We start from the raw sequence: 60,948 nt of genomic DNA on the forward strand, positions 1-60,948 counted from the left end.
GCAATCACACATAAACCTTGCACTGCTTACCAACATGCCTAGGAATGATGCCAGATGACTGCAGCATCCATGCCTGTTCCTGATTTTCAGGGAAGCCTTCCAAAATCCATCCCTATTGAACAAAAACATGAAACAGTTATTGATCCTGAAAGAGAAAAAACAAAATTTAGCACTAAACATCAGTGCTATCTGCACAAATTTTACCTCATTCTGATCCCATGATAGCACAGTATTTGTTATGGATGCTTGTGAGAGAAGAAAGCAAGATAGAAGAAAGATATTTTTGTGAAATGGCACCCAGTAATACCACTGTCACAGAGCAATGTTGAACTCATATATTGTAGCAATGAAATTTTTTTCATGTTTCAATCTTAAAAAAAAAAAGGAAATTTCTATCTTGAATAAAAAAAACCCAGAACAATTTCTACAGTTTTGAAATATTCAAAAGGATACCAGCCCACACTGTGTATAAAAAAAGAGGCTAAACAAATCTAAAGACAGATTTAATGCCAGGAACACTGAGGAAAATATGCATGCTTTCATTATTTTCTTAAATTATACAGGAAAACTCGCAGTAATGGAACCAGCGTTCCCAAAGCTAATGAAGCAACAGAGCAAAAGAAAGAAAAAAGAAAAAAGAGCCTTTTGCTCCCTTAAGTCCTTGTTATAGCCAGCTAAGTGTTGGATTGAGCATCTTTAAAAAAACATTTACAGATCTATGAAATACTGTAGGAGAGCTGCAGCCTCACTCAGCTTCTGTGTGATGCAGTATTTGAAATCTAATCCACTTCCCAGTCTCAAGTCTGAATCTTCTAAACTTTCTCTAATTTATCTCTTAGTTGCTTAACCACACGTGTCTTTGTCACTATATCCTATACCGCAAAAGAACTTTGTGATGCTACAATAAATCTGGAAACCATCTTTGTATTGAAATAAAGAGGATATTTTAATATTGCATTAGCTAGCAATCATTATCATCTCCCACATAAATCTGAAGCTCTGTCAGTATGGGGTCCAAAGGTTTCAGAAGTATTTCAGGGAAACACATCCCCATGACTTCTGTAGGAGGAAATTGGGACATTCCAATTATACAAGAAAATAGAGTAGACTATTTAAAATTCCTTAATTAGCCTGGTTTCAGGAACATGTCATCCTGCTGATATCTGTAGAAAATAAGAGACTCAAGTAACTGCAAGCCATTTTTGCCACTCCCAGTGTTTGCTCTGTCGAATTAGAATGAACCACTGTCTAAGGTCACACAGGTGCTGAGAAATCAATTTATCCCTCGGGACTTGCAGGAGGCAAGGCTGCACAATATTTTTAATGGTACGCTAGGAACTTCAACACTAGTTCTGAATATATTGTGCTTGTACAACATATATATAGGCCCAGATCCTCTTCTAGGGGGAAATGGCATCAGAGGTTTGAAGCTAATAAATCTATGCCAATTTACACAGACTACAAATCTGCCTCATTTTCTCCACTCCAAGTGCGCTACTTTTGGAAACTAAACTAAAACAAATGAAAACCCCCACCCCACAAAACCATCGTTTCTGATGTGAATATAGCTTAATGCTCAAAATCACGTACTGAGCAACAGGCAGTAAACACAGAATATTGTTTTTTTAACAATGTATAGCAAACTTCAAGAGGTTTATATAGAAACTTCATAGGTCCTTAAAACAGGCAATAAGAAATTTAAGGCTAAAAGTTTTTGTTATGTAAGAAAACGCAGCTCAATAAATAGCCTCCTGCAACAAATACGTTTTAAGGCATTAAACAAATGCAAAATAAACACACACTACAAAAATAGTTAGCATTTTGGATCTTATTTCCAAAGGTCTCTGAGTTCCAGGGTATCAGTCAGTCCCTAATTAGAATACATTATCCATCTACTTGACACTTCAGTGAAATGTCTATTCCACCACAGAGCTGCAGCTTTGTTCAGAACAGGTTTATTGATATTCTGCTGCATTCCCTCTCCATACCCCCAGTGGCTTGGTTCTGTTTTATCACACATCAAAAAGGCCGTATGCTCAGGGCACCCCATGCACAGCTCAGAGCTGGAGGTCTGAACAGCTGCAAGTAGTATGGTATCACAGGAGGGACAAGCTCCAAGCAGATGTCACAGATTAAAAAAAAAAAAAGAAAAAAGAAAAAAAAAAGAGTAAAAAGGAAGTGTGGCTTGGGAACGATGCAAGAGGAAGCAAGACACAGCAGAGCAAGACCTGACTTAAAATATGCCTATCATGCTTTATGCAAACACTGGTCTTTTTTGCCCTTCTGACTATCATTAAAGTGTAATTAGTAACTTCACATGGTAAATTTGTTTCTTTAAGAAGCCATCTATTTTTTGTTCTTGGTAGCAGTAACCTTACATCCATGCCTGGATTGTACTTTATCACATCAAGGGTGGAACAAAGGCTAAAAGTGAATATTTCCACGGTGCCTTTACTCTGTGGTCACTGCTCCCTCCCTTTCAGCTGGAAACCGCAGTCCTTTCCCACCTGAAGACTGCTGTAAATACAGCATTCTGCCGGTGCCTTAGTGCCAGGTGAAGCGCTCCTCAGAGACCCATGCCATGCTGAAAGCCAGCAACGAGGAAATACTTTCAAAGCCATCACTTTCCTCTCCAGACTTAAGGAATCCGGAGAAAAGGAAATGCTCAAGGTCATTCCCAAATGTAAATCTCATTCCTCTGCTGGCCCTACTCTCAGCTGTAATACCAAGCCTACAGACTTTCACACTTGCCACCCCTGTAATAATGACTTAGGTATTTGGGTCTCTCTTTATTTGACCTGCAGAGTCTGAATTTATTTTTTTTTTAAATTACAGAATCCCAAATTGACACAGAATAATGAAAAGGGATAGCGCAAGGAAATAATGCTGAATTACGTGGCACGTCTGAAAGAAATCTCAGCCACAAGCCTAAAGATCAAAGGTCATGAATACTGGTGCCTTTAGGAAAACGGCTTATCACAACAGTTTTTCCGCATCACTGTTCAGTATTTTTGAAAAAGTATTACATGCCTTTCACTCCCATCTGAAGAAAGGGGGCAGACGATAATGCAAAAAAGTAATTTCAGTAATAGCTTTGCCAGAACAGATCTAGAATTTCTGAGATTTTCAGAAAACAGCAGGCTGAGGAGTGCAGTAGAAAAATTGTGAACCAATTACTGCAGTCCACCAACATTAGCAGCGTGGATGATGGAAGAAGCTCCAACTTTACCAAATTTCTCATTAGAAAGAAACCCTTTATTCCCCACATTATTTTTGTAGGTTCTATAAACTGCAAAGCTATAAAAAAAAAAAGACACCCACATGTTTTTTGGAAAACAGAAAAAGATGGTGAATAGGCAGATTCTCTCCCCAGATAAATCTATGTAATGTCACTACCCTTGCACGGAGTTTCAGAGAGACAACATGATGATCTTTATCTACCCAGGCAGAATCAGAAAGAACCAATAGCCATTGTTCTCTTTTCCTTCCCTTTAGAGGACAGTCACTACGCTTCTGAATGGTTTAATACCAATCAAAAGTCATTCTGCCACTACTCGCGTGAAACACTGGCCTAAGCTTAGTTTCTAAGCGGTCCTAAGACACGAGTAAGGCTGCTCAGCTCTCTCTCTCACAAATCCATCATGTAGGAATCTCTTCACGAGCCTTCCCCAGTTCTATAAATTCCCTTCACACCACCAGCAGTCAGAGGTGCCGTAGCCAACATGTACTAACCCTGTAAGATGAAAAGTCTTCATATCAGCTTCACAAGCCCCAGGTTCTAACGTAATGCTTGCAATAAGTTTTCTGCGTAGGCTGGAAGACCTACCCGTCTGATCCCTCGCAGTCCTGACCACATTTGTATTAGAAGAACACACAACACAGAGTCTCAGCAGAGCTGTTGATCAATAAAAACATTCTCCTTAGAGAATGCCTGTGACATCTATAAACCTGTGAGTGTCAAAACAATGGCACAAAAATTTCTGTATTCCTACTGTCAGTGGGATGAAAGCTGTACAATTAATGCCAAGCCAATGACACCACAAGGAGAAATAAAACAAACAGCTGGTGGTTGTATGGTCCAACATATTGCTCCTAATCTATTAACAATCTCAGGAAAAAAAATGCTGACTCATGCTTTGAGAGAAAAAGCATAAATCAATGAAGTACAAAATCCACAGCATTAATTCTATTTCCAATCACATAGGGCAATATTGCAATTAAAATGCAAATTGGAAAAGACATACACAATGTGAGGAAGTTTTATGACCATGAATTACTATTCATTAGAAGATTTTTAATAACCACCACATCTTTGAAAAGTCAATTATGTGTTTTTCCTAAAAATAACTGAAGCTTTAACTAGACCAATAACATCCACTCCATTCTTGCTGAATGTCAGGGAAGCTTTATAAAGGTTTTTTTTTTCCCTTAGTTCTGTAACACACCCAGCACTGATTCAGTGTTGCTGGTGATAACAACGGGAACATAAAATGTAGGCAGGACACCGTGCAGCTGATGGCATTTTAACCATCTTGTCACCTTACTCAGAGTTTACATGACCTAATACTTAAAATAACAACCACGGAGAGATCCTTTCCTCACTATTAAAAGGAGAACTAGAACCATGCCAACAATTATAGAAAGCACGGGGCAAAAAAAGCATAGGGTGGATACTGCCTTTGAAGAGCAATGGATTTTGCTTATACACAGATGGTTAGTCAAACTCACTTTAACAATATCACAACACTGGAAAAATTAGCTGTCGAAAACATACCTTCTTTCAACCAGGCAAAGAGCCTTATGTGAAAAAATAAGCATGTTGGAGAGGTTTTAGAGCTACTGTTATAAAAACCCTAAAATGAAAAGTTATTCACCTACTTGCTAGTTTATGGCAACTACTGCCATCCAACAGCTCTCCTCCAGACAGCATTAGAGGACAGATTGCCCCAGCAACTTCTACCTTTGACAGCAGGTGAGAAAATATTTAACCAAAGGTAGGGAAAATATCAAGGTACCCTGACATCTTCCCTATCCTACCTGCTAACTAGTCATAGCACAGCCAGAGAAGCTGGCAGGGTTAAGCTGGCGAGGGCTGTGTCTGGAGACAGGAACCAGCCTCAAGCCTAGCAGTTAGCAGTCAGAAGAGCAGTTTCTCTCTTGGGTTTATCGTCTTTCTAACTTTCATTTCTACAGGTTTAAAGATATTTGAAACCTACACACTAGAGGAGAAGTTTAAGATAGATGTTCACATCCTGCCACAAGGACAAGGTAGTAAATCATACCATCACCTGACTTGCTGTATACCCATGATATCTCATTGCACTGCTTACATAAAAAATGTTGACATTCATAGTCTTTTTTTTGCTGCTCATTTGCTAGTACATCCAGAGCTGACAATATTGGTATCTCAAGTGTTCCTCAGCTACACTCTTAAATTCAAAATGCCACAAAAATGAACAAGATGGTACACCACATGCGTGTCTTTAAAAAGGTTCTCCTGCAAATTGAAAAGCCTAAGTCCTGTGCGAATTTAGTACAGACAAACAAATACGTTAAATACCACCAGATATTTGATCTGGGGTGCTAAATACTAAATAAATAAAATAGCTCAGCTAAAAAGACCTTCAAGGGAAACCAGACAGACCTATATAATTCAAGCACAGTGACTAGCAATGCAAAAGTTTGATTCTACTTTGGAAATTCAAAATTAATAGATCAATTATGAAGCAAGGTGTGCAGTACTTTGTAGAGAAAAAATTGATAAGCCTTAGGTTTTCTGCCAATCTCTTTACTCCTTTCTTTCTAAGGAGTCCAAAAGTCATTGTTTCAATCTCCCAAATGATGAAGCATGGAGCAAGAAACACTAATAATTCTTGCATGAAGCAAGAAATACTAAACCACAAAAAAAAACCCAGTCCATTTGGAAAAGAAGGGAAGGGGAGCATGTCCTTATACATAATAAACTAGAAAATTCTTCCACAGTCTTCCGAGGCCTTGATCATACCAGTGTAGGAAGGGAATTCCAAGAGAAACAATGGCAAGATTTAGGAAGAAAATAAGAGCTTGTGTGCGTTTTGCCTAAAACCTGTGTCTTACGTGCATGGCAAAGTAGATTTTGTTAGTTCACAGTAAGTGGAAAGAAGGCAGGAGTGGGCATCAGAAAAATCCACACATAGTTTAGAGTTGCCAGAACATTTTAAATCCTAACATCTTGGTAATTTCCTGTGAAAGCAAATACTGGTGTAGTTTAAAAGCACGGGGTTCAACTCATCACTTTGTTACTCCAAAGCTGCAAGAATTCAACCCTGTGAATGTCAACAAGATTTATACTTGGTATACATTTAGACTAATTTAGAGATGAGATCAGCTTCTGTTTCACGAATTTCCCTTCATAAAAATATTTCTTTGAAGGAGGAGGAGTCCTAGACTGTCATTTGTAAATACTTACGGAAGCTAGTAATGCACCCCAGATTTTTGTTACAGTAAGTCTCTTGTTAAACCTGGATTTAGCTAAAAATGCAATGAAATGTGCAAAAATCTCCCACCTTAACTTATTTTTACTGCTTCAGACCTTTCTCTACTGATGTAAAAGGAAGGCCTTTTATAGCAAGATACTTCCCTATGCTAATAAAGGCACTGTCATGCAAATAAAGGCACTGCCATGCACTTTTCTATGATGTGGGAAAAGAAAAAGATTAGCTGAGCAAGGAAAGGTTTGTTTTAGTTTAATGACTTTTCTCGGTAACATTAAACACCAGCAGGTAGTATTCTAAATTAAAGTCTCTTGCAACCACTGGATTAGCTAATGGGATAGGTCAAAGTTTAGCTATTGCTAGTTCTAAGCCATTGCTTAAAGAGAGCAGCGTACTACCTTGTTTTGCTACAGCTATATGCTTGCAACAGAAATATGACTCGGACAGATGTCCTCTAACAAACCTGTCAGGCAAGAACAATTTAAGAGATTACATCCCCAGCTATTCATTACCCTCCTGATCAAGTTATCCTTTCCACAGCTCATACGCTGTAATTGACCATCTGATCTAGCTCACACAAGGCAGGCCCATTCAAAGCCACTTCCATCAGTGGCTTAAGCTAAGATACTTGACTTTGCACTGACGCACACGAAGACTTCTTTGGCAATCATTTACATTAGCTGAGTTTCAAAAGCAGAAACCTTCAGTTAAGGCAGAAAACAATTATTTTAAAATTCTTCTTGCTAGTTTTATTGTTGTTTCTCTGCACCTATGGACACCTCTGTGCTACAGAAATACCATCCTAAAAACTACAACGCAATGGCCCAGCCCCCAAGATGATTTTGTTTTATATGGATGGAAGGACCCAGTCTGCAGATCATTGCAGACTACATCAAAAATCACAGAGACAGAGAAAGAAGTACAGGACATAAGGTTTTCAGCATTTCTAGTTTCTTCCAGTGCCTGGTGCTAAGAAACTTTAGGAAGCAATTTTCACACTTCAATGACAAGTTAATTACCAGCCCTGCTTTATTCAGCCAACAAGGTAGATGACGATGTTGACAAGCATCAGATTTACACAAAACTATGAGCCTTGCAATATCTCTCTGGGGTCAGGAAATACTAGTTATCCCCTGACCCAAACGTGTGGGTGTGAGAGAATGACTGTTCTGAAAACACGTACTATTTATCTGAAAAAAGTTGTTTAGTCCTTCATGAATGTAACACCACTTTGGACTATGGACTTTTTCCTCTCAAGAAGTGCATCAAACCATGTGCAGTCTGTACTGTGGCACTGTTTAGAAACAGAGTTTTATCCATTAGATTAGTAAAGTCCCTTACAAATAATCCCTTATAATGGGCCGATTATGGACTCAATAAACCGTAACAGCATCTGAGATTTTAAAAGAAATACATAAAAGAGATTTTGCTTTCCTTGAGTCCAGACATTAATTTCAACCAATATTAATCTACTGAAGTTCTCTTTTGATTCTATGTTAAAAGTCTCTAGTTACATTAAGGGGGGCCAGGGGAGGAGAGAGGGAGGGGAAGCTACACATCTGTGAATGCAGCTAAACCTATTCAGTTGCCTACTTGTGTAAATTAACACTGAACATATTAATTATTATCTAGAAAAGAATACATTCAAATGCAGTTTTTCCTAACACAGGAAGAAAAAAAGACACAACAAGAAATCAAGAAAATTTATGAGTTATGTTAGATTCCCCCCCCCCCCCTTTCCTCAGTAAGAGTTAAAATCTTAACTCAACATATTGATTTTTATATATTTTCTGTTTATCTGTTTTGTCCACTATAACTCTGCCAGTTGCCCCAGGCAATCAACAAAGCTATGCTTGTTCAGCCTTTGATCATCTCTGTGCTAGAAGATTAGCATATGCATACTCTCATCCTCCCCTTTATCCTGTTAATAAAGCTCCAAACTCCCTCTGCTGATGTTCAAGAAAGCAATCCACTCCAGAGCCCCCAATGATTTGCCCCCATTCCCTTCTCTGCTCAGGACTCGGAATGCTAACTACTATGCACGAGTTGTGTAAGTGCTTATCCACCGGGCCCTCTGAGGAGCAATTCTTACTTGTTTGATGCAGTCCACGTTTGACAGACGTTCCTGGATCAGATTGGCCCAAAGCGCGTTGGGAATTTTCTAAAGAAAGAACAAAAAAAGGCTGAATATTCACAATTGAGTTCAAAAGGAATTTTACCATGCAGGCATATTCCGGTTAAAGGTGAACTGAGATGTCTTCTTAAAATTAAATAAATAAATCTGTGCAAGTCCCAAGTCATTAACATAATAATAATCAGAGTTAATAAGGGCACAATAATCAGTGCTAAAGGTAAGCTGAGCACAAAGCCTACACCCATGCTTTTTGCACACTGACATGGAAGCAGTGCAAAGTTTTGCACACTAACACATACACTGGGCATCAAACCTGCAAAGGGATCCATAAGACCATCACATCCAAAGGTAGCCCTTTTTACCACAAGTATCTGACCCATTACTGCTTTGTATGTCAGTAGACTCACCATTAGCGATCTCAACAGCAATCCCGTGAGATGAGCTGCATCTCAAACACAGAGAAAATAACAGAAAGAGTCTGTTTTTCAGAAGATTTTCTTCATAGTTTGAAGTAACTCTCACTCATCATCCAGAAAGTTAATTTAAAGCACATTTTAATGTTAATTTTAATGTTAAAGTTAGTTTCTTTTTAAACTCAGAACTGTGAAATGGGATTGAAACTACACATGTCAAGATATTCAGAAGTGCTGTTTCTTTCAGGGACTATTCCTGTGCCCATATCTAGACATGTTTTGTAAGACAGTATTTGCTGACAGAAGATCAAAGCTCCTCTATAGATTTAGCATTTTTTCCCCCCATAATATTTCTTCCATTATTATATTAGATTTCCTAATGAGAAAATAGCAATTTCTTCTTGCAAGAATTTTCTTGATTATCTTGTCGATTTAGGCCTTCTATCTACGCTGAACTTGGTTGACCAAACTCTATGTCACGCAGCTAAACTTGATAAAGTCTAAACCTTTTGGCCACACCAGTCAGAGCAGCTGTTAATCATTTGACTAAACGCCTTGTCCAAAGCTCATTCACTTTGTCATTATTGGTAAAACAAATACTCAGACAAACATCTGCAGTCAGATTCTCTGCTTCACAAGTCAAAAAAATTATCTTTCACCTAATGATGTGAGCTTGACTCTTTGCTCAATGCAGTTCCATATATATATTGTGGGTTCCCGTCTCTTCTTCTAACCAAACAGTCTGAAGGGCATAATCATAAAAAAAGAATATTTCTGCAGGCTTACATTATGCTGTAAAATATAGATAGATATAATGAAAATGTGACTAACTACGCAGAAAGATTTCCTGACAATCTTCTTCATTAGATCCTGAACAATTTCACCAGGAGTGGGGGAAATGCTACCACACAAGTCACTTTAAAGTAGAGTGGCGCGAGCGCTCCAGAATACACAAAAGAGAGCAGTCTTCGGCCGGCTGTGGAGGGGACAAGGTGGCCCAGTCAGGCAGTGGGTTTTCTTATTTTGTTTATCCCTGCTGTCCCCAGTTCTCAGCGCCTTTCCTACTATCAGCCATTCATAAGGCAGCATTCACGCAGGTAAAAGAGAAAAAGGGAAAAAAATTGCTGTGTTTCTTGAAAGTCAGCAGGTCCCACAGGGTGGTGCGTCAAAGCCTCCTGCAGCCTCTCGCTGCTGGAGCTGGGTCTGTGGCTTTGAGTCTGTCACCTTCCAAAGGTGCATCATGCTGCTATCAGAAACAGCCAGCGTCTTGCCTCTTTCTTTGATGTGTCATGTCAAGACAGGCTAGTGACTGCCGGGGGTCCACTCTGCTAAGCCTTGCCAAACCAATTTAAACCCAAATTATACTAACTTCTTTCAGTGCAGTGGCATTCTTAAGTCCTCTCTTTGGAGTGGAGTTTATTGCACAAAAATAATCAAGGACACGCAGGCGGCTATTTCAGTGTTATGGTTCCTTCTGGTCCCTGTGGCTCAATTCCAGTCTCATTTCCTGGTTGGTTTTCCTCCTACTGAGTCGTGGCCTACAAAATCATTTTCAATAGGTTGCTTGTAGAATGCCTAATTAGTCAACTAGAAATCATTCAATTTGATACATATCAGAGAGCACATTTATAATTTGTCTCTCATAAACCCTCACATAAATATATCATGAGCCTGCATATGATAATGACAATAATGCAATAATTGGACAATAATGGACAATGACACACACATACATTTGATAACTGCAAAACTGTATCTGATCTAAGGCACTCTGAGCCTGTCCCAACCTCCAGTTTAGCTAATGGAAAGACCTGCTGCTTGAATTGTTAAGCCTTCCAAAAGCCATGGTATTTTATGTTCGGACTACTTTTCTATGCACACTATTTTTTCTATTATTTTAATCACTATTTCTATATGCTGAAAAACAGTTCTCATTCCCAATTAATTTTAAACAGTCTGTGTTATTTGAGGAAAATCATATTTCATCGTACATGCCTGATCTATTCAGAGTTATGTTTTCTCAATATTTTCATAAAACTGCTACACTTTGTGTTGCTGGAGCAGGGGGAGCACTTTCCCTTGACATTTCCTTTGGAAGTTTTGGATATATTTGTCCTGGAAACAGCTACAGCTGAAAACTTCGGACTCTGTTTGCTTTATAGTTTGCACCTCAGAGAGAAAAACAGTCGAGTTTGAAGAAAGCGGGTTTAGGATTTTGAAAATCATGAATGTTTCGATTTAGCTTGTTCAGATAAATACACATGAAAGGCCAGGGGTTTTTTTATGTATATACAAGACTGGAAAAGTTTCTATTTCTTCCTTCGTAGTGGCTTGTCCTGAAATAGATCAGAATGGTGAACATGCATAGATAAGGATGCCTTCAGTTTTTCTCTCTTCTGTTACATTTCTTCTTAAAAAGCACAGGGATACGATGCCACTGTAGAGTAGTTTTAAGTCATTACGTAGTACGCAAACACCTTAACTGCTATTTAGTATAGCATTAAGAGCACACCAGCCATCCCACAAGCCCACAATTACCATAGTTGTTTCAAATTCTTATCCAGTTAACAGGAAAAGTGAAACACGCAATAGCTCATCATTAGACTTCACTATAGGAAAAACCTGAAGGTGCTTCCTATTAACATTATAATAACTAGAGATGAGGGAATAATTTGCAATGATTTATCCAAAAATGTAGCCTCTTTTTCTGTTCATGGAATATTTATTGATAGCTTGTGGTTCTTCAAATTTATTGAATATTCAAAAATATTTGACTTCTTTTCAGAATATTTTTACATGCAGAATGATCACATTTTGCTTTGAACAGTGGATATTTAAAATTCACTACCTGAGCAGTGCTCATTAGTAAGTGGCCAGGTGTGTGTTGGTGAATGATTGCATGTCCAACTTTAAAAATTGAGCTTCAGAGAATAATCACATATTTTAAATACGCCTTCCATGAATTCTTGTGCCAGAAAAACTCAAGTGCTTTAATGTTTGCTGGAAGCGAACACAAAAGAGATGAAAGCTTGGCTAAAGATAAGTAAAAATATGTGAACAAACATTTGCAGACCTTTTTGCAGCATTTGCCCAGATCTAGTAACATTGACCTACTGACCTAAAAATAAGTGACCTTTGGCACTGGGGTTAATTTAGCCACAGTAACCTTATACGCATGAAATGTTCCTCTAACAACATTAAATTGCGTTATACGATCTTCACACCAGACTTTCAAACACACAGTCTTAGTTCCTGCTTTTCCTCTTTCCATTTATTAAATTGCTTTGGCCAGGACTACAACTTTTTAATGCCCTGGTTGTATCAAAGACAGTATAAGCAGCTATTGTTCTGTTCCTGAATAGACATTCAAACCCTATTAGTGCTGATGGATGTTATGGATGCGAGAGGAGTCAAGTTCACCTCTGGCTTCAGCAGAACCTGGGGTCAGTGACGGCAACAGCCGATTCAGCCAGCAGCCATGAAGCAGTAAGGGAAAATACGGCTCTTGAGATGACAATTTGGCTACATTTTAAGTGACTGTAAAGCTTGCATTGATGTAAAGGAAGCAAGGAGTTCCCTCCCAGTTTTAGGAGTTACATTTGAAGAATCAAACTTGTATAAAAGAACAAAAGAAATGATTTAGGGAAAATGTTCTTCTAGGTTTTAACATCTCAAAACCAAAGGCAAACTGCACAGTACTAAGCACCACCAGATTCTGCTCTTTGGGCACTCCTTACCACCTGATTAGCCTTGACATCTTTGACTTTCATCTTCCACACCATCCATCTTTTTAAATCAAATAAGCCCAAAAGGACACCCTTGAAAGTGCATCTGTATAGTCTGAAATATGTTAATAATTACAGTAATTAAACCAAAGGGAATTTTTGTTTTAAATTCTCCCCCTCTGAGTTGAAATATATGAACCTAGCAAAACAATCTTTAATAATTAGAACAAAGATTTCAAAGAACATATTCTCGATAAGAATCATTTTATCATCCCAGCCAAAAGCAAACCTTTTTGCCAGAAGTTCAGTGGGTTCAATGAACTCTTTCCTCTCAGATCTTTAAGTATATTACTTGAGACATCTCCAAACTTCATTCACTAATTCAGTGTAATAAACATTACCCTATTTTCAGCCTAATTTTCTAAGGAAAAAACATTAATCTATGTATCACACTGTTTACCTTCTCAGCAAATTATGAATCTGTTGGCCAATTCCAATCAAATTTATCAGGGGTGTAGAATTCTTATAGATATGAAATTCCTTCAATTTTTATGAAAACAAGTCAAAAGGAGAAAAAATAAACTCAAACTAGTGGACTTATAAATGTCTATGCTTATAAATATCTTAAGGGCAGGTGTCAAGAGGATGGGGCCAGACTCTTTCCAGTGGTGCCCAGCAACAGAACAGGGGGCAATGGGCACAAACTGGAACACAGGTAATTCCATCTCAACGTGAGGCAGAACTTCTTTACTTTGAGGGTGACAGGGCAGCGGAACAGGCTGCCCAGAGAGGTTGTGGAGTCTCCTCTGGAGACATTCAAAACCCACCTAGATGCATTCCTGTCCAGCCTGCTCTGGGTGACCCTGCTCTGGCAGGGGGTTGGACTAGATGATCTCCAGAGGTCCCTTCCAACTTCTGCCACTCTGTAATTCTGTGAATTGCTAAAGAGAGTCACAGAAAACCAGTCTTCCATTCTATTACTCATAGAACACCTTGACATCTAGAGAAAGGAATCAGCTAAAAGGGCAGGAATCAGAAGCAGAGATGCTTCTCTGTATTCAGGATATTCTTCCAACATATTTTTCCAATCTACTTGTCACTAGCCTTTAATAAGAAGACTACATTGCTGATCAAATCCTCCTGTGAGTCATGACATCTGGAAAAAATGTTCCTTGGACCAACTCCTTTGAATCATAGAATGGTTCGGGTTTGGAGGGACCTTAAAGATCATCTGGTTCCAACCCCCTTGCCTGGGCAGAGACACCTCCCACTAGACCAGGTTGCTCAAAGCCCCATCCAGCCTGGCCTTGAACATCTCCAGGGATGGGGCACCCCTTCCCTCCAGTGTTTCGACCGCTCCACACAGCTCGGTGTCATCAGCAAACTGGCACTCAATCCCACTGTTCCAGAGCATTTTGTACCAAGGAGACCTCAGAGATTAATGCTTATTTTATTGAGATTATCAGACATGGTGAAATAGAAGACACTTTGTTTACTGATATGATGAACCATTCTTTAAATTGTATTGCACACACCTGGACTTCTCTCAATTCTGTTGCTCATGTCTAAGGTTAATGTTTTCAAGACATCCATTACTTCACGTTGTCTTCCTCTCCTGCCCCTATTCTACACCTTGACACATTTTCATCTTTGTTCCTGTCTTATTTTCTAGCAGAGGTTACCCTTCTTATCCAAAAGGCCCTGTACCTACATATACACAAACCAACGTACAAACCACCACAGAATATTTACTCTGATTTGCTCAACTCATAGCAAAGGAAATCATGGGAATGCCATATAATTCCTCTTCTGTGACATGAGAACTACTATTATTATATCCTCTTACACACCTGTTTTCTTTCTTTATATGCCTTTGCTTCCTCCGTCAGCGTTAATATTTCCTTGAATAACAAAGTCTCCTGAGAGATACAAATGGCATCAAAATGTTTACAAAGCCACATTGCCTGAGGGAAGAAGAATAAAAATACAAGTTGAAATATTTGGAAAGAGAATGAAGCATTTTTTCAGAAGGCTGCAGAAAAAGAGTGTTTTTCTAGCCTTTCACTTAAGTATACAGGCTATATGTGTAACTTTAAGCAGTTTCTTATAAAGATGTTCAAGAGTCTGCAACTTTGAATAAGGTTTTTTTCATCTACTGTACTATAACACAGATTTTAAAAAAAAAAAAAGCATTCTTCCTAGCATGCACACACCACCATCATCTGCACTGTCTGCAGTCAGCTTTCTCTGTGGTTCAAAAACAACTTTGATATTTTCAATTAAGCAGTACCAGTGGACATGACAGACAATTGGCCATACAAATGAAGCAATCCACAATATAGGAAGACCACAAACACGTAACTGTGGTACTCCTCCCAGGTTAATTAATCCTGCTAAAAAGCTGGGAAGACAAGGTAGGCAGAATTCTGTTGCATTACAGCAGTATCACTACCACTACCTGAGCGAGTTCTTGCAGAGCTCACTTGAAAATTTCCATTTAACCTGTAGCGTAACACACAGGCGTATCCCTTAGGAATGCCACCCTTCAATTTGTCTTGTGCTCTTCTAGCACTTGGAGAATTCTGAAAATTATTTTGTCAGAATAAAATTGTCACAAGAGCTGAGCTCAGTAGAAAGCGAGAAGGCAAGTGGACAGTATTCAACACTGAAGGTAGTATACTTACAACTGTAGTTTTCCCAGAAGCAGGCGGACCAAGTATGCAGATTCTTGGAGCTATGAAATAAGAATACGTGAATGTCAAGATGCAGAAGAGCAAAAAATGCCACAGTTTCCCACTACGGCATTGCATAATATAAATGTAAACAAAACAAAACAAAAAAATGGCTTCAGTTGGAAATATGCCTGAACGGAGACTTCAGGATTGGGCTCCACTGGGGAAAAAAAGGAAGAACAGTCAGTGCCAGCTGGGTTTTCCTTTAATCTCCATGGTCAATGAGATGAATACTCTGACTAAATATGCCACTTAGAGAGATAAGTATTTAAATTGATTGATATATATATATACACACACACACACACCCCTTACATGGATAGTTCAGTGGATGAACCAGGGACCAAGATACGAACACTTCTTTATCTGGGTTTGACTTTTACTCCCAAAACATTGATTTAGACCTAACACATTTTATGACAAAAAAATATTTTAGCTTGTACATGCAGAACAGGACTATTTAAAAGTGACTATTATCATATTCATAGAATGGTTGAGACTGGACAGGACTTCTTGAGATCGTCTCTTATTTCCCTTACCCAGTATGGTAGTAAGAATACTTTTTACTTTGGCAAAGCTTTTGGCTCTCATCACAAAAAATGCAATTGAAAACTAAATGCATCTAAAAAGTTTCATCTAAATAGGTTGTGTCAGGATTCAGAGAAGATTTAGATATTGCAAAATCAAGCACTTGCTTTCTACTCTTTTTGACAGCTACTTTCAATTTTTCTAGTCATGATTAAAAGTAATTTTCTTTGTCTCTGTATCTTATGTTTCTCTACGGCATGTCCCTCTCCTTTCCCTGAGAGGGCAAGGTGGGAAAAAAGCATCCTAGTTCTGAGGAATTCTTAATCTAATGCGTACAGACAACACAATAGGCATTACTGTAGTAAGCTTCATTGGGAATGAATTACAGGCAAGACAAACAAGAGGAAGTGGAGTAACTCTTAGGAAAGTATTCGGGACTTTTTCCATGAACACACCTTGGGCTGCAATCCCTTGAGCTGTCATTTTATATTAACATCTTTGATGCTTTTCCCCCTACACCTGTGGGGGAAAAACGCAAACCAAAACAGACTATACACAGAAGAGACTGATGACTATTTTCTGAGAGAAACATAGGTCAAAACAGAGGAGGGATCTACTCACCCAAAAACCTCTTCAGCTCTTGATAACCAAGGGAGATACAGTGGCTGATGGCAGCAGACAGGGAAGGATGTGAAATGTATTTTTATGAGGCCTTCCACGCACTTAACAGTTATTGGGCAGGTGCAATTTTTAAACATACATGAAATCCAAATTACAGATTCATCTTTACAAAGTTATCTGACTTGGAAGGTTTAAGAAAAACTCCCCCCTTATTGGTTCTTGCAAGTGCAACAGAACTAGTACACAATGTAGAAAAATACTTTAAAAGGATACATCAGCTGTTTTTATCACCTAATTTCTTTCAAATGTAATGTGATTAAATCCTAGGGTTTTTTTTTTAATCTAACACCTTGAAACTCCAGCCCGGTACTTAGGAATTATTTATAAACAGCGTCATAAAAGAGTGCTCGGGTGCCAACACTAATCAACTTCTTCAAACCACTTCAAAGAAAATCAAAAAACCTTTCCATCCACAGATCCTTTTGAGGTTTAACTAGGAGCATGATTTAAAATTCACAAGAAAACCCTTAGGTATTGAAGCTTTAATACACAGCTTTCTTGGACAAACGTTTGATAAAAAACGAAACATACCATTATATACACCATATCATGCTTTAATATTGCCCAGGGCTACTGTAAATGCTCACTTTGTACTAAATCTGGTTTTCTCTCTGCTTAGTGGCTGGCAGCAGATGGGGCAGTGTAATTCACTGATTTACTCATTTGCACACTTGTAAGACTCCTCTAAAGCATTCTCCCCAAACATATGACACAAGGGCACAACCAGGACACCACTGTATGTAATGTTTAACCCCCTCCAATCAGCAAATAGTCAGTATTTAATACTGGACGTCTGAACCAGCAGCTAAATGAAGTCAGGAAAATCTAGAAAATTACTTTTTCCTTATTAACAAATCATATTTCATTCCGTGTTTAGTCTTGATGAGATGTTACAGGATTTACTCTTCCACGTAAAGTAAGTTTTAACATTCATTTTAGTAGAAACAAAATTAATCCTGGAATAACGCAAAAGAACAGCTGGGCTCACTGAGTTGCATTTAAGCCCAAAAGAGTCTATGATTAATATTAATGCGACAAAATTTGCTTAACTTGTAAGAGAAATCCTTTGTCAAACAGGAAAAGCACATAGTACGTGATGAACATTCTTGCAGAACTTCTTATGTTTCTTCAGAGGTTTTGACTGTAAAGGAAGAACTCACAGAAATGCCACTTGGATCCTGAAAGCCTTTTTTTATTAGCACAAACCAAGATACAATGTACAAAACTAGCGTCTTGGTATATGAAAGAATTATCAGTCTTCATATGGTTCTTTAAGGCTTTTAGAAGGACCACATGAAAGAACAATAGCACAAAGCCTTAAGCACAAAGACTTAGCCACACATTCGACCTACAAAATTTTCAAGACAGTTGTAAGCTATAATCATCATTAGACTTGTTTATATTTTTAAGAGTACTTTAGATCCTATTATTAATTAAAAAGGTTTTCTAACTTCACACCTGGGATAGATGCAATGTTTCCTTTCCACACATCTCTGTTTGAAATTTTCTCTAGGGCTAAAACTGTCTAGCAAGGCAAGATCATGAAAATTCATCGCTTTACTGATGGCTCTAATAAGGTTTTTTTTCTTCTAAATAGTCAGCACCTTCCGCCATGATCAAAAAGTAAAATCAACTCTGCTACAGATTTCTGTTACATTATTTTCTGTATAATTTATTCTTAAAACAACATTTAGGCTTTAATTTTAATTGGAGTTCCTTCCCTTTCTTAATAGGTTTTTCCAGACCAAAAGCAGACAGCATTTCTCCTTTGACAAACAACTGCTGTAGTTCTATCTTTAGCCTCTAAGTACTGAAGTCACGAAATGGAAACCTGCCTAATTTTCTTCAAATAATACTGTGCGGCTTAAGGACAAATGTTAGCCTATGTGAAGAAATTTTATCAGCATTCTATCAAACCACATGAAATTCTTCCACATATTTTCCATGGGTCTATAAAACAGATTGATTTCTCACACTGTCCGCATCACAAAAGGCTGGACATAATTTGCAGGATTTGATTATTATTCTTTTTTATATTTAGCAGCATTTCAATCAACATCCATCTGATCACCACCACCAAGAGCTCACAGTACCTCTAGTGATAATGATTTCATTGATGCTGCAGCAGAACTTTCATAATGGTTTACTATGGTTTTAAAGAAACATCAAAGCAACATGACACCAGCTATCCCTGACAGCTCATGCAGAACAAAAATTATAGTTCAGTTGTGCATATCCAAATATAATCTGCCTAAGGGTGAACAGTTTGTAAATCAAATAATTTGATTGAGTGTACATGCTTTTATTGTGCAGGATACAGACTTCCTATTCAATTTACCAGGTTTTGTTATACATACAAGTAGGCATGCTCACTGTTCCTTCATCTGAGATGCCACTGAGCAGTGGAACTCATTAACAGCAGATAGTAACTAACTAATCAAAAAAACAGAGAATCTGCCAGCCCAGGTAGAATAGGAAACCAAATTTACACCTGACAAAAGGAGTAATTAGCGAGCTTAAAGACAACAGGAAATATCAGATGGGGCACAGAACGCATTAATAATTGATACACTAGAACTCTTTGTTATTCCCTTAGAGGGTTTCATTGTTATAACTGTTAAAGTGCATTTTTTATTAGATTACCCACTAAAAAAAGAAATTAAAAGCATCTTACCTATAACTATTCCAAAACGCGCACCTTTTTCTTTTTTTTTTTCCCCCTCAAGACACAGTCTGAAAAGTTTTATCCATCATTTGCCAACTGAAGCGCAGCTTTCAAACAGCTGTTTACAAATAAGGAATTGAACTATTTATGGTGTTTTCACTTACCATCATCGTTGTTTTGCTTTAAATGGTTTATCATATACTGGATGGGATCATCTGGCTTATGAATTAATAGTTCTTGAAGCATGTTCTGAAAATAAATAGGACAAAGTCAGAGGAAAATTTAACCTAGCTATGCAGTCGTGATATACTGCATTTTTACAGCAATGTTACAATTTTACAGCAATGAGGATCTTAAAGAGTTTATAAATGCTTATTTATTTTCTTAAGCCCCCTCTCAGACAAAATTGAGACTATGAAACCTATTTTAGAGGCTGAAAAACTGAAGTAAAGCATGGTCAGAAAATTGCCAATAATAATAATAAAAAGCCATTTGCTTCAACTTATTTATGATACACAGACACCAGAAAGGTTTGGCTTGGGAAGACTGGTGTTAATAATGGTTGAGTCAGCATTGACAAAAACCGCAGAAGGAGTTTCAAAACCAGAGTCAACTTAAATTAGTATCTCTGTAGGGCAAGTTAAACTTCCTTCTCAAGCACATTCCCACAAGCTTCCGACTAGCCTAGGGGACTGCAGAACAGACAAACCTGCGGAAAACACAAAACCCACAACCAGTCAAAGCCACAAAAGTAGCACATCTCAATTTTGTAACCGCCCTAGTCTTCCTCCAACATGAAAAGTAAAAGGGGAAGAAGGGGAAAAAGGCTTAAAGCATTTCCTTGAATGTCTGTTTTGAAGCCCATTTTCATATTAAATGTTTGAGGTCATATAGGGCCTTGCCTCAGCTCCCACAGATAGCAGTGGGGATCTTCAATGAGGTTCGCAGCTTTACAGGCAGAGAAAGAAATAACACTGAGAAACACTAACTCCATAGATTTTCTTACAAGACATTTCTGCACAGCCAAGAATTCTGCAATTAAACTAAACATCAAATAGCAGCTAATGTTCTGACTTAGATTACCTACTGAAATGCTCACACTGGAATAGGATGTCTTCTTCTAAAAATCAGTCATAACACTTTAATATTTGCAAGTAAATTCCATAAAGTCTTTATATTCCATAAAATTTTATACTCTAACCAATTGATTGTCTTTTATTGGAGTGGTCTATTTTCCTTTTCTGCTTCATCCACTTCATTAGAATAATTAAAACACTCGGTTTTGTTTATAAACTGTTTCACATCCAAGTTCTGATGCTTCAAGGTCTGGGTAGCATATAGCATAACGTATAAAATTTGTATTTTTATTGGAAGTTAATTTAAAAATTATTACTTTCCAGCAACATTTATTTAAACTAAGAAAAACAGAATTTGGCACTACAATTATCAGCAACTTTAAAAATAAAATACCTAGAAAATCTTGTCGTCTTGTGATTCAAAATTGTTCAGGCTGACAATGATTGATACTTTCACTATTTCATGCCCACGTCCTACCTGCACTTCCATGCATGTTTCATTTTATTGAGTTTAATATTACACAAGCAGCTCTGTTAATCTCTGGGGCAGTTCACAGTTTGGGTCTCGGGTTTCATATTTTGGGTTTTGTAAACGTTTAAGTTTAGGACAGTAATTTCAAGCTGTGTTTGTTTTTACCATTATGTTGCTACAATACAATTGAAGCATGAAAAAAAACTCAACACTGTATAAATCCCACAAGCGTTTTATGTAACATGAGGACCTACAGCTGCAATCGATGCCTCATGGCATGCAAAACACGGCGTTTCCATCAGGAAAACCCACAAATACTACGCCACACCGGTCATGCTAAACGGCCTTGAAGTTACATGAAAAAGGAGAGCAGAAATAAGAAAAGGAAAGAAAAATAAGTATGTGTGTGTTTTCCAGTGAGATTTGAAAAAGTAAAAAGGCCTTGTACGTACAAATCTGAGTTATAAGGAGAGTTAGCACCGGAACGCAGAGGGAGTCTCTCCACCAAGTTCTAACAGAACAGCGCCGGCATATTTAGTCCCTCGCACAAACCTCCCCGTGCTCGGCAGAAGGGCTTTTTCCCCACTTACAGAACAAAACGTACCTTTCTCTAAGGCAGGGAAACCAATCTTGCTATTTACTGAAATCACAACGATGTTAGAAGCACGCTTCTTTATTTTTGACACACATCTCCACAGAAAAGCCACGACCGCAGCAGGAACGCACGGAGAAGCAGTTTTAAAGGGGCTGCAGTGTGTCACCTCAGCAGCCCCTGCCTCAAAACCCTTCATCTCGGCTTTTCCCGCTCGAATTTGTTACCGCCGCCCCCTCCTCCCCGTCCAGCCGAGCCTGCCTCGCCTCTCACAGACCCACCACCTTCCCTCCACAGGCTGCCACCTTCTTCCGCAAAAAAAAAACCAAAACAAAAAAAAGACACATATGAACCCCAGTAATCGCCAGGCTATTATTAAAATAAGTTAATTAACGAGGAAAGCCCTCGGCCGGTGCACCTTCCCTCAAACGGGGTCACCCACTCGCCCCTTTCCAAAGGAGCCCGGTCCTGGCCGCTCGGGGAAATGGCGGCGGCGCCGCTGCCCCCGGGACGAGCCGCCCCGGGCTCGGGCCTCCCCGCGGGACACCCGGCCGCCGGCGGAGGCCGTGAGGAAACCGGGTCGCCTTCCCCAGGGCCAGGCCGGCAGTCGCCCCTCACCGCCTCCGCGGGCCCACCAAGGGGGTAGAGGGAGGGAGCCCCGCGGTGCCCCCGGGACGGGCGCAGCCCGTTCACCTGCAGGAGCCGGAAGAGCTCCCGCTCCTCCGCGTAGACGCCCAGCGGCGGCGGCCACGGCCGGGCGGGGGCGTCCATGGCCGCCCCTAGCAACCAGCCCCGCCGCGCGCTGCGTTGCTAAGGAGCGCGTCCTCGCTCCGCGACGCGGGAAGGTCCCGCCCCACTCACCGCCTCCTTAATGGCAGCGGTATGGTAACGTCATCGAGAGGCGACGCCCAGCGCCTCCCGGGCGGCGCGGTTGCCGGGGAGACGGCGGCGCGGTTGCCGGGGCGGCCGGGGGAGCCCGGTCAGCCGCTGCCCGCACCAGCCCCTCTCGGCGGGGCTGCCGGTAGGGAGGGCGGGCGGGAGGACGGGGTCTGGGGGGCTGGCGGGTGTCCGGCCGGCAGGCGGGACGGGGCGGGAGGGCTGGCGGCAGGACCGGGAAACAACAGCCCCCTTGGCAGGCCCGGCCTGGGCGGGCAGGGACAGGGGTGAACAGCGGCCTCGGGCCTCCCCAGCGCCGCCACTGCCTGTACCGCCAGCCGAGCCGGCTTCACTTGGTGTCAGAGTTTTTAGGCCGCTTGGGCAAGAGTTTTACAGTGGTAAGAGAAGCCATGTGTCCCTCCGGCCCTTTCACAGCCGTGTGTTTGATGCATTGCCACATTATGTTTACAATAGACCCACTAGGGTTTATGGCATCTGATTGTCAGTGCTCCCCTCTGGGTTCTCTACCTCTTTTTCCAGCATCATTACTACCTCATTGACTTACTGTCTGGGGCTCTGGGACTGCAGAGCATTGACACAATATATCTTATCTTTTTTTCTTCTTTTTCCTTTTTTTTTTTTTTTTAAAGTTTTTCACTAACTTACGTAATTCCAACTCAGGTGAAAGATAAGAGTTACATGTGGAGAATTGCATCATCAAAGTAGCTTCCTTTCTCTCCTTTTCTCCCAAAATCCAGGAGGGGGAAAACATGAATGAGGCAAAGGAGGCTCTAAGAAACATAGAGCAGAACTACAAGCTCTTCCTGCAGCAGCAGTTTACGTTTATCGGAGCACTGCAGCACACCCGAGAGAACGCACATGACATGATCAGACCTGTGGCAAGCATCAGCCAGGTACAAAGTATTCCGCACAAAGTTCTCTGCTGATGAGAACAGGGACCAACACGGTGCTGTCGCGTACTTGGGTCTAGTTCAGGCATGAATAAATGTTTTCAGTAAGGGAAGATGCTCGAAAACTCTCTAGTAACATTTGGGTTTAACTCCGCAAACCAGTGGCAAAAAAGATTAAGTAGAGGAGAGAAATACTGATGTTAGGTATTCTCATTTGCAGAGAAGAAATTTTATTGCTGAGCATCACTTTATGATTAACACCGTCATTTCGCTGCTGAGGCATAGCCAGAAATACAGGGTACAAGAAAACAATCAAACCAACCCTCCTTCCCCAGCCACACATGGAATCTGTAATCCTTAACTTGTAGTAACCAGCATTCTTGCCTCTTCCCCCTGGTATTGGTGCTGCTGTATCTTTCTATAGTGCTTATTAAAAATAATGGCTGTGTTACAGAGGTAGGATGATGGATTGAGGGCTGAAAGTCCCAAGTGGGCTGGGGGTTTTCTGGGCTGGTAAGTGAATTGTCTAGGAATTTTTATAACCTGGGATGTTTTAAGTAGTGTGAAGAACTTAGACCACTGGCATACAGAAGGGAAAGAAAAATCTAAATAAAATTAGAATTGTGGATGTGAGACAGCAGAACCCAGGCACAAAACCCAGATGGATGCCAAAGCCAGAGTGAAAGCCAAGCTGTTGTTAAGGATTAGGACACAGAAGCGAGCTCCTTGTCTTTTCTAAGGGCTGACTTTCTTTAATATAAGGGCTTTGCTCATAACATTGAAGAGGTTCGAGACAGACCTTCCATTGAACCATTTTTTTCCAAAAATAGGCATTGAGATTTTATATAACATTATGCTGTTTTTTAAAGCGCCAGTATTTCAGTGGTATTGAGCAAGCTTGGACTTGCTTCTTGCCAGGGGGAAACCTCGTAGGTAACGACTGCAGCAATTCCATTGATCCATGGCACCATTTGTGATACAGCAACATGTGACAGCACAGTGGCAAACTATACTGCACTGATAGCCCTGGGGGTACACCACCATGTTACCCCAGGGGGAGGACGGGAAAGGAAAAGAGCAAGTTACTGGGGAGAACAGGGAACAATTGGTGCAGCACATACTGGTGATGCATTGTGCAAAGAAAGTTCACCAGGTACAAAACCAGACATCCATTTTACTTCACTACCATTCTCCTGAATCAGCCCAACTCTATTTTTAATTTTGCATGGGAGGGCACAAGAATGAAAGCAACAAATGCAGAAATATGTGTGCTCTCAGCATACAGCTGACTTTCTTGGGGTATAAACATGGAAACTACAGGAAAAAAAATTATATTGTACCTAGATGGGAACAGAGCAGCTTTTCTAACCCCTAAAAGCTGTACATGGTACCCTTTTTAGTGTTGAGTGATGACATTTCTCAGAGAAAAGAGGAGAGCATAGTGAGGTGGAAAGGTCGAAGAGCATACCACGGTAAGGCAATGGCAACAGCTCCTGAAGACTTCTGGATGGAGTGGGATACAAAATCGAATCCCAAGTGGTTTTGTGAGATGAGCTCCTCAGTCATTGCTTCAGCCAGAGGTTGAAATCGCCCAGCGAGTCCCTGCGCTGCAGAGCCTGGCTGTGGTCGTGACATTGGTCCTGTGCAGGGGCTGTCCGTGATCTCCCCTGGCTGCCGCTCAACTGCCCACCATCAGTGGGGTGATGCAGAGCTGGAGCCCTTGCAAGCTGTTGTTCCTGAAGTCCCTGATTATGCAGGGGCATTAGCTCTCTGTTGTTGATGTGGACAAGAAGAAGTCCTGTTATCCCATTGGTGAACAACCAGGCTAAAACGCTATTCTCTTTAGGACTATTTTTGCTCACAGCAGCAATAAAAAATCCTGCCACTCAGACAGACACAACACTCAGTGAACAGTGTGGAAGGAGGAATCTGTAGTGGAAATGGACCCTTAGGAGCCATTTTTTATTCTTCTTACAAACCTGCTGAGAATTTGCCCAAGCACAGAGCATGGCTTTTCTATATGCAGGAAGTGTACCGATGTTGGAACAGCTACTTCGTTCTTGTCTTGAAATCTTACAGAAAGCACTGAAGATGTGAGAGTCCAGCTATGACTGCCAGCCAGCTGCTCAGTATTTTATATTCTGACCACTCATGTCTGAAGTGCCTGTAATTTCTTTGGAGAAAATACTTAATCTCTTGGCATAACATTTCATCATGCAAAGCCATTTACTCTGAGTAACAAAAATGCTCAAGGCAAATAGGGAATATCATTGCTGTAACAGGTTAGTATGGAGAATTTGGGTTAAATGGGTTTAGTTTGCAGTCATATCTAGTGATGCCAAATAAAGAACCACAAAGAACACGGATGCAAACTCCAAACCATTCCCAGTTTGGTCGCTGCTCTCACCTCCCACCCAGCTTTGCCTCAGCAGAGCTGTGGCAGTGGCAGAGGGTGCTCTGCTCAGAGCAGACAGAAAACTCCCCTCATGCTCAGCCTGTTTCCGCAGCGCTTACAGCAGAGCTGTGGTTTTGGCTGGGTACTCCTACATGTCTTCAAAGGGAGAGGAAGGCTCACTGGTGTGCTGAGGAGCAGATCCATCACCCCAGCCTTCTTCAGGCATGATGAATGACAGGCAAACAGCTCAGGCAGACTCTAGAAGTCTCAATACCTGCTGCTGTATTGCAGTTCCTATAGTGGCTCACACCTGCAGAGTCACATGAGAAAGCAGATTCTCATCATTAACCTAAGCAACTTTGCAGCAGAGTGTAATTTAACATGCATGTCCTCATCTTTCCCCATGTACAGGTACAGTCCTACATGGACCATCACTGTAACAATGCCACAGACAGGCGTATCCTCACCATGTTCCTGAACATCTGTAACGATCTAAGCAAGCTCTGCCACAAGCTGGAAACTGTGCACTCCGGCAACACCGTAACCAATGGCATTTTGGAGAGGTGCAAGCTGCTCCTCAGCCACAGCAATGATCTGAGTGCCATCCGAGCCAAGTAGGTCTCTCCATCACCTTAGTTTCTTTGAGGCAATTGTCAATGCTGGGGGACTGTCACAAGAATGCATATACCCACTTCATCAATTCTGTTACACGACCTTTCTAGCTTTAGGGAAGGTACAAGGTGCTACCCAGTTTACTATTCCAGCTGTTGGGAAAGCGTTGCCAGCCTCCATTCACAAAAAAGGGGGTTGATTGTTTATTCGATCATTTTACTGGTGCACAGAAAGGCACATACAGGCAGGTGAGTATGCTGAAGTCCCATGCAATGCTCAGGCAGTTTACTTCCTCCTTCCTCCTCTTCCTGCTCTGCATGTAGCAGAAATTACTGTAAAGCAAGTGTCTACGTGCTCTTGAACTCTTCAAGGTCTAGCCCAACAGCCAGGATGTTTGGCGTGAGTCATTTAGCAAGATGTAATTCTATCTATGCCTTTTTGTTTTGGGAGAAATGGCTGGCTGTGCATTTCTGCTCTTCCCAGGGGGTCTCTGGGGTGGCCCTGTGAGCTCTCCAGGGTTGTACTGCTGGGACCAGCCTGCCAATTGTTTCCTTCTGTCCCACAGATACCCCCACGATGTTGTGAATCACCTGAGCTGTGATGAAGCAAAGAATCATTATGGAGGTGTGGTAAGCCTCATCCCCATCGTTCTAGACTGCATGAAGGAGTGGGTAGCCCACATTGAGAAGCTGCCACAGCGCACGCTGTATAATGTGAGTGGTAGAAATGCTATCTCTGAGAAGAGGGCACCCCAAGATGCACCAGCTAGGGCAACTACGTCCCAAACGCCACATTCTGGGCACCTTGAGACTCAAATCTCAACTAGTAACAAAGATAATGTACAAGTGCAAGGGAATGAGCATGTCCGGAAGAAGAACCTAAATGACACAGAAAAACACAGTGGGAAACGTAAAGGTCCCTGGAAACCACCAGGCAAACACGCCTTTTAAAGGATCAAGCTTCGTGCATCTTCTGCTTCCCACCTTTAATCAGGTGGCTGATTCAAGACAGTGAAATGAATACTAGAGATTCTGCCTGAGTCTACTTCGTGAAGATTAGCCCTGTGAGCCAGCCTTGCACAGATACATGCCCCCCCCTTGCTGATGTTTCCACTCTCCTACTTAAAGTCGTACCCCAAGAGAAGTAGCTGTAACACTACAGCTGGTCCCTTTGACCAGCGCTGCAGTGAGAGCAGGGGACAGTCAGGAGCAATCAGGTTCTAATCGCTCAGATACGAATCTTGGGCAAGCTACTTGAAACGGGATGTTAACACTTCCCCAGACTCCTTTCTGAGGAGCACTCACTGGCTGAAGCCGGAGGTGTAAAGAACCTGCATGTCTGAAGGTCATGATGCAGAGCAGCAAAAGCCTCTCATTAAAGATTCAGATATTTGTTGGAGATTTAGACTGGTCCCTAAGGTCCCCTCGCCCCCACTGAAATTGCCTGGTTATTTATCAAATAATCAAGATCTACAGGACGCTAATGATGTCTCCCTTACATGCCACTGGCTACAGGAAAGGTCAGCACACTTTAGCTGCACCGACTGGGCTCTGCTGCATCCTTCTTGCAGGTTCTCACACCCTTGCCAGTACACACCACTCAGAACATCTTCCCTTACACCCGTTTGACTCCTTTATTGCCAGAACTAGAGATGTAAAGGAGGACAAACTTCATTTTGCTCTTAGTTTGGTGTACTGACAATATCCAAACTTGAATAAAATACCCCGTCCTCCCCAGAGCTCCGTAAAGCCAACAAAGTCATTTCTAGTCAATGTGATTCATGGGAATCTGGTGGGAGCAGAGAGACTGAGAAAGCTGTGGCCATTTTCAGACCATTCCTTTTCAAGTTGCAAGCTAAAATGTCTGTGCTTTCCCTTTTTCGAGATGAGAACCCAGCTTGCCTTGCTTTCAAGGATGTTAGGAGGCTTAGTTCATTAAAACTGCAAGGCATTTGAAACAGTCTCATGCTGCTTTTATACCAGCACTTTACAATTCCAGCACAGTGACTAGACCAGTGCTGAGAACAGCTTTATTTCCAGTCTGCTTAGGGAGGGGCAGCAGAGTCCCAGGCTCTCCCCATTCTCTGGAGCCGGTGTGCATTTTTGGTGGTGCTTTTATTCAAGCACTGTTAAGTACAAAACTTAAGATCTCAAGAATGTGGTGTCTTCCCTGTCTCTGACTGCTCTTTTCCCCTCACACAGGCAAATTAGCTCCTGTCCTTTGCTTCTTGCTGGAAGATGCTCCTGAATAAACAATTTCCCCTTGCATACCTGGCTCAGTTTGCTAAAATTGTTAGAAAGCTTTTGCCCTAAGATGACCAGATTTTGGCAACAAGCAGCCAAAAAAGAAGGGAGATTTAGTACAGAGGAGGGAGCACAGGAAGGAATGTTAGCTCAGATGAAATGGGAAGTGTTTTCAGGAGCATTTGTATTCCTCACATAACCCCACCTTCTTTGGCACTTTTTCCCCTTCCCCTGGCCACGCGTGCTGCAATGCAACACACCTATCCACGCTGCAGCAGAAGCCTACTTTTAGGACACGTCATGAGCCAACTGAATTGAACCTTGGTGAATTCCAAAGGGTAACGAAGCTCACCAGGGTCACACAGAGACTCCCAGGCACTACTGGGGCCACGGCCAGCAAAATGCGACCGTCGCCCTCTCAGGCTTTACTGGAGCCCCCTGTTGCAGAGGCAGCTTCAGGCAGAGAAATCAAAGTTGCTCTCAGCTGCCCTGTTGTGTTTCATGGTGCAAAGACAAGTGTTCGATGACAGCTGCTGTCCTGGAAAGCTTCTCAGAACAAGTACACATTATGTGGACGCTTGGGGACACAAGAGATGCTATTCCCAGATCTTGTTTCCGACCTTCCTCACCCTGTTGTACAGTTTAAATTTGAACACACAGACTCTGATGAGGCCAAAATTATCCTCCAGTTTGTAGTTCACTTCCAGCTTTCCCAGCACAGCACAAATTGCTTGTGAGGACAGTCCCATCAAACCCTGTCCACCACTTCCTCACCCTGCTCTCCAAAATGCCAACGCACATGTCCATTCGTACTTCACCGAGGTAACGACACATGCAAGAAGCATGGTTCCCAAACCTTAATAATAATTTCTGCCTTGGCCTTATCCTTTCAATCCATCTTAAGCAGCCAAAATTTTAAGACACGAGCAGAAAAATGAGTGCATAAAACTTGCAGTCTGAGGCTTGGTAATGACACGACCAGAATCTGCTGGAAGACTGCAAAGTTAAGTCTCACAAAAACATCTAGACAAATTACTTAATTTCCATACAAGTTCTCCTCTTCCAGAGTGGATGGACACTTCAAAAGACAAAAAGGTACAGCAAGAATTGTTTTTCTCTATTACAAATCAAGCTGTTTGAAGAATTTACATAAACAGGATGTAAATGCCAAACACAGAAGTGCAATAAAGTTTTAGTTTAGCCTCCGTGAGCATAAAATTCCAAGATACACACTGAGAAACCAGGCAGGGCACCAAAGTGACTTACCCAGAGATCTGTCAGGTAGTTCAGGAAATAAATGCTGCTTTTTTGTTCAAAGACTGAAATAGCAATAGGGACTGGTAGTAGGTGATCTCAACAGAATCCTGGCATCTGCAGGCTATAAATTACCTCTGTGCTCCCCTTGATTCAGCCAAGGGTCAAACCAGGCTTTTCTCAGCCTGTAACCAGGCCAAAATACCCTCTAGGTTACACACCTGGTCCCAGGGTCTCCCAGACCGAGCGGGGGGGTTCGGCTCGGACCCCAGGGAGTGAAGATCAAGTGTTGGGAGTGGTGGGGGGCTCTCAGGGAACAAGAAGGGGCAATTAAAGTGAGAGGGGAAACTCGGCATCCCAAAAAAATGTCATTAAAACCGATGTGGAGCAAAGTGGCAGCTTCGTGGGGCCTCTAGTGGCCGCGGCTGGGAAGCAGCGGGGCGAGCGGGGCCAGGGCTCCCCCAAGGGCCGGGCGCTCCCCGCACCCTCACATTAGCAGCCAGCGGGCAAAGGCTCTTAAAAGCCGTTTTTAACAAGTTCCGACAATTCAGCCCCGAAACGAGAGCGGGGTTTGAGGTTTGCGCACAGGCTGCAGCCCCGTGGAGCCCCTGGGAGACAGGAGCGGCTGCGGGACCAACCGCCCTCCACCACTGGGACTTCAGGAGCACGATGGGCTGTCCCTGTCCCCACCAGCCCGGTCACTCAGGTCACCGCTCTATAAACACACCATAACCAGCAGGATGGCTCTGAATTCACTGGGTGGTGGTGCAGCACCAGTTTGAACTGGGCTTTCAGCTGGGTGAAAACCAAGCAGCCGCTGCCGAGACAGAGTAGGGACCACTTGGAAGAATCCATAAATAGAGCCTGGCAGACATTAAAGATCAGCCACCGAGTCCAAAACCAGAGCATGCACTTGGACTGAAGAGGACTTCAAGCCAAAACCAAGTAGAGCTCACAGACACCAAAATCATGAAGACCACCAGTCAAAATTATCTGGAATAAAGTTTTATCTGAAAAGTAAAGCCTATATGAATGTAACTAAACTTTACTTGCAAAGCTCCTGCATGTATGAAGTAATTCAACTCCTACTGATATTCTAAACTATTTTGTAACCACTTACTTTTAAAATCCACCAGCAGCTAAAAAATTCCAATAAATCAAGATCAATCAGCAAAAATACTTTAAATTCAGGAAATAAAATTATTTCCTTCCCTCATGTCTACTGCATGTTTATTACTGGGTTATGAGCTACCAAACACACTACTTTGCGTTAGTAAGGAAGGCACTTTTCTTTTCTTTTTGTACCCTGCTGGATGTACTTCTGTGGGTAATATATTTTTATTTTTTACGCTAGCAAGTGCAGCCTTTCAATGCTAAGCTTGTTGAAAGATATTCAAAATGGATTTAAAAAAAGGTAACAGCAAGTCAAAGTCACTTCTGCTTTGCTTTCTTTTCACTTATCCCAACACAGAAGGCCCAAAGACAACTTTCTGTATCACCTAACCCCAAGATAATGTTTATAGTAACTTTTATGTAAAATTCTCCATAAGCACTAAAGTGTGTTCACAGACAGACTGTAAATCACTCATGCCATCCCTTTGTGCATGTTGTTCAAATTTAAGAATTATGCTCAATCCTTACCTGAAATGTTGATGTTCATGTATAAATTTCTAAGTCGCTTTGAGCAACCTTTCAAATAAAACCCAAAACCTGTAAGAAAGGGCCAGTCTGAAAAAAAAAGAAAAAACAAAGTAAGAAAACCACCTTAACCTAAAAGGTTAAACCTACAGTAAAACAGCCCCAAAGTTCCCTTGGTTTGAGAACCTGCCCCTGGGCGTGCAGTGACCGTGAACAGGTACAGAAGGGAAAAGCAAGGAGATGGGACAGAGATAGGTGGCTGGATTCCGACAGCGTCCCCAGCTCTGCAAACAACAGCCTCTGACATTTTCAGCTATTAATTTGTCTAATCACTGGGTAGTCTCTAGACTACACGAACAACGCCATGCAGAAGGCTCCGCGGCAGATTTGCAGTACTGGATTCTTTGCAGGTAATTTATAGATTATTATCGGCATGTCGTCATTGAGCTTGTTTTTCACAGATGAAAAAAAGGCTTTGGCTCCATGCAGAAAAACAAGCTGCTAAAAAAGAACCCCATGCAAAAAGGGGCAGAACCACTTACCTGGCCTGCACAACGTGCATCTGAGAAGACACTTCAATACTCAACTTGTTTCTGCTTGTTCTGTCTCAGCACAGAAGTTGGCTTGTAGGGAATTTAACACAGAGTAGTGCAAAACAATACATTTTATTTGTTCACAGTTAAACACAAGCAACTGCCTTGACATTTTAGAACATTCTAATAAGGACAGCAAAACCTCCTTTTGGTTTAAGTTCTCTTTTAGCTTACGATTGTACCATTTCCTCGTATTTCATATTTATGGCATTTAATGTGGATTGTTTAACATGCTTACAAAGAGCGAGGCAGGGAACAGATTAACTTGACAAAGACAGCAATTTTAGATTTAACTAAAAGCAGTCAGTTAAAAAAAATCTGTTTCCACTTCACTGATGGGACCCCTTCAAACAAACTGCAAGTTAACTACATACAGCAGATCCATGATTTTCAGACTTACAAAAAAAATTGCAAAATTTGTTCCTCCATAATCTTTGTGGTCCATAAACAAACCTAAAGTGGTTTCCATTACTATCCCGGTGCTAAAATCCTTTTTAAAACAAGAAAAAAAAGCCACCTTATCAATGAGCTCGCGTTACCGCCAGGGCATTTTTTGTAACCGACAACAAAAACCGCCTCCTCAGAACAAGTGAAGTCATCGTAGAAGCAAGATACCTTTTGGGGCTCGGCAAAGCAGAAGGACGGGCTAATGACAACGGCATCCAACGGCCGAGCCAGCCCTTCACGGGCAACAACAAACCGTTCACTCCTGGGGCTGGGACCCAGTGGGGCAAGGGGCAGGAAACCTCCAAATCTTACCGAAACATACGCTACCACGTTTGCTACCACTAAGTCTTAGAAAGCCTATAGACATGTCGACAAAACCAGTCTGTTCACTTACAACCAACTCTCTATTTTCTATTCCATGCAGATTCAAGCTTTGACAAAACCACTGAAGTTCACCTTTACTTTCGGAGTTAGGACTGACCAACCGCAAGGACACTGAGAATAGTTTCGACAAGCAGAAATGTGTTTAGACCCTTGGTGTTACGGAAGAAGCAGAAAGGGGAGGAAAAGTACTGTCAAGTGCAAGTTAGCATATTGCCAGCCACTTCCACAGAGTCCTGTTCCTACTCGGGTTAAGAAGGGGTTTGAACTATAAGTGCAAGTGAACTTGGACTTGATTTATACGTGAGACGACTCTTAAACAGCAGCTGCCACCCACAGAATGTTTAAGAAAAGAGGCCACGTGTGATGCAGGGTAACTGTGAAGCCTGATATGTCTAAGTACGCCCGGACCCAGACATATCTAACATTTAAAAGAGGCACACGGCCTTCCCAACAGCGGGCTCCGTTCTGTCCTGAAGGAGATTGAGTCTGACCACCGACAAGCCCTGATCCCACAATCCTCCTTCACAGAAGGCTCATCATTGACTTAAAACATGATTGATGCAGAAAGGCTTCACGACAGAATTCCAATTCTCAGTTTGAGCAGGCTTCCTCCTCAGCCTTGTCTTCTGAGGAAAAGGGATGGAGGTGAAGGGGAGATACCTAGAGCCAAACTGACATTGCTGAGCTGAAAAATGTGCTGCAGTCTGAGCAGAACAGCACTCAAAGGAAAGCATATCCTATAAGTCAAGCCTGAAAACGTATCCCCAGGAAGAATGAAGCCAATTTCTTGGACTCAAAACACAGTGGTCTTGCTCAGACCGGGAACAAAGACCAGAACTATGAAGGAGGGTCAGGCAGCACAAGTATTTCCCCCATTAGAGAAACAACGCTCTTCTGCAAATCTTCATAAGCTTGCAATCCTACACACGTGTTCCGCATGCTTTCCCTACTTCAGTAAAGCTTCCTTTTCCCTCCTCTCCCACCCCAATTGCTTTCCCATAGGAACCAGTCTGAGGTCAGTACCAGTCTGTCAGGCAAACACTTAAAATACCAAAAAATCAGAAGCTAGTGTTTTATCAAGTCTTCAGCATATACGGTCTCTTCTGCATTACAAGCTCCGGTTCCTTATTAAGTTTCTGTTCAAACGCAACTTTCCAGGAAATGTTAAGGACAATATAAACAATGATCATGAATTAGGGTGAATTAATCGTTTTGCAGAGGTACACTGTTCTTTAAATGTTTAGGTATTCAGTCAGAGTCCAACTTAATGAAGACTGGGCTCTGAGGGGTGTGGGACAGTGGACAGGCAAAATAGAGACCTTTAGATGAACGCACTAGAAATTCTAGCGCTACTTCTTTCCAGGATGAAAGCAACCGAAGTCACCCGGACAGGCAGCACAATTAACTGCTCTAAATTGGAAGCTTGCAAGGAAATACAAAGCATTCAGAGTAGACTCACAAATGTTAATTTGGCCTCATATTGCACTCAAGTTCATAAACGCAGCCACTCAACTGGGGACAGGGAGAAAGGGAAAAAATACTTGCAAACGCTAACAGTTGTCCCTTCAAATTAGTACACGCTGCTAAGGACTGGATTTGAGAAAGAAGCAGGAGTTAGGCTGGGCATTTCAATTCCAGACCCAAAAAAATCCACTTCGCATTCATTCAGCAGCCTTTTTCCGTTTCTGGCCATCAATCCTGTTCCGCTGCATGAGCTAGCTGCTCAGACCAAAGAAACATAAAAGCTTTTAGTTAAACTTGCATTCACGCCTCCTGTTCTATGCCAAGAATATGAAAATAACACTGATTGACTATCTTCCTTTTTAACTGTGGTCATGATGAGTTTCATTGTAGTCCATGATATGAAGCTGTCCAACACTGCTCTCCTGGATCTTAGGCGAGAGGCTAAGGTTATCAGGGCTCGGAGGGGCCTTTGTCTCCATGTTCGGATCTTTACATAGTTCAGTCTTTAGAGCATCAGAAAGCCTGTTGATGGTTACACCCTCCTCATCACACTGGCTCTCGCTCTTGTTGCGAAATAATTCTCGTGCCTTCATTCCAAGGAAGCTCTTGGAGCTGGGGAGTGAACCTACAGTCAGTGGGACAGTAGTCGAGGGCTCCAGCAACACGGATGTCTCCCAGCGACTGCTGAATCTCTGGTGCTGGGGTTTTTCTGGGGTGGAGAGCTCGCTGCTGCTGCCCCCCTTACTGCTACTGCTACCTCGAGTGCTGGGAGGTTTGGTCTCTCCATTTCTACCAATTGTTTCTTCACTGTATCCCGGCACAGTATCTTCATTACCACAGTCCAGCCTGTTTTGGAAAGAGAGAGGATACAGTGTCAAGGAATCTGCAGCAACTGTTTACAGCTGAAGGAGAAATGCTGGCGAAGGCAGGTTACTTTGATTACTTTCCATTTCTGCCACTGCGCATCTGCTTTAACAGTTTTCCTGTCACCGTTTTGTAGCAAAGCAGAAGTGACAGAGGATAAAGAGAAAGGTGTCACACACTCAGCTTTGCAACATCCAGTGTTTTAAGTCCAAAACCGACAACAATTCTGAAGTAGAATGGAACTGGATCCTCATCAGTTCAGGTAGAAGAAGGTATCTGTACAGCGTCCTTGGATCTAGATCCTTCTTTGACCCAACCCAAGCACAGGTGATCGCCATAAATCTGCTGGCAGTGCAAGAAATTCTCCTGATGCTGCAGCAGAATTTGGTGTAGGAAAAAAGGTTCGAAATGAGGGAAAGTACAGGACTCCCTGGACACTTTAGGCACACATATGTAAAACAACTACTTCACAACAGTGTAACAATTTACAGATTAAAGAGATCGGTATAGGAGGCAAACCAGAGGTTTCTCTCAAACTTTTGAGTAACAATTCAGCTATCTGAAAAGACTTCACGAACACTTCCAGTTTTATCAATGACTCTAGTAACCTGGTCAGAGCCCTGAAATAGATTCAGTCTGCAAAAGGGGGAGGAACAGAAACATTTTGAGATGCTGCATCCAAGTGCTGGGAATTCCACAAGGCTATCAGCTTCCAAGGAGCAGATCATGAGTCCAGTGTATTTTACATCATCACCCTTACCTTTCTTCTGCTGCTTCAGCTGCTTCTGCTCTTTCCTCTTCAAGTTTTTTCAGGAGGCTGCTCTTCTCCAGCCGGCCAAACAGATCCAAGATCTCCAGCTCAAATGCCTGCGTGATTCTTTTCTGGGCCTTGTACCTACTTTCTACTGCTTGCAGCTGACCTCTGGAAAAGAAACCCAGAACCATCAGGATCAGTGTCTCCAGATTCTGCCACAACTGTGACAGTGCATCTGTCAACGCATGGTTAGAATTTTACATAGGAAGCTACTACCTTGCTTGGATTTTGACATCTTCCAGGTATTTCTTTTGCTCCAGGAAGAGGTGGTCCTTTTTAGCAAGCTGCGATTCCAGTTCAGCTATCCGTTTCTGGGAAGCATCAAGCCTTTGGCTTTGCTGTTGAACACACAATTTTGCTTTGTCCAGTTCTTTCCGAAAAGCAGCGTTCAACATATTAAACTCCTCGAAGGAAAGAACACAATGTTAAAGTATAATTTGTGCATTATTTTTATTAATATATAGACATGCTTCTGATGCTATAAACAGGCACATTTTTACGCAGGATGGAATAAAAGAAGCATTTCTAAAAACAGATATAGAAAACTGGATACTCTGAGGATGTACACTATTAAGTTACTGTGAAAATAACTATACATCACTGGAATTTATTAGCACATTAATGTTCCTTATGAAATGCCCTTTTCAGCAAAGCTAACTTGCCAGTTCTGCACCAGATTAGGATAAACAAAGTCAATTTTAAAACCATTTTTGCAACATGACCTTCATTAAATACCAGTAGAAGACACTTTTTTTTTTTTGTTGGCTTATTATCCACCTTCTTTAATTACTTGCTCTCACGCAGAAACAGTTATATTGTTGTGTAATTTACTTGCTCCTAATTAAAAAAAGGTTTCTTTGAAGTCAGGAAGTAAAACCATATGAACCACAGAAGTTTTAGTAAAGTTAATACTAACTCTTAACAGGAAAATGACTGAGTGGGAAGAGTAAGACTGCTTTTTTCAAAACAGCACATCACAAAACCTGGTAAAACCCTGGTTAAGATCTTTCTACAAATTCTAGCAGCGCTACCCTGCGTTACACATTTTCACAAATACAAGAGCCCCATGTTACTTTACCAGCAATAGTCTGCTGCCAATTACATTAAGAGCGCGGTAAAGTCTTGGTCTCTGGCAAGAAAAAATTGCTAAGAATTTACATCAAGTGACTAAAACTGACTTCAGGTGTGTCCTAACATCCCCTTCTTTGCTCTCAGGCACAGGGTACTGAAGAGATTCCATCGCAACACGGTGCACAAAAATATCTGAAGATTAAATATGAAATCCAATCCCTGAAAAATCAATTTCAAAATCAAGTATCCGTTAAGTTACGAAGCATTTCTTTCATTCTGAATGCAAGGCTGAGAATAGCCTGATGACAACCTCAAGCGCTGGCTTCCCAGAAAGCCTCCTCTGCAGCCATACCTTGGTAGTGTCTGTGTGCTTGTGCTGCAGCTGCTCCAGGTACAACTCATTGACCTCTCCTAGAACCAGAAGCTGTCTGTTCAAGAACTCCATCTGCTGTTGCACTGATTCGCTGTTGGAAAGCTTTAAAGAGAAATTGAACAGAATCAAATATTGGAATGAATAGTTCAGCAAAAGTCATAGTTGACAGGCACTGAGTTCACATAAAGATCGGAAACAAAGACAAGAATCCAATGCACCGTAGGTAATGACTGTTAAATAAAGTAGCTTTCATAAAGCTGGTGGCAGTCCATACAGACTGTCACCATATAGGCATTGCTTCCCTTAACACAACCATGTTTCCATTCATATGAGAAGTCCATTCAATTTCTGATATAAATGAGATCACTAAGACACCAAGATTTAGCAAAGCTTTAAAACAAGTTCATATTGCTCAGTCTGCAAATTCCTACTGTGGAAAAAGCAGCCAAAATGTGAAGTTTCAGAAGCCTTTGAACTAAGTTTAAAGTTTCTTCCCTGAAATAGGTTTCTCTCTGTTGTTTTCATGCAATTTATATCAGATTCAATGGAACGAAGCACAGGCATCTTTCAGAACAAGAAAAAGCACCTGACAAAAATTATCAGGAAAAAAATAAACAGAAAGACACAAAGGGACCCTGGGAACAGTGACTTTTCTTACCTTTTGAGAAACTTGACTAAGAAGCAATTCAGTGTTACACACCTTGTTGTTAGCCTTCTTTAATTCTAACCTCAGATCTGCAATCATATTCCGGCAGTCTTCCAGCTTGGTCTGATCAAATGAAAAAAAAACAAAACCAACCAACCCTCAGTCAGGGTTCTGAAACTTCAGTAAGGAGGATCAATGGCATATGGCTGGAGGGCCGTAACCCCCAGCACTGTAAATCAAATTGTACCGAGTACTTGTGAAAGTCCCAAAACCAACTAAGAAACTGCATTTTCCTACTTCCAAACTGAAGATGGGACAAAACAGAACTATAGAAGGATGACGACTAAGTTAGGCGTTTCCAATTATGCTCTTATTCTGAATTAGGACAATATTTATAATAGAGATATGTAACTTCCTCTCAGATATTTCATGCCATGTTATTAGGAAGGTTATTTTTACAACCACAGCAAGTAGATAACATAATTTCATTTGGTGCCATGCTTCATACCTGCAATTCCTGGCTCTGGTTGTAGAATTCCTCCCGGTCGTGTTGCAGCTGTCTGATCTGGCTGTGCAGCTGAGCCACTATATTTTCATGTTCGTCCTGAAACTGGTGGTACCTCGCCTGTTCCTTCTGCAGACTCAGTTTCAAGGCCTGGATTTCTTTTTCCTGTAGTTTCAGCTGATCTTTCTGTTAAAAACCCCATACAAAGCATCAGACACCTGCTTTATCAGTTAAAAACATCTGTCCTATGTCGCTAGCTAACAGCATGCAGGACTTTCCATAGATAGAACATTCTATATAGAGCATGTTTTTAAGGCTTTTAGGATTTGGTTCAGGTTTTGGCTGGAAAAAAGATTAAATTGTGATAGAGTGGGCAGGCTGAAGACTCTAAAGTCACATCCAAAGGCACAATGAGCAACAGCAGATTATTCCACTGCATCTCATGCTTTCAACAGGGACATGAGCTTCACAGCTGAAAAAAGTTGTTATTCCAAAAATCTAACTGGATGTCTATTTTTCACTCTTCTACTGAATTATCAAAAGGTGAAACTGTTGATGGAGTTAACTATAATATGGAGATACAGAATGAAACATGCTTAAATCTGTAATGAGACATCCTTCAGTGCTCTCATAACTTGAAATTTTGTCATAGTAAATACCTGTGGAAAAGAACATTGGAGTTTTCACCGTTTTTGCTATTACTCCTCAATCGAGGAGTGAAAGGGCAGCACCTCTTGAAATAACCCAGTAAGGTGTCTACCCAGGCATTAAGTAACCGCTCCCACTAACTGTGAAGCCTTTAACATTACCAAAGGTGAGTGCTGGCAGGGATCAAGCACGCAGGCACCCACTGATTCAGTTGCCTACAGTCAAACAGAAACTACTGGATCTAATAATCACGGTGCACCTAATTCGTCCACAAGTCACTCTGCAAACGCTGACTTTAATAAGGTGAGAAATGAGGCCTCTTTTTTGAGTGGTACTGGAAGATACTGGCCAAACCAATTAATACTTGTTCTAGCACCAGTGTGTTTAAATCTCTGCTAGAGCTGTATCCCTGCTCACCATGGCAGCATTATGTTCCTCCAGTGCTGTTGCTTTGATCACTTTTCGCAGGAGTCGACGGTTCCGAAGGGCATGTTGCTGTCTTTTGAAGCGCTCATACAGTAACTGGTTGTGCAGCAAAAGCAATTGGTTACGCAGGGTGTGAATCTCATCCGAAGGGGGAGAACCTGGATTGGAATCAGAAGGCAGAAGAGGTTACTGAGCTGTACCGTCCCCGTTCAACATATGGGAAATACTTTTTCAAATAAGGAAATTAGAGTTCTTTCAAATTACAACTTAAAAATCTGTCTGCTCCATTTGATCTCCAACACAAACTTAAAATTTTAAACATTTTTCCTAGAGCAACATGTATATGCTTCAAACGGATTGCTCCTTCTATTAAGAAAAAACACCCCACGCTCACCATCACCACAGAAGCCTAAAAGCCCAGAAATACGACACACATGAAGCAGCAAGAAAAACAATCATTGGTTTCAGATTCAAGTAGTATTTCAAATGTGGAAGGTTCTGTTAGATGTTCAGCATCACTCAGCAGGCCAGCAGAGCTTAAATGGTCAAAAGTAGAAGTGTCTAGAACTGTGGGGAAAGTAGCTTTCACTTTTCAAAGATGAAAAAAAAGCAGCTCATCTCACTGGAACACAGATGTCTAAGCAGATAAACCATGACTTAATGGAGGACACCTTTTTTTTTTTTTTTCACTAACATGGCAGAAAAAAAAATACGCAGGTCATTGTTTAAGCAAGTCTAATAATAGAGGAACAGATTGCCAAGACACATGAGAAACTTCCTCACCTCCAAAGTGAGTCCAGTCAGCAGATTTGCTTGGCAGAGACAATCTGAAAAATGAAAATGCAGCACTAAATAGTAAGTTTAAATATGCAAACACCCTGCAAGTCACTTATAAATGGAATTCCCACCTCAAAAGAGCTTACAGCCTAATAAAAGTACAATTATGGTCAGTGGGTATGAAGAGAATAAGGAGGAACCGTGCAAGCAGCTGGTTGCAAAGGCAGATGATGGAGGGCATCATTTCTTGGAAGTTAGAGAAAAATTCTCATAGGCATAGAAAACAGCATAAGGACAAAGCAGAATATAGCGTAAAAAGATGAAAAAAAAGGAATACAGCAGATACACCTAAACCTTTGTCTGGTTCTCCAGTTCTTAGCTTCTTATATATTAGAAAGAGGAAAGTGTCAATCTCCCCTTGGCCTCTACATTTGCTTTTGACTGTCCTGTGTGGGACTTAAACCTGGTAACGTAAACAAATCTCACTAACAGTGGTACCAAACCCACACTTGCAGCACAGCCACCAGCCCTGCTTCTTCGTCCCAAGCTCTGCCAGCAAAGACAGTAACCAGTAAAAGTCACAGTCCCTTTTTTTATATCAAAGCAACCATGTTACCACTGCAAATATCAAAATCCTCCACCCAGAACCCCTAGCTCAGTAACAGCAACGTTTCACGGAACACAGTTTCATTGCACATTTCCAGACAGGGCTGCTTTTCAGGCGCAGCTACTGAAGAGAAGCCAACACAAAAAGGAGTCACAGGAAAGTATGCAAAGTAAGATCTTCAGTCACCTACTTGTTCAGCTCCTTAGTGTGTGCATCCGCTCCTTGCTGTATCAGTCTGTCCAGTACTTCCACAGGAGAAGTAGAGGACATGCAGTCATCATCCTGGGTTCCCTTGGCTTTCTTTAGCAGCTCCTCAGTCTTCTTGCCAACAAAGAGGTAGGCAGTCTTTGGTAACGCAACCTCAAAGAGGTGCTCATACAAGGGAGGCTGCCCACTCCCAAACACTACTCTTCTTTGTGCTGGTACTTTGCAAGGGCTGGGAGTGAGAATACTCATCTCCCCAGAGGTTCCTTCCCTGTTACCAGCAGGGCTTTCACCAGAGCCTCCACAGGGCTTGTCTATGGGAGTAAATGTTTGTTTGGGTGTTTCCCGCGCACTCTCAGGCCCAGGCTTGTCCAGAGAAGATGTTAAAGGCTCAGAGGTCTGACTGTGTCCCTGAACGCTAGAGACTACTGAATGGGTCTTCTTTTGAGAGCCTGACAGACTTTCATTTGTGCGGTAAAACGGAGAGTCAAATCCTCCTCTAGGCACCATGTGTTCAGCATCAGTTGTGATCTCGGAGATCTCTTTAGATATTGCATCTGAGAAGGATGGGAGGGGGGAAGCGTAATTACGTATCTTGTATTTTGACATTATAAACATTTCCTTAGCTAAGATTTATGTAAGGGTCACAGAAATTACCTTCCTCTCTGTCCTTTTCAGCACTATCTTCAAAAGACAAACCACCTAAAAACTCTGGAAGATCACTTAGGGTTACTGAACTTTTACTACCAGGTGTGTCTGAAGAAAAGAAAAGAAAAAGAAGTTAGTTGTACGGATGCTGTTTTCTCCAGCCTTAACACAGCACAAACCAGAAGTCTTTTACTGCTGCAAGGTCCTTGGAGTAAGCTTGTCCCTCTTTCAGATGCTTCCTCAAAGGAGGAAGCTCCCTGACTTCTGTTCCATTCCATGTGAAAATCAGTTCAGAGATCAGTCACTGGTCTGTCCTGATCCCAAAATGTCATTTTGTAAACTTAACATTTGCTATTGCACAAGTGTAGACGATCGCCTCTATGAATAAGGATGTGCTGTTTGCAATTTAATCCATTAATTAAATAAAAAAAAGAAAGAGGCTTAAGAGTAGAGTGACTCCTGTACTTTCACATTAGCATTAAACTCCCCTTTAGCTTCTGATCTGGCTACACAAGGACCCCAACTGACAGCACACAAACTGGACAATATGAGACCACTGATCAAAACTTTGAGATAGCTACCAGGGAGATGCACATAAAGCACGGAGGATGAAAACCTCATGCTCGCAGCTCACAGATTAGGAACCCAGTGAAAAAATCTAGCCTCTTCTTAACTTGTAATTCAGAAAGCTCTGATTCCAGTGTTGGTGGTACACAACCTCATCAAGGAAGACCAGCCTTTAAATTTCACCATCATCTCCACTTTGAGGATGGTAAAGATTCATCATAGAAGTCTCAATACAGTGCCAAAATCCCTACCTACAACTGGTCACAGATGTAGATGACAGAGAATGGAAAATGGAATCTAGATTTACCTATTAGAAGCTGAGCTCCTCAACCATCCACTGCTGATTTCAATATTCCACAGGAGTTTAAAAAAAGGTTCAAGTACAGCAATATAATTGTAGATAGAAAACAAAGTTTTTCCAAGAGCCTTTAAAAGGGACCATCATATCTATCCTTATGTGCAGCCTTACAGTTTGATCCAGACACGTGACACAAAACTTGTCCAAGTAAGACTTCATATACAACTTGCTGCTTCTAATAAAAAAATTCACCCTCAAAGAATCAGCTTTTTTAAAAAAAAACATCCTTTTTCAGCCTTCAGTGTAGATCTGTGTATTTAAACATGCATAAGTATGCATGAGGGCCAGTTAAAAAATTCTGCAAGCTATTTCCGAAGGTGAATAAATAAAAACAAAATCAAAAGCATCACAGGAAGATTTTAAGTTGAATCACAGGTTAAAGCAGGATCCTGGAACTATGAAGAACTCAGAAAAAAAAAAGAAAGAAAAACCTGTGGAAAAGTGTTTGGCAATTGGAACATCTGTCAATATAAACAGGATTTATTTACAATAGGTTATGGTAATGGGGATATGAAAACGGAGTTTACCCAATGATTTATCGCTGTTTATGACATTTTGCTGTCGGTAGAGTAAAGGCCTCCCATGATCTTGTTTGTCCTCCTGAAAAAAAACAAATCAAAACCCAAAATAAACTCTTCACATCACATATTTGTTGTAAACGAACCTCTTGGACAGTTTCATAGAAAGGAAATTCCTGCAAATAGATGGCTTAAACAGCAAACTAGTGTAAGTCTTAAAATGGCAACAGGTGTCTAAGCTTAGAAGAAAATGAGGTTTTGCAATGAAATGCAACATTTTTTGTAAATGAGTTACTCTGATTTTTCTTTCTCAGTTACAGTCACTGCATGTATGACAAGTCAATGAAAAAAAACCCTCAGATTTGTTTGGCAGAACTTTGTTATACCTTTTTAGGAGGCGTGGCAGCAGCTGAAGGGAGTGAAACATGCACGAAGTCATCTGAAGTACAGGGTGGAGGAGGAGATGTGGCTGGCGTTCCCAGAGGTGTTCCTTTCCCCCCTGCTGAAAAGGAGGAGCAACACTTTTCTCAGCAAGGCTGCTACTTGCTCAATTCAGCTGAATATCAAATGTGAAGAATTACATGTTTGAACACTATCTCAACCATTTACTTCTTAAATCTCTTTCAACTATTTACCAAGATAAAGGTGCACAGTTTCCAAAAGGCCTGTTTCAGACTTTGGCACTTAATTCACTGGAACTTATTTCTTATCTCAGTGTTTGCACTAGTGCTGCACTGGATCACCAGGTACTCAGTTCACAGAAATAATGACTTAAGCCTATCAAATGGCATGGTGTGGCATTCCCATTTAAGAAGCAAAATTTACAGCCAGAATTTCTATTACAATAAACCTTGAAGGTCTAATTCCAAAATGCAGCACGTACCAGATGTGCCAAAAGCTTTGCTGTAAGGTTGCGATGCAGACTGGGATGACTCCGATGGGACAATTCCAGGGGAGGTTGGTGGAGTGGTCATACCACAAACTGCAGAAGGACTCCAGATGGTAACCTATGGAAGAACAATGAACACAAATCAGCGAAGCTCAGAAAAGGTACATGTGAAGCATCTGTATCCAGGGTCTGACACAGGAAATCAGAGCGATATTGAATCTGAAATGTATGCTAAGTTCTGAAGAATTCACATACTTCTCAGAAACATGAATTTTTTAGACTGTCACGAGAAACTATAAACAAAGTACAAAGAATACAAAGCATGCTGCGCTTTATCTCCTGCTTTACCTGCTGTGGCTCAGCTGATGGCTGTATTGACTGGGGGCTCAGAATCTGAGGTAGCTGCCCTGGCATTTGTGATAGTGTTAGCCGAGGAGTGGAATATGGGGTAGAAGTCCCTGAAAGTTAAAAAAAAAAAAAAAATTTACAAGTATCCTACACATCAAATACAAATCAATGATTCTTCTGGCCAGTACTTAAAGACTTTCAAACAAAACATTTCAAATTCATTCAGTATACGCAGTTGTAGCTAGCAAACAAGAGACTCTTCTTCCAGCTAAGAAAATATCTACTGAATATTTAATTTTTTGGTTGGTTTGTTGTTTTGGGGCAGGAACGAGGCAGTGGAAAGGCAACTTTGCCAATATTCTGTATGCCTGCATGACCAGAGCACCTATCTATCTATTTGGTGTTTTTTTAAATGATGGTTTATTTTCTGGTGCCTCGGAATTGGATGTTAAGTGGGATAAATTAGTAAGATGTCTTTTTGCTATAAGGCCAATTTTCCTCCAGGAATTGGGTATTTGTTAGCCGTCAGGCAGGTCTTACCATAGCTGCTCTGTGTGTCAATGTAATAGCTGGCACTGGGGTCAGTTTGATGATGTTTTAAGCTTGTGCCGAGTTTCCGAGACACAGAGTAATAGCCATCTTCATACGAGGCTTCTGCAGGGTCCAGGGAGATTTTGGCACATTCTATCACAACATCATGAGTTTCTAGTCTTTTCCACCTGCAGACAGTTTTTGGATCCAAAAGAGTAAGTTAGTCAATTATTGTTACAAACAAGAGTTCCTGGAGATTTGAGGAACTGGGTTGTAGGATGGCTCATTTGTTCCAGACAGCTTTGCACGCTCCAGCCCAAGCTGGAACAAGGCACCACACAGAAATTGCAACCAGATGACTTGTAAGAGGGGGTCTCAAAGAGGAGACAAACAGCTTTGACACAGAGATCCATAAAGGTCTGCCATGGAGCACTCTGGAAAGGAGGAACAGCATACGAAGACTTGGTTGATCCTGAGCTTCAGCAGCTGTAGAAATCAGCTCAACTAGACTCAGATGTTGGTAGTCAAAATTTAGACATGCCAGCAGCGAGGAAACCATATATTATTTAAGCAAACGCCATCTGCAATGCCAGTTTCAGGTCTGTGTTTTTCCTCCCAAGTTTTGGGAATGTTTTTTCTTATTACTACCTCCTTCCTTCTGAAAACATTTTCTCACTAAATTAAGCAGCCAGATTACGTCTGCCCAGTATTTCAGGGGATGGAAGTTCACTGGAAAGAAGAGAAAGCACATAAGGCTGCCTATTAAAGGCTGGGTTGCTTTTGAATGTAAAATATTATGTGCAATATACTCAGTCAGAAGGCTTCAACTAGTAGTTTTGGGCCAATTGTACTCCTTAGTGGTGCCACCCTGCCCCCTGCCTGGGAGAAGCCTGCAAAATTGAGCATTGTGATATTCAATAGGATCCCATTTAGTAGTGTTTTCCTAGTGGCTCTGAAAAGCAGGGCAAGAGCACTACTGTGCAGCAACAAGAGTCAATTTCTCCTCTTCAGTGGCTGGGCCTGTGGAGACAAGAGAAAAGCAGCAAGTGGTGCTGCTGCAGGCAAATGAGCCTATTTCTAAAGAAAACTAATACAGCTGATAACGTTAAGACATACCTGTTAAAAGAATTGATCTGTTAACTGAACCAATATCTAGGTACCAAAACAAGACACACTGAAGCCATTTTAAACACTTAAATCCCACCAAGTACTTCAACAAACAAAAAAAAAAAACATGACCCAAACCTTAAGCCAATGAAGCAGTTCAGTGGTGGTTTCTCTTTATTCATTATAAGCAAATTCTTTTAGAGCTTTATGAGGATGTCTTAATTTTTTTATTTAATGTTCAAACAAAGTCAACTGTTAAGTAGAAGACAGATTCTATCCCAGACATAAAACGAATTTAGAACCCCAACACTGTTGTTATTGGTCTTTTACAACAGTTTTTATTTATTCATCCAGCTGTAAGGTTGGATGAAGACAGACTACATTTTTACCTGGTGTACCTAAGAATATGGGTGGCAAAACACCACTGGCACACACTGTTGCTGACAGAAAAGGCTTTACCGAAAGCCTTCTGAAATAACCCCGCTAAAAGCTTCTCATTTATAGCCTTTCCTAATAGCAGAGTGAACATATATACCTTCGTGGGTCCAGTTCATGGTCCTTAGATCCAGTCACTAATTCTGGATGAATTCGCACATGTTCCATCATTGGCTGGATGAGCAAGAAGAAGTATGTGTCATCAGTATAACATCTTTTGATTGCATTAAACTACACAAAGCTGATGAGCAACCTCCTGATTCCAATAGTTCACAATGTTACATTTAACAGGTAAAGCTAACACATCATTACAGCTTCAAGAGATGATCTTGCTCCCAACTGAGGTTTCAGTCCTCCAATAGCCTGGTTTTTATTCCATTTTGTTGAGCAGCCCTCAGTTAAATCAATGTCGTGTATTAAATGGGCAAATACCTGCCTTTATACAGCTATGTATTCCTTGTCTCAGATAATACAGAGATAAGCAGCATTTTACCTTGACTACCTCTTCAAAGGTCTCCAAGTTTTCCTTCATACTGTAGTGAGAACGCAGAAAGGAGACAAAATTGCAAGGATACATTCCATAAAGACGATGAAAGAGAGCATAAACACTGGCATGAAGATGGACAAGATAAATCTCTGCCACGTGACCTGGAAAAAGTAGAATCTTTTTCATTACATTGGAGAAAAGAACAAAACTTCTAAGAACGCAAGCAAAATACTTTTCAATTTGAAAGGTTAAATGGAGAGGTCTTCCGAGATACAAATAGTCCCTAGCAAACTGTGAACTCTTCTGAGAGCATAGGTAACACTTACTCATCAGCTCACAGTAAAACCAAAAATTATGATATGGACCATTAATTCCAAGCAGTATCCTGACATTCTCAAAGCACAGCATTTTTTATTCACGTTAAAACTTGAAACTCCTCTAGACAGTGAGCCAGAGTTTGCAAGACTGACTGAATGATTAAAAAAAAGACTAAGGTTTGCTTCGCTTCAAAGGTAAGAACTAAAAGCTTGTATCCACAATAAGCAATCGCAACAGACTTGAGTCTTACTGGCCATCTTCTAAGTCCCAACCCTACTTCCAGTGCAAAATGGCTCTAAATAGCATTTCTGTGTGCTTAACACAGCATTTGTTCATACAGCCATAAGACACATACATAGGTAATGCTCGCGTTAGATATCAGACGCCTTACAACAAATTCAGCAAAAACAATTCATCAGAACCAATGCTACAACTGAGATGACGAGTTTACCAACACTTTCATGACTACTGATAGTTGCACATTAAAAGAAACTCTTACATGTTGCTTGGTACCTCTCCCCATTCATACCTGGGAATCTCAAATATCTCCCTCAAATGTCAGCATTTTCCCTTCTCTACCCATTATGATCAATCTCTGCTTTTTGCTGACATCAGGGCAGCATTTCAGTCCAGTAAAACTTCATGTAGTAGCAGCACCACATGGAAGAATCTAATAAACTTCTACATTTTAAGCAAAGAAGCACTCCCTGATGCTATCAAAGAACAGAAGAGCTTGTGGGCTTAACACGTAATTTTCTGCATTTAAATAATCTCAGACTATTAAGAGTCGCAGAAAAGAATGTGCTCGCCAACTGCGTAAGAGTCACAAGGATACTACTAAACCATAACTGCATGCAACAAAGTTGAAATCTCACCTGGATTCTGCAAGCACCAGGCTGAGAGACGCCCAAAGATACCAAAGAAATCATGAAGGTACTGTTTGCCAGACTGAGGAATCATTGGCAACATGGTTATTAGCACTAGGACACCTGTGGTGAGTACTACTACATCTGTGTCAGTCTGCAAGAAGGGAAAAAACCTGCATTAGTCAGTTAAAAGTGCTGAACTTTAATTTTTCCAAGGATGAAGTGAACACCGAATCATCATCATGGAAAAAGTTCTCTACTTGGAAACAGTCCCTCTGAAACCTACCATAACTTAATGAACCAAGATTGCCTCTTTCACCCAGAACAACTCTAAGAAAAAAGATTTGGGATTCTTGCTCTTGCTCCTATTCTGCTGCTGCTGTTTTTCTGTCTAAAGACTTGACTTAGTTAAAAAGGGAACACACCATAGTTCCACAACTGAGTGTGAAGTATCTTATGTACCACCGTCCTTCGTTCCAGGGCTAAGAACACACACCATTCAGAGCCTAAGAAACTGCAAATCTGATCAGGGTATTCAAGGATGTTGGACAATTACCAACGTGAGGGTCAAAAGCTTTTCTATTAAACCTGGTTGACGACTCCAGCTGCTAAGTATTTCATAAAGCAGTAATTCAAACAATAACTAGAATCCCACGGTTTACACTGAGAGAAAGGGATGTGGCAGTAAAAATCTTTAGCTAGATGAAACAGTAATAAAGAATCAGATTTTAGGACAGGGGACAGAAAATTTTCAAACTCCTTCCCAGTGGGGTCCCTACTTGCTTCCCCAGCTTAACGAGCACTTTCCTTTCTAACTCCTCTGCCTTGTCAGGACAGGGGTGTAAACAGGACAGGTGTAAACAGCCTGTGGCCAGATGCCAGTGAGCTGGTCTTGCTACTTCCCAAAAGCCATGTGGGCTGATTGGTCATACTCAGTGTTAGGGATTTTATTTCCTCTGTGTAATCTACGGCCTCTATTCTCCGTCAGAAATAACCTTCCACAGCACATCTCACATCCATCCCTATCGCTCTGTCCACATCCCTAGCATTTCCACATCTCTCTTCTGCTCCCACCAGCTTTCCGACACATTTCACTCCTCTCACAATCAGACAAGACTCACACTGAAAAAGGATAACAGAACTCTTGTCAGTTAACACTCAAAACACTTTCCATTCTTTATTCACTGTTACAATACTGTACAGTATTATAACTGATAAATTTGCAGACAGGAAAAAAACAACAAAAAAAATGAAGCATGGGGAAACAGTCATCTCCTTATAATCCAACACATCTGTAGCTAAGAAGACGACTGCTAATTCCAAGGTAATGTCACCATGGAATAGTCTATTGCATGGCCCATCTACACTGCAAGTACAGTATTACCTTCCATGCACAAATTTCAGAATGCACCAACGGGAAGTTACTGTATTCCTCATTAAGTTCAAATTCAAGAGATCCATCAATTTAACTGACGGCCCTCTGTCTTTAACTTACTCTTAGAAAAGTTTTAGCAAACTTTCCTAACTCAAAGTTATACAGTGACAGCGGCTTTCAGAAACAAGACTGCAGTAATAACAGGATCAGCACAGAGTATTTAGTTGATGCAACTCCACTGTGGCTCGGTATTTTAATCAACATTTTACCTCGTCTCACAGCTTAACTAAATGGCATCAAAACAGAAAATAAATGCCTTGTAATGCAAGTATGTACATCTACATCAGGTGTACAAGTGTTACATGGACAACACTGACAGTTCTTACCTTGAGACATTTAAGTAATGAAAGTAGGAGAGGTGCTTGAGAAAGCTTATGTTTCCAAGATGGTTGTCGTCTTATCACATGTCCCAGCAGAGAGAGAGTGGGTAAACGGGTAGCAGCTTTGCCCATATATTCATTAATTTTGTCCAGTAAATGCTGACAGAAGATTTTGCAGAGAGTAGTAGAAAAAGGTATTTATATTTAACTGGTATATATTCTTTTTACTGATCTATATTCAGCAGTTTGTCATTGTCAATTATGGAAATTATAGGCATTTTGCAAACATACAGGATCCAAGAGCAAATAAAACCCAGCAATAAGTTTAAGTCTGCTAGTAGTGAAATGCAAACTATAAAATCTACAAGTAGTCACTGCACTTCAAAACATTCATCATAAATAAGTAATAAAAAAATGCGGTCAGCAGAAGTTGCAAAACAATCTGTAGTGCCATTCTCTCGATCTATTTAAAAATCCTCACTTGCTCTCAAAATACTCGATTTGTTTCAGGCTGACACATCCAGCATTGAACAAGCAGCAGCATTGCAAAGAGACAATATCAGTCCTCAGAACACTTTCATTTATAGAGGTTTTTTGCTAAACTGGATCACTTTAAGCAACCCAAAAACCAGAGACCTTTGAAGTTTTTTTTTTAAATTTAACTACTCTTACAACTGAGATACTACACCTCTACAACAAGGTAATTTATAACAGAACGGAAAAAACACAGTTCTAACAGATGCTATTTAAAGACTGCTTCAATACCAGACTAAAATCAGCCATACTTAAGATTTTTTTTTTTTTTTTACCTTGTCATGAGGCTCTTGCAGTGTGGACAGTATATGCAGTGCCTGCTGAGAATTGGTTTCCAAGTAATAGTCCACCAGGTTGTTCACAAGCATAGGGCCACGGTCTGTCCGTTTGAGTACAGCAAGAAAAAAAACCACAAACCCATACATACTCAATACACTAATAATCAGGCATTTGTTACAGGGACATTGGCACAACTTTTTAACAAGTATTACAATTTATAACATAAGCCAGTACTCAGTGTTTACCAGATCTTTAGGGACCTCTCAACTACGTTTTCTAGTCCCTAGCCATTCAAGCAATTGCATTTGGCTCAGGGAAAGTAACTAGTTTTTTTTAATAACTAACAATTATTGTCTAACCTTAAAAACCTAGAGGTAGCTGAGCTGCAACAGTATTTTATCCAGTATAGGTGAAGAGTTCAGGAATAACTTTACATTCTCTCCCTTCAGCAGGTAAAGGAGGATAAGTTCAGGGACAAGGACACTGACGGCGCTCTCACTCTCTGTAGAGGCTCTATCAGCATAAGCAATGCCTTAACAGCAGCAATCACTTTTTCAAGAAAGTCTGGGTCTGCTTTTCTGTTCGGAGTTGTTGTCTGTTATTTAAATGAACAAAATCCCAATAGTTCCCATAATGTGGATGACACCAAATTCTTTCTAGATACACTTGACAAAGAAAGTTCCATCAACCCACAACTTGAGGTTATGCCCCAGGAAAAGCCACTCATTTTATAATGGCCTTTTAACAATTATATAACAGACCTTCCAAGAGACAGGCCATTAAGCAAAACGGACTGAAGAGAAGCCTCAATCCTTAAAGCAATTTCAAACCCAAATATCAAAAGTTCCTTTCAAGTTGCATTTGCAAAGACTGTGCTTGACAGAAAAAAAACCACATTATTCCACCTTTATTGGTGTAAAAGCAAAACCCGTCCTCGAATTACGTAAAAGGATACATACCACAAATGAGGTTATCTTTGAATGCAGCTGTTATATCTTCCAGGACACCCAGAATTGGAGAATCCAGCATTGAGAGGAGCTCACCAACACTTCCCTGCTGTGCCATGATGCACGTACTGACATGAATGTGGAGGTTAAAATTTCAGGAAGTTCCTCATTGGTGCCTCTCTACCAGACTAGGAGAGAAGAGAGAGCAGATAAATGAGCTTTCCTTTTTCCCTTTTCATCTTCAATCTCTCATCACTTCCCTATTTCTTTTCTTCCTATTTTTTTTTCCAAGTTTTACACTGAAAGGATTGCTAGATTTTGCACACCTGCAATAAAAGCTGTAAGAGAAAAGTTTACAAAGAAGCCACCAAGTCACGAGCAGCATTTTCTTCACCTTTTTTTGAAAGGCATTAATCTGTTTTGCAGAAGCCCTCAGCTAGCACACATAAACCGTCAGAGCATTTTGTTACTGTATTTTTTTAATTTGCTCTCCAGGTCAGTCAACTAAGACTAAAATTTTGAATGAAATGCACATAGCTCCCTGGAATCACTCCATTCTCGCTTTCCTACAGCAATTCCTCCTCAACCAACCTTTCAAGTCCTTTGCATTGTGGTCTACACTCTGGACAAAATATGCATCTCAAGATCTTTCTCCACTCCTGTGGCTACATTAGAAATTCACTGCCCTCGGCTTTGCATTATTGCATACTAATAGATTTCTGCTTTAACACTTGCAATGTGGCCAAGCTGCAGCTGTTCGGAAACTCAGGGTTACTACAGCTGCTGCTCCTCAGCCACCCTGTGCATACTAAACCACAAGCTCAGCAGCACAACACACCTTGTTTTCACATGTATAATTTGGGCATTATATATTAAAAACTCTGCAGTGCAAAAACTGTAGGGATTATTAAATGCATCAGCGTGCAGATAACATGACTGGTCAGCTTCACAGTACTAAGCAGGAGTAAATCTAAGCTGGTTTAGGCTTTTAAGATGGCTTCCTCCCATGTATCAGCAAAACAGAGATTCAGGCATCACATCTATCCATCCATCTACCTACCTAGCTATCAATCAATCACAAAATTAATCAGTTTTTCTTCATCCATAAGAATCCTATGCTGAACCTTCCCCAGCAGCAGAAAGAATCTGGCTTCGCATCACACCTAATTTTACTAGCAAGGGTTTCTTCTTTCCTCCTACTTCCAGCTAGCATACCTTTTTCACTTCCTCTACAGAAGGCAAAACTGACATGTACCAAGTTTACACAAAAGATTTTTTTACTGCATTTGTGGATACAACACCTGTTCTGTGGACCAGTCGAGCTTCTGTCTGCAATACTGTCAGCCACACACCTTTCATGATCGCTAATAAAGAAAAAGCACAAAGAGGTTAACAAAAGGCCTTATTTCTTTCTTATCAAACCTTGTATATTCAGCATTAATTTCTTTACTAAGATAGCAGTTATGTACCTCCTGTCTGAGGAAAGTCAGCCCTCAGTTTGAAAAGCACCAGAAGGTGTTGCACAGTTGCCCTTCCCAGAATTGTCCACAGGTTAAGCCATGCAATTGCCTCCAACTAGACGGCTTTCACAAGATTGTCATTCTGTACTGTGAACCTTCAAAAGCTGCTAGAGTTTTATTTATGCTAGGTAAAATATTACCAAATTCTTACCATAGAATAATTACTGTAATTGTCTTTAGATCCTAGTCAAAACATTGCTAGACATTAGCCAAGGACCATATATCATTTTAAATGTATCTATTTTAAATGATAATTCAGTAATTACTTTTTTGAAAACTTATGTTTAACAATGTTACTGAACAGCAGGAGTTAATGTGCCGGCCAGTAAACTTTGTCATTTGCAACATATCGCTCTGTAGTTGCAGAACTGCCCAAGGTCACTTTTATTAGAGCCACAAGACATCAGCTTACTTAATCTGGCACTGATTGCAAATTCAAAGGTGATAATACAGCACCACACTCACAACAGTCATTTCATTAGCAACAAACTTTCTTCAAGTGTTCCAGTAATCACAGCCCCCCCCCCCCAGTTTTCAGTGATCATAGCCGCATAGCTGAACAGTCCAAATAAAACTTCAGTTCAACTACAAGCAGCCAGCGGAGTCTGCTAACTGAAGGATTTCAAATTGAAATGCTATTTCTTTTCACAATCCATGCTGGCAAGGCCTTAAAAACTGCAGATTTAAAACTGGCTGGTATGTAAGCAAGACTTTCAACTAAAGATAATAAAATAGAAACTTGGGGTGGGGAAAAAGAGCTGCTTTTTACTCAAACACAGAATCGATCTCTCAAAAAGATTAGAGCTGGGATTTGTTGTGCTTTGGGGTTCTGTTTTTTGGGGGTTTGTTTGTTTATTTTAACTTTACATTGTGCAGACTTTGAAGCTTCAACTTCGTCCTCAAAGAGCTTGCTGTTTAGAAGGCAAGCAATGTTGAAAAAGTGACACCATCCTTTCAAAAAGTTTAAAGCCACTCATCCATGCAACCTAAGGAGTCAACCTTCCACTTTGTTACTCGTTTTCTGGAGCCAACTGCTTTTTCATTTTCTGGTAACTGCTGTAATATTTAATTTACTAAATTACAGTTATACTGAGATACCCAGAATGCATGCAGAAATATACATGGGGAAATAGTTTACTACAAATAATCTATTCCTTTGTTTCTGAGAACACTATCTTTGAGACCGTAAAGGGCCTGCTAACAGAGGTGCCTCAATTTCTATCAAGATACAGGCTCATTTATGGTTAAGCAATAGATTCACCAACTTCCTAAGCAACATGAATTGGTTGTTTAAAGTCTTGTTAACAAAAGAGATGCATGACCACACCCCCAAAGCAGCTGCAAGCAAAACCTGTTTTGAGAATTAAAGCAGCATAAACACTAGTCTCTGCTTTTTTCTTACCCCATAAAGACCTTGTCAAGTCTCTTGTCTTTGATTCCCTGCCCCTGACCAGAGTGAAAAGAATGCTTTTATTTCTTATTTTCCTCTAGTAATACTATTATACTTGGACCAGATCTTCATCACACCAGTAAAAACCTCAACAGCAGGTTTCTCTCATTCTGGTATTACCAGGAGAAAAACTATAGCATGGTGAAATCAGGAAAGACGCGTGTTTCTGGAAGTCAGGTTCAACAATACACCCGCAGACAGATGGGTAAAACAACGGTTTAAGTGTTCAGTAGGTAACAGGATTTCAAACTTTATGCTATTGGCCTGATGGCACGCACAAACACTCCCATCAGATAAAAGCAAGACTGATAAGGCAAGCTTAGTTGCCAATAACTATACGTGTAGGTAACTAATAATTTTCCAAGCTCCCTAAACTAATTAAAACAGATGGCTCAAGTGACCTTGTGGCAACAAATCCAGCGTAGTTCAAATGAACCTGTCAATCAGTCGATCACGCACTGAAGTACTTTATAAAGTGGAGCAATCTCCACTCCAAAAGGCAGTATTCAAGACATTAAAAAAAAGTATTCCAAACCACATCTAAAAACAGGACACTATTACACATAAGTACTTCACTAGGTGGAAAGTTTATCTGCTGAAGTTATATAAACACCAGTATGATGTTGTCACCCTGGTATACACAAATAGTCACATTTTTAAAAAAAACAAATCACAGCTTTCTCAAAGCGGGATCTCTTGTGAAGGCATTTGTGAGGACCAGATTTGAAATCCTAAGACTGAGATTCTCTTAGCATATTGGATCCGTGATGCCAAACACAAATGAATAAACCAGGACATTCCAGCAAAAGTCTTAAATCGTGTCACACTTTTAAGCAAAGACAGCTGAATAACTAGTTTACACGCAACAGGCTTTTAACTTCAATCAGAAAACACTGTGTTCTGGTAGGTGAAGTAGAGTTCCCAGGGCCCATGGTGTCAGTGTGATTTATGACCAGTCCCACCAGTAGCTTGTCATGCTATTTTCAAATGTTACAGATAAGGAACTCGGGACAGTCCAGGTTATGGAGCTTCCATTACCTTGTAAAACAGCGATATCATCCACTGAATGCCACAGTATTTTGTATCTGGGACCGATACAACATCTGTGGTGAGCAGGATCTTCCTTAAATCTTTACAGTACCATATCGTGACCATATTTTTCTTCTCAAATACACAGTATACAAGAAGGCCCTCCTTAATGCTTCCATCCCCAGCTTTTGCAACCATTCCCCTATTAGAAGAATTTCCACATCCCCGCAGCCATACTTGGAATTGTCAGGATTAAACCGAAGTCAGTAACTTTTCCATATGGTTTGAGTCACCAATTCTTCATTAACTTTTAAAATTAGTTTTATATAAAAGATCCAAGGCACTAGATAGTAAAGAGTGGAAGAAAACCCGTTTAAATACCTTTTAAAGTGCAACGTTTTAATCCCACTGGAAGATAGAACACCAATAGCAAACTACTTATTCTTAGATTCAAGAGTATTCAAAAACAACTTTGGAACCAGCTTAAGGAGAAAAAAGGAGAAGCCAACAAGCGAAGAATCAATTTAAAAATTTTTTTCAGTACCTAATTTAACCACGATACAATACATTTAAGCTACAAACTCAAGACAAAGACCGTAAAAATATTAATAGGAAAAGGCTAAATAGAGAAACAGATAGCAGAGTATTTCAAGATTATGACTTCTGTAAGTGTTTCTGTTAAGAGATGTTCTTCTCTTTAGTGTATTTTTATCTCAAGCCAAATGAAAAAGCAGCTGGTAGTGCCAGTTATGCTTCTCTGAGGGGTGAGGAGGAGGGGGACACACTAAACGTAAATGCACACTCCTCCCAGAACCTCCTCAGCATTTGCTGTAACAACACAGAAATTCCAACACCAGAAGCACTTTCTCTGGGGGCAGTGCACGGGGAATCAACATCAGTATTTCATCCCTCTTCATTAATGATAAGCTAAATTTGGGGCATGGCAGTAAATGGTTATTCCTACCCCAAGAGAAAAGGGGCATTTCAACACCACAAGACCACTGCTGACAGCAAGGAAGTGAAGGCAGACCTCAAGACTCACGCTTTTCCATCTGATTTCTACTGCAGGTAAAGTAAAGGCCTCAGATACTGCTTTGGCAGAGGCCGTGAACGAGGACAGAAGTATTTTACAGCAATCAGTGTTTCCAAAGAAAAATTCAGATTGACAACAAAGCAGCCCTTCTCACTCAGCTTTGAGATGTTTGTCATGAACGGGTAAGTCTCACTCCCCCCGACCCGACATAGAAAAATCCAAGCCTGTTTTACGTTTTCTAACTACTCAATTTTATATTTTCTTCACAGGTAAACTAAACACTACCGTTATAAAAGTGACAAAAGCAATGAATGAAAAGTGACAGCAGAGAGAAAAACTACCGGTGGCAAAAGGAAAGTAAGCAGCTCATCATTCCCTTTGTCACCATTCAGAAAAAATAACTCTAAAGCACTTTAAATCTCAGTTCAAACTGATCATTACAATTGGCAGTAAAATTAATTTAATTTATTTATTCATATTTAAAGAATGAAGGTGTCTGGCTTCTTCTAGTGGTCCATATTTTTATGGTTAAGATCTGATTTGATTCCTAAACTCAATAATTATATATAGTTGTAACTCGATATTATACACATTCTCCTGTACTTTGTTACAGGTGCTTAACTAATGCAGGAAGATCACAAAAACGCAATAACCCCAAACAAAGAGAGAGAATCATATTCAGCAATTTTTAAAATTCTTTTGAAACTATACTGTGCTAATACACTATGCTAATTGCTACCCATCAAATTTCTGTCAGAGGGAAAATTGTTTAAAAGCAATGCAAGCTGAAAAAAGCCCAAACATGGTAGGGCTGAAACTTAACCCTTTGGCAGAAGCCTTGCTAACAAGGGAGTTACTTCAACTCCTTACACACAACTGCATATATTAATAGCAAATAAATAAGAACAAGCACTGCTTTTCTATGCCAATTTATTTTCCTTGTGTACTGTTAATTAAGTCCAACTCAGGAATCTTTTAAAAACTATGAACAGGTAAACAAAGAGCTCTAGACTCTGCAGTAACACAAGAAGTGAGACCTCCTAAATCTCTGCAGCAGTTTCTTTTGCCACCAAGAGAAACCTTTAAACGCATTCAGAGTTAGCCTGCAATTCAGTAAATCTTGAAAACACTGCAAACTACCTAGCGTACTCAGTCGAAGCATTTTAACTATTCCAAGAATTAAAGCAGGCATTACACAGAACAATACCAAATGATATGTAACTTTTCAATTAAAAAAAAAAAAAGAAAAAAAAATACCCAGGGAAGTGACGGCAGTTCACCACTGCAAGTTTGTTGTGTATCTTTACCTGTTACTCAAAGAAATGCTTATGCTAACAAAGAAAGTGTTATTACTTCTCCTTATTATGTTTATTAAACTACATGAAAATATAGCAGCTCCATACCAAACCAAGATCCTAAGCTGTAATCTTCTTTCAAAAAACAGACACCTGCCTGCAACGTGCCATAAAATCTGGTACTGCTCCCCTGCCTCCACCATTAAAAAGGGCTTTATTTGATTTGCTCATTACAGAAGGTACCTTTTCCAAAGATATATATATATATATATGCACATTTCTGTGTGTGTGCACGTGTGTTATAGGCTATTCAGTTCTTATAGAGACTGACTTCAATAATCACTTCACCAGCTCCTATAAGGTGTTTGGCAGTTGCAAGAATTCCAGGGATCGGTACAAGCCAACATCCCAGCAGTCCAGCTCTAAACAGGGCCAGCATCCATTTTAAACTACAAATAGCTATTAAAGTCAAATGTTTATTCAAACACCAAAGCATCTGCAACTGGACAGTATATCTCACATGGGAACCCTTTAATAATGCTACCATAAAAGTAAATTCTCAAGTAACTAAGAGCTAAGGAGCCAGGATTAAACACAGCCAAAGACAAAATCATTTTAATTAAAGCTTATCTCATTAGACATCAGATATTCTGACTATATTTTTATCTCAGTAAGTCCGTGCAACTCCTCACAAAGGCAATTTAGTACTGCGTTGACTAGGCTGTTAAAAAACTAAAAAAACAACAAATGAACAAACAAAAAAAAAACCTGAAGAAGTGTCTTACTGAGTAAAGGATTTTAAGCCCGTGATTTTATTTTAAGCTTAACTGTGGCATAGCTGTTTCTGATAAACAGAGTACATGATTGCTGCTTAGCAAAGTCAACTGCAGACACAAGTATGTATTGCCAATGCTTGCACTAATTATTAAAACTTCCTGAGTTTCCAAAGATCCAGCTTCTAGTTGTTCATACAAGTCAATTGAAAAAAATTTTTTCCACCTAATGGGATCACTTCAGTAGTGCTTTGATTACGATGGATTTCCAACAACTTGCCACAGAAGTTAATGTCAGGAAACTACAGGATCAGACCAGACAAAGAATGAAAACCTTCTGTATTAGCATCCACTGGAAGGTTCTCTAGAAACAGCAGTTCTGGAAACAGTTCCACACACAAAACCTGGCCCCAGTTTCTGTGTTATTTCTATGGGTTTTGAATCATATACTCCTTTAAGGCATGTTCTTTCTTCCACTCATTGCCTTGTAAAAAACTCATTTAAAAAAACAACCCCAAAACAACAACAAAAAAAAACAACCAAGGAGAAAAGCACTGACTAAATCGATAGAGGCTGCATCCATAGCAAACAAAGGGTGAAAACTTCAGAGCCGCAGCCTTCCAAGTTCTTTGTGATAACAGGAAGCAAACTGTTTTCTTGTAGAAGTAAACAACATCCTGACTTCACATTACCTACCCATGAGCAAGGAAATAAGTAAAGCCTTCCTCACAGAGGGAACAGACTTTTAACAACTGCTTTAATGCCTCATCCCGGACGAGGGAATCTCCTCAGCAAGTGACCGAGGCAGGGGAAGCCTGGAAATCGCTACTCAGTACTTGAAACAGAGATGCTGAACCTTTTTCAATAAACCCCACAAAATTAAAGAGGCACGTTGGCTGGGAGGGGGGGACGGGAAGGGGGCAGCGCCTCCAATTCCACACCCCCCCCCGCCCCTTCGGACTGCCCCGGTGGCGACCAAGGCCAAGTTTGGCTAAGAGAAGGAGAGGGGACGAGGGGGAAAGGAAAGGGGACGGAGGAGGGAACAAGGCCCCCAGCCCCTGCCAGGCTTTACCCTCGCCTACCCCATCCCCCCAACCCCTTCCCTCTCTCCTGCCGCCTCCCCCCGAGCCCTCTCCCTGCCTCCCCCCTCTCCGTTCTCTGCCTCCTCTCCATCCCCTCCCGTCTGCCTCCGCTTTCGCCCCGCTGGGGGAGGAAGAAGGAGGCCCAGCGCACTCACCTCTCCTTCTCCTCCCCTCAGCTGTTTACCACTCAAGGCTCCTCTAGCCCACAGGGCGCCGCCATCTTGGCCCTCTCTCCCCCTCCCCCTCTCATTCACAGGGAGCTTCTCCCCTCGAATCCCTCCGCCGCACAAACTAGTCCCACCCCGCCACCTCACTCCCCCTTCTCCCGACGCCCCGCCGACCCCTCACCGCCCCGCTAATCTCTTACCCCTCAAGGGCCTTTCTCCCCGGGGGGGAGCAGGGGTGGAATGACGGCCGCTGCGCCCACCCTGTCCCCCGCGGCGGAGGTATCTGGGAGCGGGAGCGATGCGGCAACGAAGAGGTCGCGTGATTCGGGGCGGGGGGGGGCGGTGCCGCGCGGAGCCCCGGGCGGCGGGTACGTCACGGGGGGCGGGGCCGGGCGGCGGCCGGTAAACAAGGCCCGGCCTGAGGGGACGGCGGCGGCGGGAGGCGCGGGGGATGGCGGGCGTTTGGGCTGGGACTTCGCCATCCGGCCGGAATGGTCCTGTGCGCTCCCTGCTTCCCCTCCGAGCCGTCCCGTGGCGCCCGGGCGTGCGGATCGGGACCCCGCTCGCCCTCGGGACAAGGCTGGCTGAGGCAGCCGCGGGCCGCGCCGGGAACACGGTTCCAGGCTCCAGCCTGAATGTGGTGAAAGGGAATAAAAAAAGGCCTCGGCCGGTGGCTGTGTGCGTGTGGAGTGGCGTTAAGGGGCAGCCGTGTGTCCTGTGGGGGGAAAACTCCGGGCACCCAGAGCTGGATCGCTTTCTGCTTGGTGAA

The 60,948-nt window shown here is 41.3% G+C and overlaps 3 protein-coding genes across 5 annotated transcripts in view; 1 reads left to right on the plus strand and 2 right to left on the minus strand.

The window, feature by feature from the left end:
- Window positions 1–22,289, minus strand: part of AK8 (adenylate kinase 8) — a 72,369-nt gene extending 50,080 nt beyond the window's left edge. Inside the window, exons 1-6 of one of the 2 annotated variants that reach the window (XM_074161177.1) lie at window positions 22,185–22,289; window positions 19,516–19,600; window positions 15,430–15,479; window positions 14,596–14,709; window positions 8,566–8,634; window positions 31–112 (exon numbers count right to left, since the gene is read on the minus strand). In XM_074161177.1, the coding sequence (XP_074017278.1) occupies window positions 31–112; window positions 8,566–8,634; window positions 14,596–14,709; window positions 15,430–15,479; window positions 19,516–19,600; window positions 22,185–22,262 (478 nt within the window). In that variant the 5' untranslated portion in view covers window positions 22,263–22,289. The remainder of the gene's footprint in view (window positions 1–30; window positions 113–8,565; window positions 8,635–14,595; window positions 14,710–15,429; window positions 15,480–19,515; window positions 19,601–22,184) is intronic. The other variant, XM_074161176.1, reaches the window with a different exon arrangement.
- Window positions 22,290–23,137: 848 nt separating this feature from the next.
- SPACA9 (sperm acrosome associated 9) lies at window positions 23,138–27,235 on the plus strand. The gene is made up of 3 exons (XM_074161285.1): window positions 23,138–23,281; window positions 26,085–26,287; window positions 26,851–27,235. The coding sequence occupies exons 1-3, from the start codon at window positions 23,138–23,140 to the stop codon at window positions 27,233–27,235; spliced, it is 732 nt and encodes a 243-aa protein (XP_074017386.1).
- Window positions 27,236–32,067: 4,832 nt separating this feature from the next.
- Window positions 32,068–60,258, minus strand: TSC1 (TSC complex subunit 1). 2 transcript variants are annotated; one of them, XM_074161423.1, is made up of 23 exons: window positions 60,168–60,258; window positions 53,132–53,194; window positions 51,843–52,018; window positions 50,880–50,983; window positions 50,077–50,229; window positions 48,325–48,469; window positions 47,138–47,292; window positions 46,745–46,818; window positions 45,112–45,290; window positions 44,572–44,681; window positions 44,218–44,341; window positions 43,721–43,836; window positions 43,344–43,416; window positions 41,901–41,999; window positions 41,230–41,800; window positions 40,439–40,482; window positions 39,647–39,813; window positions 38,585–38,767; window positions 38,089–38,199; window positions 37,410–37,532; window positions 36,203–36,390; window positions 35,933–36,094; window positions 32,068–35,154 (listed from the first exon to the last, which is right to left on the minus strand). In XM_074161423.1, the coding sequence occupies exons 3-23, from the start codon at window positions 51,946–51,948 to the stop codon at window positions 34,668–34,670; spliced, it is 3,474 nt and encodes a 1,157-aa protein (XP_074017524.1). In that variant the 5' UTR covers window positions 51,949–52,018; window positions 53,132–53,194; window positions 60,168–60,258; the 3' UTR covers window positions 32,068–34,667. The 2 variants fall into 2 exon arrangements, with proteins under 2 accessions (XP_074017524.1, XP_074017525.1); XM_074161424.1 differs by lacking the exon at window positions 60,168–60,258 and having other exon boundaries at window positions 45,112–46,122; window positions 53,132–53,193.
- Window positions 60,259–60,948: the final 690 nt, after the last annotated feature.

This window comes from Numenius arquata, chromosome 19, assembly GCF_964106895.1.
Source record: "Numenius arquata chromosome 19, bNumArq3.hap1.1, whole genome shotgun sequence".
Classification (NCBI taxonomy): Eukaryota; Metazoa; Chordata; class Aves; order Charadriiformes; family Scolopacidae; genus Numenius; species Numenius arquata.

Excerpts from the sequence above, each read along its gene's own strand:
- TSC1 (XM_074161423.1), bottom strand. The coding sequence starts at position 51,948 with ATGGCACAGCAGGGAAGTGTTGGTGAGCTCCTCTCAATGCTGGATTCT. Across the intron at positions 50,230-50,879 it reads TGCAAGAGCCTCATGACAAG|CATTTACTGGACAAAATTAA; the intron begins GTAAAAAAAAAA and ends ATCTTCTGTCAG. Across the intron at positions 36,391-37,409 it reads AGCACACAGACACTACCAAG|GAGTTTAATATGTTGAACGC; the intron begins GTATGGCTGCAG and ends CTTTCCTTCGAG.
- SPACA9 (XM_074161285.1), top strand. The coding sequence starts at position 23,138 with ATGAATGAGGCAAAGGAGGCTCTAAGAAACATAGAGCAGAACTACAAG. Across the intron at positions 23,282-26,084 it reads CTGTGGCAAGCATCAGCCAG|GTACAGTCCTACATGGACCA; the intron begins GTACAAAGTATT and ends CCCCATGTACAG. Across the intron at positions 26,288-26,850 it reads CTGAGTGCCATCCGAGCCAA|ATACCCCCACGATGTTGTGA; the intron begins GTAGGTCTCTCC and ends TCTGTCCCACAG.